The sequence below is a fragment of the Nuphar pumila genome, chromosome 9 (assembly GCF_984573655.1).
Source record: "Nuphar pumila chromosome 9, dmNupPumi1.hap1.1, whole genome shotgun sequence".
Classification (NCBI taxonomy): domain Eukaryota; kingdom Viridiplantae; phylum Streptophyta; class Magnoliopsida; order Nymphaeales; family Nymphaeaceae; genus Nuphar; species Nuphar pumila.
In genome coordinates this window covers 2,394,941-2,466,317 of record NC_143257.1, presented here as the reverse complement: position 1 = coordinate 2,466,317, position 71,377 = coordinate 2,394,941, and the positions used below count along the sequence as shown (strand labels likewise).

General features: G+C 36.3%; 4 protein-coding genes across 11 annotated transcripts; 3 read left to right on the top strand and 1 right to left on the bottom strand.

Annotated features, from left to right (window-relative positions):
- The first annotated feature begins 5,260 nt into the window (after positions 1 to 5,260).
- LOC149828195 (BTB/POZ domain-containing protein) lies at positions 5,261 to 11,101 on the top strand. Of its 2 annotated transcripts, XR_016434252.1 has the most exons (4): positions 5,268 to 5,600; positions 5,708 to 5,813; positions 10,494 to 10,631; positions 10,819 to 11,101. XR_016434252.1 is itself a non-coding variant. In XM_090017436.1 (3 exons), the coding sequence occupies exons 1-3, from the start codon at positions 5,489 to 5,491 to the stop codon at positions 10,895 to 10,897; spliced, it is 297 nt and encodes a 98-aa protein (XP_089873562.1). In that variant the 5' UTR covers positions 5,261 to 5,488; the 3' UTR covers positions 10,898 to 11,101. The 2 variants fall into 2 exon arrangements, 1 of the variants encoding a protein (XP_089873562.1); XM_090017436.1 differs by lacking the exon at positions 10,494 to 10,631 and having other exon boundaries at positions 5,261 to 5,600.
- Positions 11,102 to 15,198: 4,097 nt separating this feature from the next.
- LOC149828194 (putative ribosome biogenesis protein RLP24) lies at positions 15,199 to 22,806 on the bottom strand. 3 transcript variants are annotated; one of them, XM_090017446.1, is made up of 6 exons: positions 22,748 to 22,806; positions 21,586 to 21,660; positions 21,399 to 21,507; positions 15,858 to 15,971; positions 15,639 to 15,775; positions 15,199 to 15,549 (listed from the first exon to the last, which is right to left on the bottom strand). In XM_090017446.1, the coding sequence occupies exons 3-6, from the start codon at positions 21,477 to 21,479 to the stop codon at positions 15,372 to 15,374; spliced, it is 510 nt and encodes a 169-aa protein (XP_089873572.1). In that variant the 5' UTR covers positions 21,480 to 21,507; positions 21,586 to 21,660; positions 22,748 to 22,806; the 3' UTR covers positions 15,199 to 15,371. The 3 variants fall into 3 exon arrangements, with proteins under 3 accessions (XP_089873572.1, XP_089873571.1, XP_089873573.1); XM_090017445.1 differs by lacking the exon at positions 22,748 to 22,806 and adding an exon at positions 22,488 to 22,552; XM_090017447.1 differs by lacking the exon at positions 22,748 to 22,806 and adding an exon at positions 22,488 to 22,502 and having other exon boundaries at positions 21,399 to 21,510.
- On the top strand, positions 16,027 to 42,805 carry TWN2 (valyl-tRNA synthetase / valine-tRNA ligase (VALRS)). 4 transcript variants are annotated; one of them, XM_090017444.1, is made up of 22 exons: positions 16,027 to 16,231; positions 27,141 to 27,179; positions 27,317 to 27,388; positions 28,002 to 28,061; positions 28,298 to 28,467; positions 28,573 to 28,645; positions 29,698 to 29,763; positions 29,849 to 29,932; positions 30,781 to 30,858; positions 31,028 to 31,111; positions 31,248 to 31,327; positions 33,514 to 33,571; positions 33,700 to 34,002; positions 34,721 to 34,891; positions 37,281 to 37,471; positions 37,566 to 37,968; positions 38,095 to 38,346; positions 38,434 to 38,934; positions 39,032 to 39,138; positions 39,214 to 39,313; positions 41,494 to 41,639; positions 42,373 to 42,805. In XM_090017444.1, the coding sequence occupies exons 2-22, from the start codon at positions 27,171 to 27,173 to the stop codon at positions 42,536 to 42,538; spliced, it is 3,174 nt and encodes a 1,057-aa protein (XP_089873570.1). In that variant the 5' UTR covers positions 16,027 to 16,231; positions 27,141 to 27,170; the 3' UTR covers positions 42,539 to 42,805. The 4 variants fall into 4 exon arrangements, with proteins under 4 accessions (XP_089873570.1, XP_089873567.1, XP_089873569.1 ...); XM_090017441.1 differs by having other exon boundaries at positions 27,311 to 27,388; XM_090017443.1 differs by lacking the exon at positions 16,027 to 16,231 and adding an exon at positions 26,963 to 27,029 and having other exon boundaries at positions 27,109 to 27,179.
- A 5,860-nt stretch (positions 42,806 to 48,665) lies between these two features.
- Positions 48,666 to 70,197, top strand: LOC149828192 (uroporphyrinogen-III synthase, chloroplastic-like). 2 transcript variants are annotated; one of them, XR_016434253.1, is made up of 11 exons: positions 48,666 to 48,885; positions 49,116 to 49,203; positions 51,025 to 51,091; positions 64,714 to 64,832; positions 65,198 to 65,293; positions 66,951 to 67,006; positions 67,173 to 67,258; positions 67,545 to 67,679; positions 69,185 to 69,236; positions 69,325 to 69,799; positions 69,881 to 70,197. XR_016434253.1 is itself a non-coding variant. In XM_090017440.1 (10 exons), the coding sequence occupies exons 1-10, from the start codon at positions 48,721 to 48,723 to the stop codon at positions 69,337 to 69,339; spliced, it is 879 nt and encodes a 292-aa protein (XP_089873566.1). In that variant the 5' UTR covers positions 48,666 to 48,720; the 3' UTR covers positions 69,340 to 69,879. The 2 variants fall into 2 exon arrangements, 1 of the variants encoding a protein (XP_089873566.1); XM_090017440.1 differs by lacking the exon at positions 69,881 to 70,197 and having other exon boundaries at positions 69,325 to 69,879.
- Positions 70,198 to 71,377: the final 1,180 nt, after the last annotated feature.

Here is a 71,377-nt window from a genome sequence, read left to right as displayed (position 1 = left end):
CTTATAGCACTACATAATTATATATAATATCATATTGCATACAATCACATCATGTTATATATTAGCATAAAATTTTAGCATAGCATTCAATAATTATTCACAAGTGATGGCTCATTTGCTTATCCTCAATAGGCCCACATATAGTACACCTACAGGTCATGTACCCATTTGGTTCACCTCTAGAACGAAGTTATGTTCAATTGGTTCATTTTTTCAATTATGACATGCTTTCAAGATCAAGTTTCAAATTTGAAATTATATGAACAGAATTTCTCAGTAAGTAGAAATTTTGTCATGACCTGTATAAAATGAATTTAAATATAGGATTTTTATTATAGATGCATATACAAGTTAGTTGTATAAAGAAAAAAACCTAGGTCCAAACCTTTTCTGTATCATATAATAAAAATTTTGCAAGTGCAACTTTTTTTCTATTCACAAAACAGTTTTGTCTAGTTTTTGCAGAATGAAATAAATTATGTAATTTTTATTATAGCTAGCTTGATATGTCTTATACAATATCTAAAAGAAATTACGACAACTTTTTTACAATAGAAAATTAAAAATCATGTATCAGAGTCTATTTATGATTTTTGATAGAATACATTCCAAAATTTTTAGATTCTAGACTGATTTTTCATGATTTTTAATTTTCAAATCATAATGAATTAACATGCAAGATTTTTTTCATGTATTCTTCAATATACCAACCACTACAAGAAAAATGTTAGTTAGCGACGGAAATTTGCGATGGATTTTTTATGTCGCAAATTTGCGACAAATTAGCTAGAGAAAACCTTCTTCATGAATCTGTCGCTAAGTAGCGACGGATTAGCGATGAAAAACTTTCATCGCTAAACAGTCGCTACTTAGCGATGGATTAGCGACACCATTTTTTTGTCGCTAATTATCAATACAAGAAAAACATTTTAGTGACGGGTTTAGCGAGGGAATTTTTTTGTCGCTAATCCATCGCTAATTAGCGATGAATTAGCGACGAAAAAATTCCCTCGCTAAATCCGTCGCTAATTTTCAATTTAAACCGAGCGCGAAATTTTCCCTCTCCCTGTTCGAAATTTAAACTGACCTCGCTTGATTTAAACCGGCGACGCATGCGGGTTCACGGAGGATGGCACCGCCAGAGAGCATGCCGGTTCAAGGAGGACGACGACGCCAGAGAGCATGCATGCCGGTTCACAAAGGACACCGACGCCGGAGAGCATGCCGGATCACGGAGGACGGCGACGCCAATTTATGGAGGATGACGACGAGGCATAGCGATCGTTGGAGGACGCCGACGCCGGAGAGCACGCCGGTTCACGGAGGACGGCGACGCCAAAGAGCACCGGTTCACGGAGGCCGGTACAAGTCTGGTGACGAGGCAGAGTTGTCGTTTTGTGCAATACCTGTCGGGTGCGGTACAAGTCTGGCTTATTGCTGCCGAAATACCGCCTGACAGGGATCACTTTTTTATTTTGTTTTTTAAATTTAGCGACGGATAATGTCCATCGCTAATCTATCACAAATTAGCGACGAAAGTAACGACAAATAAGTTTTTTCGCTAATTAGCGAGCAAAAATTTGTGATGGACTATATCCATCGCTAATCCGTCGCTAAACTATTTAGCGACGGCTTAGCGATGGATATAGTTCGTCGCTAATCTACGATTTTCTTGTAGTGAGCTAATATACATAAAAATGTTAATCATAAATCATGAATATTTTGGGAGAAATGAATTTTACAAAAGTGTGTGGTCTTCAAAGATTTTCTATTGAAATAGAAAATTTGTGCCAACTTTTAGAGGTCGTTTCACCCAATCTGAGCCCATTTGTTTTAAAAATTGCTTCTACATGTCTAAAATATATGTATAAAATTTCAGGATTTATGGGTTAACAGTTTTGGAGAACCATAATTTTCGTCAGGACTAGTCAAAATAAAAATATATGACAACATATATTTTCAATAAGCACATAAAGGACTTTGTGTTTTTTATAAAGAAAACACCAAAAACATTCATCTAATGATTTTTATTCAACATAAATACATTATATACATGCATATACACATCTAAGCAAGCTAAAAACACAGTGATTAAATTTACAACATGAATTAAATACGAGCTCAAACGCATAATCAAGAATATCATATAGCTGATTTTTTAAAAGAAAGCATCTATGAACCAAAATCAATTTTCACATAGATGACTTTATTTCTTAGAATATTAAATTAGTCATAAGCAGCTAATATTAGTTTTAACATGAATCATATTTAATACATGTTGATCATATATAATTCAACACATAATATAAATCACAATTCATACATAAACAAAATTTCCAAAAGAATGCATTTATAAACCAAAATTGGTTTTACATAAATGGATCTTATTCTTGGATTTTAAATCGACCATGAACAACTATTATCAGATCTAACATGAACATAATTTAATATATGTTGTCCACGAATAAAACTAATACAAATCATAGATCAAGAATTATATAAAATGTTTTTTCAAAAGAACCACTTGATTTATGCAACAATTCCAAAAATGATTTTCATAAAAACTATTTTGAAGATTTTAATACTCCATGAACTGTATAACATATCAGGGCATGCTTATGCATCTGAATAATATATTATCAGCTCTTATACTAACCATGACTAATATATATACTACTATGCATCTGAAAATCATATCGCAGCACGCTTATGCACTTTGGCACTATGCACATATTTATTGTTATAGTGCACCTACCTGAAAAACAAAAAACCATTGGATCTAGTGCTGACTTCTTTCTTATAACCATCACCAATGGAGGAACAACCACACTAATACCAAGACTGACACCTCTTCCAAGAAAGGTCATGTAGGAGGAAGAAGGAAGAAAGATAGGGAATTAGAGAGAGATGAGCGTGAGGGATTAGGGTTTACTTTGTGGTAGTTTTTGAGAAATGTCTAATATATACAAAAAAACAATTTTTTAGCAGGAAAAATAAGCTTTCCAATTTTTTGAATTCCAGCTTTCTTATAAAGCCTCGGAATTGGAAAGAAAAAACAAACAAAAAAATCATTTTTTTTACGCTTCCAAGCATGCCTCTAACAGTATCAATGGGGGCTCTGCTTGTGATGCAGAGGATACATTAGAAGAAATCTCTCTAAAATATGACATGTTTAAGGAAGCTATGGGGGTATGTGACTTTACTGCAGTTACATTTCAAAAGTTACTTTTTTATGTACATGTAGGATGTTTACAATGAATGCATTAGTTATAACATAATTTGCAGTTTGGGTTCTATTAAGGATGAAATAAAAGTTGCTCCACCTCAATCTAGTGATTGGTGATAGAAAGAATGATTGTTGGAAGGGAACTTAGTCACCCCATGTACATTGCCTTTTTCTCAAGGAGAAGGTGCAATGTGATTGCACACTTTTAGTGTGTTGCTGATCATCTTTCATTTTTGAAATGAAGTCTGTTAGCTAAGGAGCCCAAACAATGAAAGAGGGTGATCAAGTGAAGCAGCACATCAAAAGTGTGCAATTAATTATTTTTTTTTATAACCCTGCTCCCTGCAAGGAAAAAATGTGCAATTAAATTGTACTTTTTTTTTGCTAGGTGCACACTGTATCAGTTTTTAAGAAAATTTTCATTAAAGGCCCATCCTTTGGACACTAATTTAAGAAATGAACTTTACTTTCTAAAATTCTTGATATGGGTTATAGGTTAAACACTATCAAATAAGAAATTTAAGAAATGAAACTTTTAGTGTGCCACTAAAATTCTTGATAGTTTCCTGAAAACTATCAAATAAAGACATCAGGTTAACATTCCTCATCTCAAAAATTATGACTTCTTTTTCTTTTTCTGGTTACTTGCATTGTTTTCTGAAATTTAGAAATACTTGTTCATCTTCACAAAAAAAAAAAGGAAATTTATTGTAATTTGGTTTATGATTTAAGGATAACAATAAAATAGGCCTATGTTTGGTAATTTTAAGAAAACATATGCTAATATTAGAAAACTCATAAACATGAGGCTCATTTTCAAAATTAAGGCAAAAGATTGGGCCCTAAATGAAGTTTTCCCAACCTTTTTTTATCTTATTTCCCTTTAAATGATTTTATTTTAGGCATGTTTGGAAGAAAAAATGATGAGAAAAATGCAAGTAAGAAAAAAAAATAGCAACTTTTCCAACCGTTCTAAATGAGAGATTTTTTTTTGAAAGAAAAGTTTTTCTAAAAAGTGTGATTTTTGATAGAAAAAAATCCTCCACTTAAGGTAAAAAAAAAATTCTATCAAAAATTTGTTTTGATTAAGGCAACCATTCACCTACAATACACAAGAAGAGCTTCTTCTATCTTCATCTTCTTCCCACTCACCACTAATTTTAGGTCTCTCTTTCTCAGAACTGCTCAATTTCTCTTCTCATTTTCTCACATTTGTCATTTTATTTTTTTCATGTTATACAAACAAGTAAAAAAAAATTTATCGTATCAAATTTTTTCTTCATTCCAAATGCGCCCTTAGATTCCTGCAAACAAGAAATGAATATCATATTATTCGACTCAAGCAATTGTCAATTTGAAATAAACATGGTTCTGGATTAGGGATGGCAGTGGATTGGGGGAAAGCGGGGGCCCGCCTCGCCCCGTTTGGACCGGGGATGAAGGGTATGAAACAGGGATGGAGGCGGGGACGAAGGTTAAAATCCATCCCCGTCCAGGTGTGGAGGCGGGGATGGACGTGCACTTTTCCCCGCCCCACCCCGTTCCCGCCTCATCCCCGCCTTGACCACTTTTCCCCGCCCCGCCTCATCCCCGTTTGAACCGGGGATGGAGGACATGAAACGGGGATGAAGGCGGGGGTAGAGGATAAAATCCATCCTCACCGAGGATGGAGGCAGGGGTGGAGGATAAAATCTTGAGGCGGGGCGGGGGTGGAGACCTTGTCCCCCGCCCCGCCCCACTGCCATCCCTATTCCGGATCAAACCCCACTGGCACGGTGCATGGGTGTGTTCGTAGTTTTCAGAGGTGGGCGAGGTAAGTCAGGGTGATTGTAGGGCCCCACCTGAGGTTTTTCTCGCTTAGGCAAAGGTTCCTCGTCATAAAAAAAAGAAATAAAGAGGTAAAGTTATTTTAAAATCATGCATGCCTTTGAAAAAAATGAAAAATACGGAGGCTAATTGTAATAAAATAAAAAACGGCATGTTTTATGTGAATAGACGAAAGTTGATGGTACATTTTATAATTCATTCCGTGTTTTTGGACAGAAGCTCAAAGGGAAGACGTTGGTCCTCTCTTCCCTTTTAACTCCTCTATGCGCGTAAGGGAATTCATCCTCCCGGCGACGTCCGTCTCCTAATTCCGGGCAATTCTGAATTCCTACCTCCGCCATCGTGTCCTCCCTTTCGTGTCCCTCCCGATTCGGAAGTCGGATTTGGTTCCTCATCCCATCTGAAACAAACGTGTCCCGAAGTGATCCCTCGGAGATGAAGAAGGAGGACACGGTGAAGCTCATTAGTGCGGAGGGCTTCGAGTTCATCATCGACAGGAAGGCCGCTCTCGTGTCCAATACCCTCAGGAACATGCTCACCTCTTCAGGTATTCCGCAACTCCCACGCCGTTTTATCCGATCTCGTTTCACCGAGAATTGGGGACAGGGTTAGGGTTTCTTATCTTCTGGCGATGACGAATCCGTTTTCCGGCAGGTAGTTTTACGGAGACGCAGCTCGGAGAGGTCAGGTTCCCCGATATCAGCACGCCCGTTCTGGAGAAGGTCTGCCAGTACTTCTACTGGTCCTTGCAGTACGCTAGGTATGCGTTTTTCTGATCCGCGTAAATGAAGAGTTTCTTTGTTCTTGATGCTTTCCCTTCCGATGATCTGCATGAGTTCGCATGATTTCTTTGGTTCTTGCATGTGGCGGATTAGGGTTTACTTTGCGGTAGTTTGGGGATTACTGCCAACATTTCGTTGTACAATGTGATTTTCGGCGAGGCCTGCCCGAGTTTGCGTAGTTGATTATGAGATTTAGCTTGTTGATTGGCTTGTTTGGTTCTTGAGTGTGTTTGAATCGTTGAAATTGGGAAATTTTGAAAACTCAAGATGAGTGAAGCTAGCTATTTTATGCTCAGGTGTGCTTTTGCATTGTTTTCATTTTTCATCTGAATGCACTAGTTTTATGGATGGGGGCCTGATACAATATAAAAGATATAAAATGAAAAGCAATTTGGTTTCTGGATTTTGTCTTGTTTAAGTTCGTGTTGCCCATGCATGTGGCAACATAGGTGGGATACATGATGTTGATACCATGGTGTGTGTCAAATTGGCAATAATGGCCTATTAAACGCTTAGCTATTCTAACTTTCTTTTTTTCATGTATTTCTAGATAAAATGCCTCTAGTGCTACTGTTAGGATTCTAGAGTGTTCCTAGTTAATAATTGGACTTGGTTCACTTGGTAGAGGGTGAGAATTTTATTTCTTGCCATCCCAGGATTAGATGCCATTACTGGGGACTGGGACACAACATTAGAAATGGAGGTGGGGCACCTTTTCTGATTCTCCACCTTGTTTAGGCGCACTTTTTGATATATTTTCCTGACACCTTTTTTTAGATGATAAAATGTGTGATATATCATGTTAGCACGAGCATGAATGCATTTATGGATCCATCCCAAATAATGATAAACCTGCTCAAATGAGCTGATTCCAGCAGCTTTTTCTTCTGAAGTTTCTCATTGAAGTTAGTTTTGGTAATAGGGGAAATCATATTCCTCGGAGAACAGAAGGAAATAAGGCTGATGTTGGCTATTTGTTTAATGAGGCCTACTTTGTTGAGTGAAGATAACCTTTTGGATATATGTTGCCTCTCTCATGATCTTGAGACTTATCAAATTTGGTTTTATGCTATGGTACCTGGACACTCCATTTTGCCCTCCGTACCCGTGTCCACACCCAGACACGCCATTTTACCCTCTGTACATACAAGTTTGTATTTAATTTATAATTATATTTTCAGTTTAACTTTATATTTTAGGTATAGCATATATATTTAGATTATATTCAGTCTATTTTGAATTTATTTTATATTTGTGTGATATTTAATATATATATAGCCGTGTCTCCCTACCCACATTTTTTACCTGCACCCGTACCCAGGTGACATAGGCTTTATGGATTTTTTAATCTGTTTTTTCTTTCCAAATGGTATTCTTTTTTTAGTCTAAAGCAAAAGATCTACACTAAGTTAAGGAAAATTATGGTTTTGAACATAAAAAATGTAATATTCATGCGGGACGATGGTCCCTATTACCCTATGTTCCCGATATCTTTCAAGTCCCTGATAAATTAGGTTTGACTTATATTGTCCATTCTAGAGTAATTACCAATATTTGAAGTCTTTGATCACTTTGGATGAATTGATAATCTTAGAACACCAAGACCTTGCATGGTTTAAATCATAGTCATCGATATCGCTGATATTTTGAAAATATCGCGATATTATCGGTTTTCCAGGGTCAGTCAATATTTTCCTGCAATTTTCAAAATATCGCCAGAATCTAAAATATCATGATATTTTCCCGAGATTTTCAAAAAACATTTTTTAATATATTTTAAGTATCTTTTTGTGTTTCTTTTAAATTTTAAAAACTTTTCTAATTGTTTTTTTATATTTTTGCAAGAAAAATATTATAAAACCTATTATTTATTATCCTTTTATTATTGATAGCTTCCGAGATTTTCTCATGAAAAAACACTTTTTGAAAATATCTCCGAGAAAAAGCCTCCTCGAGAAATTACCTTGAACGATACAGATGACTATGGTTGAAATGCATTTGAACACGTATGTAACACATATTAGTTGATATGGTGCCTCAAACTCTGGGTGTGAAGAGTGAAAGCCTTCTATAGGTTGAAGGAAAGCCTATTTTTATGGATTGTCTGGAAGTAATTTGGCATCATTCTTACCTTGACAAATTCTTGTTTTAGTATATAGTTACTGTTCATTCCTATCATACTTATAGTCTTTCCTATATTGTGCATTATATGCATGTTCAATACTGTATATAATCAAATTATAGTTGACCAATAAAAGTGCCTAGTTTCTACAAATGTCCTAGTGTCTATATCACATGGATATTCATATAACAATAAGAAATGGGATATGATTATGTCACATGGATATGGATGTGGAAATGGGTCATGATGCAAATATGCTTGACACAATGCAGCAGTTCTCAACAATTTGGACCCAGGGACACGGCTGTCCACACACACACATGTATATGTATATATATATATATATATATATATATATATATATATATATATATACAACAACTACGCCTTCATCCCAAAACAATTGGGGTCGGTGAATATATATATATATATATATATATATATATATATATATATATATATATATATATATATATATATTTCTAAATCATTATAATTAAAATATCAAATAATAAAACTGGGTTGAAATTGAAATGTAATGTCATTAATATCTGATTTTAAAGGGAAAATAATACAAGTGAATACAAAATAAGTAATCAAGATCATAAAGGAAATAGATGGAGTTAATAACACAATGTTGACTGTGTCCAGGAAGTATCCTAGTGTTATCTGAGTGTCTTGTCATGATGACATGAGATATGCATGCTAAGTGAAGTGCCTATGTGACATAGTGTTCGATATGGCTCTTGTTCGAGTCTTCTCTTAAGAATGGCATGTATAAGATGCCATATTAGAAGCAAAAATGAAGTATATGTGCAGTATATAGCCTAGTGTGGTTGACCCTTGAACAGCTCTTGACAACAAATAATGGTTTATAATTAATACTTTTGTGGTGGACCCATTAAAATCATGAGAACAATTCAAATACTTCTGATGGGATGAAGCTGGTAGCAATGCTTTATATGGTAATGAAATTTTGCTGCTTTCCAAAAAAAAAATCTCATGTTTCACATATTCCTGAATGTCTATTTTGCAAGCATTATGTTGGAACATTTTGTGCTTTCTTTAAGGCTGCTATATGATACAGATGGGAATCAAATTTGTGTTGTAAATTTGTAATTAAAAGTTTAAAAATGTAGTAAAATACAAATGCAGAACAAAAAAAATAGTAATAAATATACAACGCAAATTCATCATTGCAAGAAACCATTATATATAATTCTGCACAACAGACTAATAGCTGTTATGTTTTCCAGCATAATTAGCATGAAATTATTCAATCAAGAGTCATGCATCATCTTTTGTGTGTATGTGTGTTGTGTGTGTGCAACGGCGAGATTGTATGCTGTGTGTGCGTGCATGCATTTTTTTGCTTTAACAGCTAAGTAACACAATCATCTTTGCCATGGTACCATGATGTTTAGCTATTCCATGCAACCACCCAAGAGCTTTATCAAGAATTAGTTCCAAGACCTCGTTCTTCTCATGCCATGTTATTGCAACACAAACTTTTTATTATTGTTACCCTTTTTATTTTTTGTGGCCATATGAGGCTTAGGGCACCTTATTTTTCATATGTCAAGTATTTTTCAAACAAATGGTATTTAAGTTTTTGAGATCTCTGTTGAAACTTTTAATGTGTTTCCCTCAAAAGCTTTTTCTCTACCAATCTTCCCTTTTCACCTTATGAATAGTCTTTTTTAAATTGCTGTTAGTTGTGTTTGTTCCACCTTGTTATTTTTTGGCATCTTTATTTAACTTTGAGCTTCCTCAAACCAGGTTAAAGTTAAACAGGGGTTTGTGTTTGATAGTATTGATACGTATTGGCAGCTTTGGTTAGAAGGATTTTGCTCCAAGTCTTGAAATTAATTACTTAAAGATGGTATGCTTCTGAACATACGGTGCTTATGATGATACATTAACAACTATCTTCTTTACTACGCCTTCATCCCAAAACAATTGGGGTCGGCGATATGAACCAAAACAGTGGTTCATATTCATAGGGTGTGACTAAGTTTTTATGCTGGCTGTCACTGGCCTACCGCAACCCTCCTTCTTTATCCGGGCTTGGGACCGGCAGTGTATAACTAAACAATTATACACAGGCGGAGTTTTACATTAACAACTATAAGAGTAGATAATTGCATGAATTAATCGTTTAAGCTCTTCTCTTCATTAATTTCAAAGAAACCCTGTTCCAGCAAATTTTGCGCTGTGTGCATCTGATTAATCTGTCAAGGTAATTATCGTCAAAAGTTTCATTGAAGGTGACATAAAACCAGTTCTTTTGAACTTGTAGAAGCTCATGAAGATGTTTTTCCTCGTTCAAATGTAGATGTGCTTTCAAATAGCAAGTTGAAATCATGAGTGTTGAGATATGATGGCTATTGATGTTGGTAAATTTCTATTGGAAACGCTTCTTTTTCTTTTTTAAGGGATTTCTTTTGGAAAAGTTGTAATGGTATAGATTGTTGCATTAGCATCCGTCATATCAGTTTGCAGCATTAGGCGTCTGATCTGTTTCTGGTATTTTCAGTGGGGAGCTTAAAAGAAAATGCTTTGAGAGTTGTATCGCTGTGTGCCTGTGGGTTGATCATGATTATTAGATGGAGATAGATGTGCTGAACATGTTTAATTTGCATCTGATGTGTTCACTCATGCTATAACTGGCAGTGTAGGGTTCTGAAAACCTGAGTTTAGTTCTATGCAGCTTATTTGTTCTCATCTATGAAATGGTTATAGTTGAAAGTTTAGGTTCAAGGTTCTGACATTGAATTTGCTGTTATCTTCCATACATGTAGTGGCAATTTTTTTTCATTGTCTCTGCATTTCATTTATTTATTTATTTATTTTCTTCACAGTGGGAAAGAGACAGAGTTTCACATTGAACCTGAAATAACTTTGGAGTTGATGATGGCTGCTAATTACCTCCATACATGACATTCCAATTCTGTAACGTGTGTAGCTCTTATACCAGACATTCTCAAACTCCATCTCTGTCACTATACTTATTCAGGATTGAAACAATTCTAGCCTGAAACTATTATCATGATTGCTTTAGGGCTTGTTTCATGCCTCGCCCAAGATGCGACAGAACGAACAAACATAACAGATGTACTAAGGCCAATGTTTGTTTTGCCTGAATAAGAAGTGCTCCTTGTGTCTAACTTTAGTTTTTCGCCTTGTGCGGACAGCATGAACACTCACGGATAATGGGTCGGATAATTTTGTTTTGGATCATATGACTCGATCCGCCCAACCATATGAGTGTTTTAACATGTTCATTATGGATTTTAACCGGGGATATGAATATCAGATTGGATCTAAAAACTTAAAAATGTTTAAAATTTGAGTAATTTGAGAAAAAATAAGAATTGATATCTTTTTATATATAAATGATGTCATAGTACACCTAATTATGAAAGTTTATCATGAAAATATCAAGCCCTAAAATCAATTTAACTATAAAAATCAAATTATTAAACCCTATTAAATCATAAAACCATAAAATGCAAGAAAATAAATCATAAATAAACCCAAAAAACTTAAACTATAAGAAAAATACACCATAAATTAAATAAAAAACCCTAATTCAAACCCTAATCAAAGAAAAAAAACAGCCATAATCAAATACAAGCCCTAATCAAAATAACTATAAAAAGCTTTATTTAAAAAATTGATTCAAAATCCTAATCATAAAAAATCTTAATCCAATTAACTAAAAAAGGCCTTAATTTAAGAAAATTTATTCAAAGCCCTAATCACAAAAAATAAAATAAAAAAACATAATCAAATTAACTACAAAAAACTTTAATTTAAGAAATTTGATTCAAAGCTCTAATCATAAATAATCAAATTAACTACAAAAAAAGCTTAATTTAAGAAATTTGATTCAAAGGCCTAATCAATAAAAATCAAAGGAAAAACCCTTAATCAATGAAAATTAAAGAAAAAAAATCCTAATTAATGAAAAAAACTAATCAAATCCCTAAGAAGAAGAAGAAAAATGAAGAAGTGAGCGAGAGAGAGAGAGAAAGAGAAGAACGAAGACCTTGCCTGGCCCCTGCACAGGGGAGTCAGGGGTAGACCCCCCCCCCCCCCCTTATTATTATTTTCCAGTTCTTTTCATAACAAGAGTGGACCGTAAAAGGGCATTCCATAGATGCCGCGTTTCCACCATCCTAAATCAGGCTAGGACTGTGGATCAAACATACACCCTTATGAGTGGTACATAATCTCTCTCTCTCTCTCTCTCTCTCTCTCTGCGATTATTGATGTGAAGTCCTAGGGATCCAGTCCTAATCGTTGAGTACTCTGAATCTGAGGGCATAGGGTAACCACTCTCCTGAGGGAGGTTGGCACGAGGACATGTGGCAGCCCCAAGTGGACTGGCTGCTTTTTTTAATGGTTGGTATAGTACTTGGATTATATTTTAGCTATGAAACTCCTTCATAAAACCCACCAATGTCATAGGGACACGCTATTATGGTCTCGAAATCAAGGTATATGGCATAACATGTGGATATGATACGGCCTTACTTGACCTGGCTCTACATAGCGTGTGCTGGGTTGGAACCCAACCTTGAGCCCCTTTGATTACTCTACTTGTTGACTAGTTAGTTTCATGTTTGACTTTTGTATTTTGAATTCCATTTCATTTTACCATACATTTACTTAGAATTTGGGTGTAATTGGGTCCAAGGGACTTAGGTGCATGCATTAGAGTAGGATCCATATCCATGATCCACTCTATTAGTTATAAAAGCTCAAGTAGCGCCAAACTGTAAAGGATATAAAAATTTTGAACTTGAGCTCCTCTTTTTCACCCTTCTGTCTTCTTTTCTTTGGATCTAAAATTGAGATTCTCTCAATAGAGTTGAGCATTTGCTCCTCAAAAGTCAACCTAGTGACTGTGTGCTTTTCGATGATGCGTGTTGTTCATATATATTGTTAATGATAAGGTACTTTCGGAGTACCTACTCCCACCTAATAGAAGCTTTAGATTTTCAAATTTCTTGAACTTTTTTTAGTTGATTTATAGATATGATCTATAAACATTATTAGTACTTAACAAGTTTTGGATCATGTGATTATAACATGCGTGTATATTTTTTAAGACCTTTAAAAATTAACTGCTCACACTGTATCAAAATTTCATGACTTAAAAAATCCTAGTTTTATGTCTAAAAAACATGATCCAAAGCATGATTCCTATCAAATAAACTTTGTTGAGTACATCCATAAGGTTTAATTGAGAATATATATATATATATATATATATATATATATATATATATATATATATATATATATATATATATATATATATATATATATATATAAAGGGACTAGTTGCCTATTGGGCAAACGCCCAGTGGACAAGCACAGGTGCACCACGTGTTGCTCGTCCAAAGAAAAAAATGCGCAAGGTCTTTGCATCCATGGGGGCGATATTGATTATACTATAGAGTACAGTACTCTTTAGTTGAATCTCACATGTTTGAGCCTTATTTGACTAATTTAATCACATGTTTATTAAGAAATGCGCTTTGGCTCACATGGTTTTCAACCTAAATATACCATTTTTCTAATAGTGAAATTCTCACACATTATGGTAGAGGGAGGCTTGGTGCTGTCCCCAGCAGGCTCATTCAGACGCTGTTCCTTTTTTTTTTAAGTCAAGGTGCAAGTGGTTCACCAAAGCCAAAAAGTTTTAGCTAGAACCTCGGCAGTTTTTGCCTCTAGTGAGGGGATCGCCATTGGGTGGATGTGATCCCAGGTTGGCCTTTCGTATAATCTGTGATTCTGTATAGTGTATGGCTGTACAGTCATTTTGGTCATTCATTCAGGGCTTGTTTGATGGCGCTTTCATAATAGGGGTTAAACACCATTTTAACCCCTTGTTACGAAAAGAACAGACGGAGAATGGTCGAAAAAAAGTCGGGGAAGGTCCCCTGACTATCTCTCTTGTAGCCGGGAGTCGAGGCCACCAGTAGCAAGTGGCCGACGGCAAGAGGCCCTGGTCTCTCTCTCTCTCTTGCATCCGGTCGTCGAGGCCACAGGCGAGAATTTTTTCTTTTCTTTTTTTTTATAGGCAAGCAGGGGTCTGTATCCGTAGGTCTTGATCCCCATAAAGATCAATAAAATGTTATGGGTGGTTTCTACTCGCCAATCTTTTTGCTGTCCACTCAAGGTGTAGCCAATGTTTGCCCTCTGTATATAAGGCCATGTGAATATGTTTAACTAAAAAAAGTGAACTAAAGTGGGAACCGAGATTATTCATGTTTTTTTTTTCTTTCTTAAAGTTCACCTTATGAATGTGATCCACATGGTCTTATAAGGGCCAGCTTTTGAATCATCGGATTACAATGCATAAGCAAGATGGTTTACGGCTTGAAAATCTCAACTCAGTTTTCATAAATATTCAAGCATCCAAAAATTGTGTTTTTTCTAGCAAATGTATCATGCTGAACACAATCTACAAGGTCGGATTAACCAAAATTGTGGAAAAAGTGTAATGATTTCCATAGACAAACTGGTGATTTCTAGGGCTGGTGAATGAGTTGACCAAACTGAACAGCTGATGTTCGAATTCAACTTATTTCTGTAGTGAGTCGAGCCAAGTTTAGTTCATGGCAAACCCAAGTAAAGGATAGATGTGCATGTACTTGAGCTTGGGCACAGTGTGCAAACCAATTTTCATTATTAATTATTATTTCATTAACATCATGATTCTGCAGATGTGTTTTACAAAGGATCCGATTTAGACAAGTATGCAGGTTTTTTTAAGGGCTGAAAAATCACAGCCTACGATTTTTGAGATTTAAAACATTATAAATTTGTTTGTTTTGTCAATAAAACATAAACCAAGGACCAGTTCCAAGCAAGTGGACCATGCCGGACACATCAATACAGTCAGATCACTGAAAAACAATGGCAATCACTGGTGCACCGAGCCGTGCACACCCATCCTCACACACAAACACACACACCTATCACATCACCAATAAAGAAGTTCAATTAAAAAACCCTAGTAAGAAATAACACCATGTAGATGCATGAGTTGGTAAATAGAAAGACCATTGAAGACTTGGAAGAAGACGGTGATACAAAGGATTGTATGGTAGCTGAAGATGTACCTCTAAACAGGAAATAATGGAACCGGTGTGTGAAGCTGAAAATGTACCTCTAAACAGGAAATGTGTGTGTGTGTGTGTGTGTGAGAGAGAGAGAGAGAGAGATCCATTGTCAGTTAACAATATCAAAGCAAATTCTCAAGTACATTTTGATATTCGGATATCTCAAAATCTCTGTTCATACGATAATAGACCAATCTTCAGGCTTCATTCCGGATGAATCTAACAGAAAAAAACATTTGTCAGTTGCTCAGGAAGATGATGGAGTTACTCAGTCATCAAACACTTTCCGTTGGATTGTATTCTTCAATTTTTGGCTTCAATACTCGCACTTTGATCTTTTCAGCAGTAGATGTAGATTCTTTCAACAGAGATGCGGGAGCTTGAACCAAGCTAATATTCTGGTCCAGTTCTCTGGTTGCCTCCTTTATCTCCTTCAATTTCTTACCCTTTCTCCTGCAAAATTGGAATGCAATAGTTGATAAACATAATTTTTACAGCTCAAAGTTAAGGAGAGGCAGAGGTTAACAGATTAGAATAAGAACCTGCTCTCCCAGAATTTCGCCTCCCTAGCCACACGAACTTCATCTATCTTCTTCATTGCCTTCAAAGTGTTCTCCACAACATTCCTGTCATATCTTTCTGGCCTGTTTCGCTTCCTCTCAAATTCGAAAGTTGAATCCTTCAGCAAATCAAGCACCAATATTGCACATTATTTGTCTGAACATAATTTAAAGGAGAGAAAGCATCAGAAAGGTTTTTACCTGAGTCAAATCCTTGCCATGCAACCTTCGGTATGCTTTAGTCCATTTCACTTTGCGTGGGTTCCGTTTCATTTTGAAGTTCTTATGACATTTTGATCTACAGAACCTAAATATCTGCAGTAAAAAAGCACATCATTATTTTCCGTTAACACCTAGAAGAAATTGCTTTCAGCAGGATCACGAAACCTCTAAACATCATATCAATCAGAACACAGGAAGTTGCAGATGAAGATGGTTTATCATGTGAAGAATAGCATTCCAAGGCCAAATATTATTCAGGAGGTTAGTTTCCAAGGGCCTAATTCCAACGACAAATCCTCATAAGGTCTCCAAGACAACAAAAAGAACCAAGAAACAGCGCATAACTGAAGAATGTAAGCACATATTATCTCTAAAGGTTACAGTTGCAAGGCTACAAAAGAATGTAGAAGAGCACCACCTATTGCCCTAGACAATGGTTGTCTTGGAAATCAAAAGTTCACAGTTTCTTCAAAAAACATGCCCCACTTCAACTTACAAAAGCTGGCAAAGCCGCAAAAGTTGGGTACTCCAAGGGCCGAACATGCTCAATGACAAGTGGTAAATATTTGCTATAGTCACAAGAAAGTCACAGAATATAAATTTTTATTGATAGATGAGAACAGGGTATTATACCTAGAAGCAAAACCTCATCTTGTAACTTTCTGGTAGAATAAAAGTGACTGTATTCAACATCTTAAAAAACCATACTAATTACCCAACCTCTGTGCAATATTTGGATGCCAAATGACATCTGGGATGAAGCTGTTTCACATATAGCATCAGTTGGGTTGGTCAAGACTCGAATCAGGTCTGGTATTTGTCCAAAGTGATCTAAGATATCTACTTGTATAAATCCCAGCAGTGGATGGAACATTCTAAAGTTTTTTTTTCTCTTTTTCTCTAGTGCATTAATCTTAAGAAAGAAAAGGACAATGAACCATAAAATTTAAGAAAGAAAAGTCAATGAGCAACAAAAGAAAGATTCTGCATTTGTTAACCAATACATCTGCATGGAGTGTTGCCTATTTCCAGAATCATGGTAGTAATTGTCACGAAATAGTGCGCCATGATAATCTCCAAGACTCAAAATATTATACATTTGAACAACAAACTTGAGAATTAAAGGATACACATCAAAATGTAAATAAATAATTTTATTCATAATAGACATTAAAAAAATACAAAATAAAATTACATTCAGGCCTCACTATAGTACTTCAAAGAATAATAATACACAACCCTAATACTACTCATCACTCTTTCAACCTTATACATACACACACCCTTTATTTATATAGAAAAAAAAGAAAGAAGAAGTAAAGGAGTGGGAGAGGAAGTCCTCTCAAAAGCAAACAAGGACTTAGCCCCCAATATATATATACACACACACAAAAAAGGATACATTTAATCTTAACACCCCCCTCAAACCTGTAAGTTTGCAAATATAAATAAGCAACCCATTGCATAAAATATCATTTGTCTTCATCAATTTCTTTCATTTATTGCTTCCTTCCGGAGCTGCTCTATTATATGCTCCATTATACAAGGGATCTTTAATTATCATCACTCCTTGAGAACCAGTAAATAGAGCTAACAAAACATCCAACTATACAAAAAACATATCTTTAAGAAGATTTCAAATGATAATTATATTAGCTATATATTATGATGGCCAAGCACACAATATAAAAACTATTTAATTTAACATCATTTAAAGTGAACAATCATTCATTTTAAATATGATAAATTTTTATCATTTTAATCATACATGAAAACATGCATTATTTAAAGTAAATATACATATACTTATCACATAGAAGACATAATTACTAAAGAAAGAACTCACAAAAGAGTTAAAATGACAAGACAGGTTTACAGAGCGGAAAACATAAAAGACAGAGTGTTAAAGAAACATTAATTTTTCAAAAGATAATACCAAGTGTCAAATAAACACAATAGCCACTATGGGCATACACATAAGAGATTTCACTAATGGAATGCTTAGAAAAACATGTAATGAAATATGTGGAATTACAAAAAACAAAATGCAAAAGCACGTACAAGTCCAAGCATGGACAACACAAAGATTCGAAGACACAATACAAGCACAAGTCTATGGGACAATACAAAGAGCCAACAAAGGGCAACAAAGGCAAAAAAGAATATATATTTGATTATTGAATATATACTTGGAAAAAAACATAACCTTATGCAAATTAAGATAATTAATCATGGGATAACCCATGCAACTAAAGCATATACAATGCAAAATTCATGAAAATATTTAAACAACCATTTCTCATAAAAGAGAAAATGAGTTTAGAAAAATTACGAATAGATTTTAAAAAATCTCATACATCATAATAAATGAAATTTGCAAATTAAAATATTATTTTAACCACCACAAACAATCACCTCCTAGGCCTCCAAACCTCAAACATCAAGTGTATAAGCAACTAGAACAAGAGCATAATCATCATGCCACTAAAAGGCCAAAGACACACACAAAGGTGTGTATAAACATCTCTTGTCTACATATAATGATACTTAAAAACAAGTGTATCAGTGACTAGAACAAGAGCATAATGTCAATGAAGGGCTAAAATTACACACGAAGGTATGAATAAACATCTCTTGTCTGCATATAATGACACTCAAAAATCAAATGCATCAGCGACTAGATCAAGAGTATAATGTCAATAATGGGCTAAAATCACACTAAGGTATGAATAAATATCTCGTCTACATATAATGCCGGTAAAAAATCAAGTGTATCTACGACTAGATCAAGAGTATAATCATAATGCCAACAAAGGGTTAAAAACACACATGAAGGTGTGAACAAACATCTCTTGTCTACATATAATGACACTTACATAAGAGACACAAAAAAGAGAAGACATTTGAGGTAAGAAAGCTTGTAATGGAAACATATTAATGTTATCAATAAAAATATAAATTTTAATCATCTTTCGAAACACCATGATTTCAAAAATAGATAACCATCACAAATAAACAGAGTTATAAGCATTCATATCAATAAAGGCCATACAACAAATGAGTGAAACACCACACTCGAATTCAGAGATCAAACACAAGGTGCACATAACTCACTCCAACATCTCTGAATTAACAAAAACATATATATGGATTCACAAGTCAATCAACTATCAATCAGATCCAAGACAAGTGACAACACGTCACTCATAACCCTTGGGAATCTAGATTGATACGATGATATAAGGTGCACACATAACTCACATCAACGGCTAACCTGACCTAACAACGAGGCCAAGAGAAAAGAATGCATCATATAAAATTTTGTGATGGACAATCCAAATGTCATAAAAAGGCAATACATACGAAAATCAATTTTCAAATGGGTGAGTTTATAAAAGGAATCGATTTGAAAAAACAAGGTTTCAACAATCAAACAAAGAAGATGAAATCTTAGAATGAATGTAGTGCAATCATATGCCCAACAATATGTCCCATAACAATTTTTGCAATCTTTAAAAAGCAAACAAGAATCATGCTTAATATAAGCAATTCTTCAAAAATGAAGTCATAAATCCACCAATCAAGGAATAAATGCACTAAGGCACATCGCATACAAAGGATCTAATAACTCTTAAAGAGAAGACAAGAACAACATATTATCTTAAAAAGAAACCTTTTAGATTTAAATCATAAGTCTACTATGAGACAACAAAAACATGTAACATTAAGGAAAAAATACATAGAGATTTTAGAGGAAAATTTTATAATCTCAAAAGTAAACATAATTACCACCAATCATAAATACTTAAAGCAAAAAGATAATCTAATAACTTATAGACATATAAGCTATACAGAAGCTATGAAATTTAATACTACAGACTAAAACATCACTCACAATGCATCAAACATAAACCTTCTAAGGAGCACAAGCACTAGAACCCACTAGGGGGCAAAATACAATCTAGTTTGTATAACACATTTTTAGAGAAAACAAGTTAACATTGTGTCATATAGAATGCATTCAAGTATATGTGAACAAAGCATCCAATGCAAGTCATTTTCTATATGAATGAAAAATAGAGATGAACACAAATATCTAAGATCATTCTGAAGCATAATCAATCGAGTATGTTTTTCAAAGAATTAGTTTTGCACAATGAGAGAAACATCTTAAAGTCAACCATTCAAGCCAAATAAAATATGGGACATGAACATGTCGATATACAAAATATCCATGGTATTACCAAAGAGTTAAAAATAATGATGACTTAAGGTATACATCATACAAGATTCTAAAGTTTTTAAGAAACACATAATATACCTAAAATTCATGCTTTAACACATGCTAGAATCACCAATGATCATTACGATAAAACCAAATACATACAACAAAAGAATTAGCAACATGAAAGACATAAGCATATTATTTAAGATTTTAAAGAAAAAAACATATACTCTTGTAAAATATAATTTTTATGACGATATTCATAATCAAAACATACATTTCACAAAAACATGTTTACGCATAAGTTCTAATTTTAATTAATTTGAAAACCTATTCATTTTAACATATTTAGCAAGAATCTACTATATTTCAAATACATCTTAAAATGTATAGCATAAATATTTAAAGTAGAGAATCCAAAGAAAATACATACCTGAATACAAGATTCTCGAGTTCAAGCCGTTTATCTATTCAAATTTGTCTTTCAAAGTACAAACACGAACAAGTTACCAAGACCAATATACCTTGCTCTGATACCATGACACAAAATGGTGTGGATTCCAATGCACTCCATGATAATCTCCAAGACTCAAAACATTATACATTTGAACAACAAACTTGAGAATTAAAGGATACACATCAAAATGTAAATAAATAATTTTATTCATAATGGACATGAAAAGAAATACAAAATAAAATTGCATTCAAGCCTCACTACAATACTTCAAAGAATAATAATACACAACCCTAATACTACCCATCACTCTCACAATCTTACACATACACACACCTATTTATAGAGGAAAAAGGGAGGAAGAAGTAAAGGAGAGGAGGAGAGGAAGTCCTCTCAATAGCCAACGGCAAGAATTTCTAGCAGATGGGACTAAGTCAACTTGTTTGACTTAGTCCCCAATATATGTATATATATATATATATATATATATATATATATTGTATGCATATAATAAAAATATATATTCGTATACATGTGAACATATATGTATATACTATACTATATACATAAGTATGTATATGTATAAATAACAATATACATATATATGTATGTATATACATATATATACAAAAGGATACATTTAATCTTAACAGTAACTACCCAATAGATCACTTGGAAAATAATACTATGAAAATGAACAATTATGGGATAAGGTATAAAAGGGGTATTTGTTTCTTGTTTCTTAGAGTTGCATTTGTTCCCTCAACAAAGAATATACAAAATTTTATGAACATCAAGTCTTGGGAAACATATCTGCAGCAACAAGAAAATAGAATCCCACCTTTGCGTCATTGCGGACAAACTGAATCCCATGCCCTGGGTAAATAGTTGATGAGCAAAACCAACACTTCTCTAACCTCATTGGAAGGATGAACCAAAATACTTCTCCTCTGCTAGGAAACAATGCCAACAAAGCTAGTCAAAATAAAGAACACGATGCAAAAGAAAGCACCAAGTTAGCTTCTTACCTTTAATTACTGCTCTCCTAGTTCTAGAAAAGTGTTGCAACAGCCTCCACCTGATATTGATTCCAATAGAAACACCTGTTTCCAAGGTTTATATAAATATAAGACCAACAGGAAGTATAAAGAACAGTGATACAAAACACCACTTAGGACAAAGAAAATTGCAGAAAAAAAAAACACAGGAAATTATGCTTCCTGAATTTGATGAAAGACAAAAACCCAGCAACGCATCAACTTTTTAAGCTCTTAATTTTGAATAGAAAATGCAAATCACAAGCACACATACAAACACAGGAAATTTCGCCACAACCAAAGAACTTAGAAGTTTAAACCCATCAATCAAGTGAATCGCGAATCACTTAGCAATTTTGAAACACAAAGACTAAAAAAGAAGTGGCACAAAGAAATGAACAGCAGCACCGAGTGCCTCACTGACCAGCTTAGAAACACCATTCACAAGCTAAATATTCATTTCTTCCCAAGCAACAATAGCTTGTCTGATAACCTCAATTTACTCCCCCTCTCACTTATGTGATTCATACAATAAACGTTTTCCACCACAAAATCTCTCTTCTTCCACAATATCATATAATTCCTGCTACCAAACTAGATATTCCATTCATATGACCTCTTTAAGAAATAAACTGTAAACCACAGGAAACAAAATCAAAAGTTCCAACACCAAAATTGATAGAATACCCATCAAATTATACCAAATCTGAATCAACATTCATCAAACTACCACATATAGCGGTATATATTTCTTCAAAACAACCAACAATTTAGAAAAAAAGAAAGCTCAACACCAACACCACTCTCAACAATCAAACGCTTTGCAGATGGTAGAAGACAGGAAAACTAAAAATCCCTTCAACTCTCGTCAGAACCAAAAGGACAACTCTCACCTCCGGAACAAAGAGATCCCTAGACGACGATTACCCAAAAGAAAACCCAGAAAGGGTAATTCCCCTAAAACGCCATGGAGAATCAATAGGTTAAACCTAGAAAACAAAAAATCCCAGCAAGCCTCTCGATCATATGCCAAAAATTGCACACTAAATGGAAGATAAACGCAGGACGTGACCCAGAAGTTCCAAGAAACCCAAAATAGGCACCAGAATGTTGCTCTTACACACACACATACAGAGAGAGAGAGAGAGAGTACCTTGATCGAGTCTCGGTATGGTTTAGAATCTTCTAGGGTTTTTAGGTTGGAGGAGAGAGGGGTTAGGGTTTTGGAGGGTCAGCAAAGAGAAAAGAGGGGTAGAATTGGAATTCAATATAATATTACACAATCTACCTCCTGGTAGGGTGTTTGGACTTTAGACTCGTGCGTGGAAAACTTTTCTTTGTGAAGCCAAAAACTCTGTTTGATGAATTCTAAGATAAGAATCATATTTCGCAGAAAAATGGAGGGGGGACATTCTTAAACAGTCGCAAATCTCGTAAACCAGAAAATATCAGCAAGGGAAAATCTCGTGCTATTTTGAATATAGGCTTTTTCTTAAGATCACAGGAAAATACCATTTATATAAAATATCATATATTATAAATAATACAAAAATATGAAAAAAAAGATTTATCGTGTTAATATAGGGTTAAAATGCAAAATTTTACTAATATCATGTTTTTCTTGGTATGATATTGCTAGTGCTGTCAACAGGTCGGGTGGGTACACGAACCCGCCCAAATAACAAATCGGATTCGATATTTTTCAGGTCACAAAAACAAAATCCTATACCCGGACCCTCATAATTTTATAAATTTGTTTTTATTATTATTATTATTATTATTATATATATATATATATAATACTCGGGTCGGGTCAAGTACCTGGCAAAACAATGTCGTCAAGTATCCGACAAAAATCATGACATAAACCCGGCCCGCATATTTCTAATATCGGGTTCAGGTCGACCCTAATATTATTTAGGTCAGTGCTTTCCATGTCCATGTCGGGGAATTCGGGTTGGGTATCTGATACAAACCCGACCCGTTGATAGCCCTGGATATCATTTTTTATAAATATCACAATTTTGTCGTGATATTTATAAAAGTTGTGGATATTTGTGTCTATGCTCGTAAGGTGCACAAGTGCCAATGGATTGAATCATCAAATTCGGTTGGACCTTTGATCTGAATTTGACACATTATTTTACTTGTGGATCTTAAAACAAGATCTGAATTCAATTGGATCGAAATTGGATTTACGTGACTGAACATGTATGAATCCAGATTCAAATATGAATCAACACTTTTTGTTTGATTTATATTCTGATCCAGATCAAATCCAGCCTGTCTGCACTTTTCCATGTAACCTTGCTATCTTGCTCAGGATTGTCATTTAAGTTGTATCTGAACTCAACTCTACTTCATCGGGTCTAGTTTGGATCTGATCTCGAAGCCTAGATTTGCAGACAAAATATTTAGATCTGGATTCATATCTACCTATTTCACAGGGACATGCCATTTTGGAGGTGTGTCGTTGGTGACACAAGCAGACACACTGAGACAATTTTAATATCATTTTTTATATTATCTAAATAAAAATACATTTTTAATAGTAAAATATCAAAAATTAATTTTTATTAAGCATCCTCGTATCTTTGTAACATAGATATGATCTAATATAATTGGTGTATGTTAGATGCCAGTGTTGTGAGAGACGTACGCCTCAGTACCTCAAGTGTACGCCTTAGAGGCGAGGCGCACGCTCAAGGTACTGAGGCATTGCTGTGATGCGCTTAAAGTAAATATAAAAAGTTTCTAACCCGAATATGAGATTTCTGAGTTAGAAACAGCCATGTTCACCATAATAATGATGAAATGTTTCACTAGTGTGAGGCGTTGAGTGTGATGCCACATATTTTTACGATATTTTAGATAATACCGCGGAGTCTCATGTTGTGAGAGGCGTACGCCTTAGAGGTGAAGTGCAGGCTCAACGCTTGGCTTCGCCTCGTTGCATTTAACAACCTTGTTAGATGCATCATATGCAGCCATAAAATGTGTATTGAAATTTGACACTTCTAAGATTGCCCGCTACTTTTAATTTTTAACCGCACCCAAAGTATCATAATGTGTAGGGCCCCACCCTACCCTGACCGGCTCTTGTGGGGCTCAGGTTTGGGTGAGCCGGACTCTATTGATGCATCCTTGAGCTTGTACCCAAACCCAGCCTGAGAGCAGAACTCGAGCTAGCTTGACTCATTGTGCAACCTTATTCATACCTCCCCTAGACAAGCACTTTTCCTTCAAAGTCACTCTATCAAAGAAAGTAAGTCCTTATTTGAAAACTAGTAGCTGGGATGCGAAGTGGCAGCTGCCAAATCCTGAATTTAGCGTAGATGTGGTAGCTATAAATTCCATGCTTTAGCGTAAGCTTTCCTTGAGTGGGAGTGTAACAAACAAGGTTGTTAAATGCGATGAGGCGAAGCGAGGCGTTGAGCCTGCGCTTCTCACAACATGAGACTCTCAAGTATCCGTGGTATATCTAAAATATCATAGAAATATGTGGCATTTTTGTAGGGATGTTAATGGATTGAATTTAATGCGTATTCGACTGCATCAGAACGACCTTTGTTTAATGATCAGATTTGGAAAGCTGAAACCCCAACTGCTCATAATCAGATTTCTTTTTTTATATTTACCTTAGGCGCATCACTGCAACGCCTCAGTACCTTCAGCGTGCGCTTCGCCTCTGAATCGTACGCTTACACCTCTCACAACACTGGTAACAAACGCTCTCAAAGGCCACATTTGGAAGCGAAAAATAGTAGAAAAAAACACAAGTAGGACAAAAATGACAACTTCTCAATCAATTTCAAACAAGAAAAAAAAATTAAAAACAAAGTTTTTGAGAACTCAATTTTTTTATAGAAAAAATTTCCTCTAGGTGAAAGGAAATTTCCATATCAAAAGTTTTTCTTTTTTGCATTATAGCCACCCATCACCTTCAAAGCATTTTATTTCGTCTAACTTTTGTTCGATGTAGCTCATTATTTTGTGAACGATTTGAGGTCTTGTTATGCGTATTATATTGCCAGAAAAATCGATACGATACTGACCTGAATCGGCCATTTTTTAATAAATATAAACAATAGCTTAAAATTAAAATTTAATATTATTTTAATACCATTTTAAAAGGCTTAAACACACGTCACGTTCTGATTGGCATGTAATATTTTTAATTATTCAGAATGATTGATTTGAGTATCGGTATGGGCCGATTCACCTGAATCATTGGCCAAACGATAAAGGTCTGATTCCAATACTGGCAACATTGGGAAGGTTCTTACGAATTTGAAAAAGAAAAAAAATTTATTGGCGAGAATTTGGATTCTTTGATTTGGGAATTTCGTCAAAGTTTTGGATTCCAACATCATTGAATTACTGAATTTGGATGTTTGGTCATTTTACAAGGTCCTGGAGTTTGAATTCCATCTACTTCTACCGGAGCTTGAACGCTAGAATTTGGATGTTTGTGGAATATGATGGGAGAGTTTAAGTCCAGATTCCTAGGCAATCCAAACATTAGAATTGTGACCTGGGTGTTTTTTTATTTGGGAATTCGGAGTGTGCATAATCCAAACACACCCTTAGTATGGATTCAGAAAATTCGGTGAAATTATATTTGGGTTCAAATTATGCTAAATCATTTTGATCATGTAAAGAAAATCAGTCACTGAATTGGGTTCCAATTCTACTGAATTTCATGAATCCAATCACAACGATTGCAGTTGGTTTGTTTTAGTGTTACGTGGATAATGGTATGAGCATAGTGACAAATATCGCGAGATTTATGAAATTCTCGCGATAATCTCGCAAGAAATTGCCTGAAAGTTTAAAACGGCAATTTCTTGCTAGATTTTCAAAATCTCGAGAGAATTATGAAAAAAACATAAATACCATGAATTAAACATGATATTTATGTTTTAAACGGCTATTTATCATGAAAAAACATGTATTTTTATTAATAAATTTTTATAAAAAATAAATTTTATATTTTTTTAATTTGTTTTTTTTTATTGCCGAGATTTTGCCGAAAAAAACGTGAGATTTATGAAAAATTTTCAATTTCTCGCGTGTTTTGAAAAACGAGAAATTGCCGTTTAAAACGTTTGTCACTTTGGGTATGAGTGGAAGCGTTTGTGAACTGGTAGTTGGATGGAGATTATGCATTTGAAAATGTGGCAATTGCCAAATCCTAGGAGGTGGTAGCTATCAATTTCATTCTTTAACCTCCTTCCCAGACTCCATTTCCTGTCCTAACGGGGCAAGGCGGGGCGGGGCCCAATATTCTCCCGGTCCATTACCATCCCTAGTACCAACTAACATAACCACATCCGATCCGTTTGTAACCCGACCGACTGGCGCCAAACCCTAGCTCCCCCCCCCCTCTCTCTCTCCGTTTGTTGCCGCGTGAAGAAGAAGAAGAAGAAGCTGAGGTGCTCTCTCTCGGTTTCTCACTCTCTGTTCCTCTCTCTCTCTTTCGGTTTCTCACCCTCTCTCTTGTTTTTGCTGAAGACTGAAGATGCTGTGATGTTTTGATATTCAAGGTTTTTGTTGCATAAGTACTATTCGACGACATGGCTCCGGTGAGTTGTGCTGTTTTGATAAGACAATTCTACCTTTCTCTTCTTTGAAATTTGGTCTTTATTATCTTATGTTCTTTTGAATTTTGGATTGAATTTCTATGGTACTGTTTCTTTCTAACCGTTTGATTTAGGTGCAGGATGACAAGAATTCGACAGTTGATGGAGTGAAAGAGGAAGATTTGGAAAGGAAGAAGAAGAAGGAAGAAAAGGTTTAGTTATCTCTTTTTATCCTTACTGAAATAACCTTTCTTTATCCAGCTGTTGGCTATTGATAGAGTTTCAAGATCCATCTTTTTTAGGCAAAATATGCGTGTTACTGAGAAAATTATATAGCCTGAAGGCGACTTGAATTTGAGCATATTCATGCTACTTTGTTATGGATGTGATATTTAGATTCGTGGAGCTGCTGTAGCTGAGTTGAGGGATCTTGGGTTTGAACTTCAAAGCCCAAGAGAGTTAGAGCTGACCCTTGTCATGTAGTTCACAGAGGTTGTGTCCAGTATAATGATTTAGGCTTGCTACAATTATTTATTACCCTATGGGCCTTTTATTTTATATCCCCTTTCTTTACAAACGATTCTTACAAATTATAGGCCATAATCAAGCTTTCAGGAATATCATATAGACGATGCCAAGAATATTTTTAGTTTTTGTTTGTGATATGATTTATGCAACTTAAGTGTCTGTATCGCTGCCACAGTTGCACACACAACCACCACCGCCATAAAAAAAAGTATGCACACATGCACTGTCGCATACATGCATTGTGCAAACACATGATTAGCTGAAATTGCATATTGACATTTCTGTTTTTCATGACAGGCAAAAGAAAAAGAAATGAAGAAACTGAAGGCCAAACAGAAGGCTGAAGCTGCTGCTCAGGTATAAATAACTAATGCTAGCTAATGTTGTTAAATTTAAATGGTAACTTGTTAGTGCCGGCAACCTCTTTACTGTGATAGAGAAGAAAAACAAGATAAAGTAGTTGGGTCTTGTCTTCATTTATTCTCTGTTCTGTTTCCTTCTTATTGGCATAAGTGCTTCCTGGATTTCTTTGTCTTCTCTTAGCGGTACCTTCATACATTATTCAGGTTCATTGTGCATAAATGTTCTTGCAGGCGCTAAAAGAACCTAGTGTCTCCAAAAAGGCTGAGCGAAGATTAACTAAGAAAGATGCTCTAGAGGAAAATTTAGAAGATTTTGTAGATCCTGTGACTCCACCTGGTGAGAAGAAAAGTCTGTCTCCCCAAATGGCGAAACAGTACAACCCAAGTGCTGTGGAGGCAGCGTAAGATGTTTGCTTTTATGTTTGGATGTCTGTTTTTTTTTTTTCTTAGAAAAGGAAAACAAGTCTCCAATTTTGGTTTTGCTGATTCCTTGCTTCATCGTACAGATGGTATGCATGGTGGGAGAAGTCCAGCTTCTTCACTGCAGACACTGGTAGTAGCAAGCCCCCATTTGTTATTGTAAGTTTGAAAACATGTGTTGGATAAACCTGCTTATGGGGTTATGGTATTCTTCATTTCTTCTTTATATTTGGTGTTTGTAAATTTTATTATATATATATGCATATATTATATATATTAGTTAATTTCATCTGAACTTCCTTTAAGACCCATTTGATCTTTTTTCCCCCTGCTTTTCATGTTTCCTTTTTGGGGAACCTGAAAGAGTTTTTTTTTTTTTTGCTTTACCTGCATGCAGAAATATATACTCAAAAAACAATGGTGCTGACTTGTTGCTGCACCACTATAAATGGCACCTAAGTCAAGTATCATTTTCTAAGGTTGCCTGACAATGATATCTGGAGATTTCTCATGGCCTGTCAAGTTGTTTGGGGTTGTTGTCATCCAGTCAAAGAAATGAATAACTTCCACTTCGCCCACTCTTTCGTGTAAATTTTGAACATGTCCCACATTTTAAACTCTTATATAATCTATGTTATACCCCTCTTCTTTGGAGGAAAAAATGAGAAGCGTTGCCTATTAAAAAAAGATAAAACGAGAAGCGTTGCCTATTGAAAAAAAATAAAATGGGAACCGTTGCTTAACTTGATAGAGAAATGCTGAATAAGAACATTGTTTTTTGGTGTGTGGTGTATGTGTGCATGCACATGCATGTGAGGTTTATTATGTGTATTACATCACTCGTTCAATACGTAACCATTTATCCACATGAAATGGTTGTCTTTCCTTCCCATGTATGTTTCCATGTGATATGTGGTGCAGACCATATGCATTGTTTTCTGAGAATGGTATAGGGGTCTTTTTGTAGCACTGGCTTTAGCGCTGATGGCTTTTGTTATGTTTGTTTTCCTTTTCTGTATCTGTATTTTAATTGTACAGATTATGTTATTTTGCTTTAAGGGTCTCTAGACTAGTAGGTGAAGAAGGTGAAATGCATTCAACGTAATTACTAGCTAGTGCTGTTCATTTATCGTGGCACAAATAAATTGCACTTTTATCATTTAGCAAGCTTTGTAGTTTGTAATGATTTGTGTAATTTGATTCCTTTTCAGGTTCTTCCACCACCAAATGTAACAGGAGCACTGCATATAGGACATGGTCTTACAGCTGCAATCGAGGTGGCTTAGTTAATTATTATGTTTAATTATTTGTTTGTTTTGTATAATTTATATTCATCGAATGTTGATTTTTCTTATCATGCAGGATACAATTATAAGGTGGCGAAGAATGAGTGGTTATAATGCTCTCTGGGTCCCTGGCATGGACCATGCTGGCATAGCTACTCAGGTTTATATGCTTCTAACAGCACAATTTTTTCTATTGCAAGGCTGTATTTTGAGCAAAAGAGTTGTTTTTTCCTTGTCTATTTAGTTTGGAAAACATGATTTCGAGTTTGAAATTCATCTGGTTAAGTTGGTTGCAATTTCAAATAGTCAGCCATCATAATCAACGTTGATCAAGGATAAGCCATTAGACATGCTAATATGTTTGGAGGATGATAGCATGTGTGCTTCAACATTTAGGGAATCAACGGTGTTGGCTGCGGATTGGTTGTAATATGAGGAATTAGTTGGTTTTATCTGTTTCTGTAATAACTATTGTTTTATATCAGCTCAATTAGTTATTTTGACTGAATTGAACCAAGTGTCTGGCCTCTAGAGCTGGGGTTTTGTGATGCGCTGTGGGTTTCTTGACTGAATGCTTATTCTTATTTTGATTCACAAATACTTGTTGAACCCTGAATAGGATCTTAAATTTTACTTTGGCTTTTCTTGTCTTTGTCTTGCAACTTTCCTCTCTTTTGAAGGGGGGATAGTAGTTGTTAATGCTATTAAAACTCGGATTGTGATGTATGGTAACTTGTTGCCTCTTAGATATTTAAGTGTTCTCTAAATTTCTCGGTAGTCAGTTTTCAACAACCATTATTTGTGCAGTTATCTTAGAAGTTACTGTTTTTTTAAACCAGAGGGCTTGAATGATTTGTGAAATGTAATGCACCTTATGTTCTGAGAAGAGGCCACAGTCATCCTGCAATTTTGCTTGCTTGGGGATTCATGTACATAATCAATATTACTTTTTTCTTGTGGCTAAATTTTGTAGATACTTCTCTTATATGTTGGATAAATTATTTGTAGGTTGTAGTGGAGAAGAAGATTATGCGTGAAAGGAACTTAACCAGGCATGATATTGGTAGGGAGAATTTTGTTGCTGAGGTATGTAATGATACTTAAAAGTTACTTCTAGTTTATGCCCATCGTCTAATGCTTTGTTGAGTTTTTAGTTCTTGTAATCATACCTCTACTAGTGATTGTTGGGCTGCTTATTTGCACCTTCTTTATTTTCCCTGATTTGTTACCTACTCTATTACTTGTGTGCTGAAAGGTCTGGAAATGGAAAGAAGAATATGGTGGAACCATATTGAAGCAGGAGAGACGACTTGGTGCCTCCCTTGATTGGACTCGAGAGGTTTTGAGTTTGTAGAATAGTTGACAATGGCATATTTGTTCTTTTTCTAGGAGGGTTTCTTTTGTAATTTGGAAATATCATTATTTATAGTGTATTTTATTTAAAAGCATACTCACAGTAGCATCTGCTTCTCCAGTGCTTCACCATGGACGAGAGAAGATCAAGGGCTGTGACCGAGGCCTTTGTTAGGCTTTATAAGGATGGGCTTATTTATAGGTATGGACACTGTTTGAACCCTCTTATTGATTAGCTCCTTGTGCTGCAGTTTTTTGGTTTTCTATGAATTACAAGTACCCATGTTTCTTTTTCATTATCAGAGCCACCTTTTTCTTTTAATGTTACTTCTTTCCTACTGAAGCTTCTGTCTGCATCCCTTTAATCCTTTATTATCTCTGCGTAAAGAATTAAGGTTTGTGAACAAACTCTGAAGAGATGTATTTTTCCTTGAGAACTAGTTCTTTTATATTACAATATTTGTGTGATTGTATGTGGCTGGAATGCATTGCATATGGACTTCTTTCTTCTGTAGTGTGATGTTTTCCTTAATGTTTTTTCTTTCATACTGAAGCTTTTGTCTATATTCCTTTATTGTTTCTGGGAAGAAGAACAATAGACTGAAACAGTGAGGCAGAGTCACATTATGGAGTAGGATTAGACAAACATCAGCATGAGAGATTATCTATTCGCTGTCCAGGGAGAAGAGGGCGGCATTAAAGTGATCCTCATTCCTATTCAGGTTCCTCACCATTAAAAGGAAAAGAAAAGAAAAGAAAAGAAAGTAGAGGCATTATCTTCTGCTGTTAGGTTGTCCATACTTTATATCTTGGTTCCCTAGTGGTGTCAATGAAATTTGATTCTTTGAAGATGGGTCTATAAAACTTTAATCTTGCCCAGACTTTCACTGTGTTATCTAGGCTTCCGTAATTGCAACTGTGCCTATTAAATGCTCCATTGTGCAAAATGGACTGTTAACAACTTGAATCTGTACCAAAATCATTACTGCGATCTCCAACTTAAAGTGATCCTCCTCCCTATGCAGGTTCCTTGTCATTAAAAGGAAACAAAAAGAAAAGAAATTAGAGGCATTATCTGTTTGCTGTTGGGTTGTCCATACTTTATATCTTGGTTCCCTGGTGGTGTCAATGAAATTTGATTCTTTGAAGATGGGTCTATAAAACTTTAATCTTGCCCAGACTTTCACTGTGTTATCTAGGCTTCTGTAATTGCAACCGTGCCTATTAAATGCTCCATTGTGCAAAATGGACTGTTAACAACTTGAATCTGTACCAAAATCATTATTGTGATCTCCAGCTTAAAGTGATCCTCGTTCCTATGCAGGTTCCTCGTCATTAAAAGGAAAAGAAAAGAAAAGAAAGTGGAGGCATTATCTGTTTGCTGTTAGGTTGTCCATACTTTATATCTTGGTTCCCTGGTGGTGTCAATGAAATTTGATTCTTTGAAGATGGGTCTATAAAACTTTAATCTTGCCCAGACTTTCACTGTGTTATCTAGGCTTCCGTAATTGCAACTGTGCCTATTAAATGCTCCATTGTGAAAAATGGACTGTTAACAACTTGAATCTGTACCAAAATCATTACTGTGATCTCCAGCTTTACCTCTCCTTTTCTCTCTCTGATTTATGTCTCACTTTGTGGAAGAGTATATCTGGATGATTCAATGGAGATAAGTTTTTCATAGAGCTATTATTGTTGCTTCCTCAGTCTTTGGCTGATGCATCTTCAAGCTGTCAATGAATATGTAGCACCTTGATCCTGTCAGTTGCAAATATGTATACTGTGTCTACCGAACCCACTATTAGCTTATGGAATTAATGGTGGCTTCCAGATGCTATATCAAGCACCTTTCAATTATAACCTGACTGCATGGTTGTACACTTGTACGCCTCTTTGTTGGAGCTTTAACCATCAAGTTGTTGTGTACAGAATCTGGTTACAATTTAATAGCCTTTTTGCTGATTAATAGAAACCACACTAATTTCGAACCCTTTGGTTCCATCTGGGCCACTATCATCTTCTCCTCTTCATGTCCAATTCTAGCTTCTTCACCCATTTGAACATGAGCTTTTTTCCCTTTCTTTTTGTTCTACTTCTGCTGAAAACTATGTACTCTCTTTAGTTTTTTCTTGCTCCAAATTGACTATATGCTGCTAATTGTTTGTAATGGTCCTATTTCTACATGCACTAACTTTGTCTGGGGCAGAGAGAGAAAGGGGTGGGGGTGGGGAGGGAAAGAATTAACTAACCAGACTTTAGAATTTATAATGTATCTGCACCATAGTCTATATGGTGTAAGAGCTTTAACTTCTATTTGAAGCCATTTGATGTCTGATACCTATATATTTGTTTGTTTTGCCAATTTTTCTTAAATTCTGCATATTTTAGGGATCTTCGGCTGGTGAATTGGGACTGTGTATTGAGAACGGCTATATCAGATATTGAGGTAAGCCAGCACCTGTTTGCGCTTAAAGAATTTGGAAGCACAAGTATGACGTGAACTTCATACTGCAGAATGTGCTTTGCGGTAAACAGGATTTTCTAAATATTTTCTTATTTACATAAATCTTTTAGGTGGATTTTATTGACATTAAGGAACGAACCATGCTGAAAGTTCCGGGGTATAAAGAACGTGTAGAGTTTGGTGTTTTGACAGAATTTGCTTATCCTCTAGAAGATGGCCTTGGAGAGATCATTGTTGCAACCACAAGGGTGGAAACAATGCTCGGTGATACAGCTATTGCTATTCACCCTAAAGACAAGAGATATGCTCATCTGCATGGGAAATTCGCCATTCATCCTTTCAATGAAAGGAAGCTCCCGATCATATGTGATGATATTCTGGTTGATCCAGAATTTGGGACAGGTGCTGTAAAGGTATTATTTTCTTGCTACCCCCATGTCTTTATTAAAAAATTATTGAGTAGGTGCTCGCTCTTAACATGTGATTACTTTTCCATTTTTAAAACAAATGGAGTTGTGGGTTCATTTGGATTAAGGTCAGTTCTGAGCTTGGTCTCCTTAAGAAGTTGATTAGCTTGTTTAGGCTTTCACTGAAACACATAATGTTCTGGTATATAATACGTGATATTTTATGAGGTTTTTATTACAAAATGAGCTATTCATGTGCCTACAATCTTTCTGTGGTTCAAATCTAATCCCTTCTCCCTTTATTAAAGTAACATTTTTTTTTTGTCAGGTAGTTTGAACTTGGCTCTTAATTTCTTGTTAGAAGTTCAAAATTTTGATATCCTTCTAATTTTATTGACAAAATATCAGTTAAATAAATACATAAATAACACTAAAAAACACGTGCAAGTGAATAAAAATAAAATCTAAAAGTATTCAAAAACCTTTTTTCTGAGATATTGACTACAAGAACATCAGTATCGCGATTTATATTACAATAGTTTAAGTGTTTAAAACAGCTGACACAATATTGTGATATTTTTGCAATACCTTCAAAAATATTGTGATATTTGTCACTATGGCATGAGCCCAAATAATCCAGGCTGAGGCTTGGCTCAGCTCATGTATAGCCCGATCTTTACAATGACTTATTAAATGATTAAACCTTTCTTTTCTATTATTCCAGATAACTCCAGCTCATGATCCAAATGATTTTGAAGTGGGAAGACGCCATAATCTTGGATTTATCAATATTTTTACTGATGATGGAAAAATAAACAGCAATGGAGGGTCAGAATTTGAAGGGATGCTACGTTTTGAAGCTCGTGTTGCTGTAGTTGAAGCTCTGAAAAGAAAGGTATTGCTTATTATGTAAAAAAACTTATTTGCAACTATGTGAAGAGTTTCATCATCAATAACTTGTGATTGTCCCCAAAAAAGTTACTTGCTTTAAAAATTTCCAGTAAAATACTGTCTTTCTTGCTTGGCTTGGAGTTGGAATCTCAGGTCTGAAACATAGGGATAATACAGAGAGAAGTTACACTGCAATTTATACCTTGAATAGATAAAGGCATGTTGATGATATGATACATGGCATTAGCCTCAACATAATTCCAAGGCATAACATCAAAAATTATAAAATTGCTCAGTTTTTAACTATAATGCATGCACAAACAATAGTTTACATAAATAAATGTTATAAAATATGAATTCTACATTATATTCCAATTAATTTTTACAAATGGTTCTAAGATGTAGTGCTGTCAACAGGTCGGCTACCCGATCCATCAGGGTATGCCCAAATCCACCCAAATAACATATTGCTGGGCTACAAAAATGGAACCCTAAACTCGGACCTGCATAATTTGAGAAATTTATTTTTATTAAAAACACATAAAATACTCTGGTTTGGTCGGGTACCTGGCAAAAAAGCTGGGTCGGTTGGGGTACCGAGCAAAAGCCATGACCCAAACCAGGGCCGCATATTGCTCGGATTGGGTTCGGGTCGTCCTGAATATTATTCGGGTTGGCACTTTTCATGCCCATTCCCAGGAATTTGGGTTCGGGTCGGGTACCCGATACAAAGCGACCCATCGACAGCCCTACTAAGAAGTAAAAGATACATGCTAAGATTATAGAACATGCCAGCCAACATGACAAAAAAGCTTAAATTCTGAGAAATACTAAACTAGTAGAAGATACATGAAAGAAAATATTTAATGAATTAGTAGGAATATGGTGAAGAAAAATGTCTATTTTGTTTCATGCCAATGGGAATATAGTATGTGAAAAAAAAGCAAACAGGTATGTTGTTAACTATGTCACATGGGTGCGGGTGCGGGGATTCGGCACTTCCAAAAAACCCGGGTGCGGGGGTGCGGTAGGGGCAAAAATGTAAAATATATATGTGTGTGTGTGTGTGTGTGTGTGTGTCATGTATAGTGTATATGTATGAATGTATGGTAGCTGTTAAGGTCCATGACATTTATGCATGTTAGCACTTTTACCACAATTTTATGCCCCTAACAAATTTAAAAATTGATATGGTGAACGGGCATTGATTTTTTTTAGATGTATATCTGAATGTGTGCCCAACTTGCTTTTTACCATTTTTTAATCTTATATGGTTGTCCCCAAAGATGAAAGTGATGAGTTGTGGAGCCTGATTCATTGTTTTTGTCCTTGCAGGAAGGGGGGGACCGGGGGCTCCCCCCGGTGCGGGTCCCGCTGTGCGGTCAGCGGGCGGGGGTCCAGGGGGGCCGCCCCTGGCGGGGTTATAGGGGGGCAGCCCCCCCCCCCCCCCCAAGATTTTTTTTAAAAATTCCGCAACCCATTTCATAGGGCAATTTAAAAAAAAATCCAAAAAAAAATTGACATAAATGACCCTGGGTGCGGTCAATGCACCTAGGGTCGGGTTGACCGCACCCAGTGCCGCACCCGCGTCGAGTCGCGTCGACACGGGTGCGGCACCCTGCTAGCCGAATCCCTGTTACATAGGTTGTTAAGTTTTGGGAAAAGTGGTTAAATGGAAACGATAAATATAAAACTTAGATAAGGAGTTGACTCTAGTCCAAAAACTGCAAAATGATGAAAAGAAAATAAAATGCCTTTTTTTCATACGATGATAAAGGTGAAAAAATGATCTCCCTTGTTCCTTCTTCTCTCTTAATTTTCTTTTTAAAACTTTTGTCAATTTTTTTAACCTTGTACTTTTCTTGGATTTAAAACATCCTTATAATTCTTTTTTGTTTCTTAGGTGTCTAAATGTTTGTTTTATCTTCTTGGGTTATATGGTATAACCCAATACAGATGAACTAGAAAATGCTCAGCATACTTGAGATGGATATGAGAAGTATGCACCTCTAAGAGAGTCGTGAACCTGTGATGGAGGCCTACACATATTTGAGTGAGAGGTACAAGCCTCTATCTAGCTCCAGCCGAGCTTAACCTAAATCATCGTTTAGTTAAACATGCGGAGTACAGGTCTGAGTTTGAACTCAAATAAAGTCCGTAGGTGAAAAGGTAGAATGTCTTTTCATATTGTGTGTTAGCTATTTTCTCACAAATGGTCAGGCCCTTGCCAATATGTTCAATGATCTATACTGGGTGTCTGTTTCTCTTCTTCTTTCAAGTTCTCCATATTCTTTTATATTTCTTATATTTATTTTGGTTTAAGGTTCTTCCTTTTTCCTTGTTATATTCATTGTCAATGAAACAAGTTCTGGCTCTTTTCGTTCATCTGGCAGGGACTCTATAGAGGCTCTCAGAACAATGAAATGCGTCTGGCTATTTGTTCAAGAAGCAATGATGTCGTGGAACCAATGATAAAGCCACAATGGTTTGTTAGCTGCAATGAGATGGCAAAGCAAGCTTGTGATGCTGTCGAGGATGGAAGAATTATAATCACTCCAAAACAGTTTGAAGCAGAATGGTTTAGGTTCTGTTTCTTGATAGTTTGGTATTCTTGCCTACTTTTGTTTATTGCTATAGTTTCTCATTCTGGCTTTCATTTGTGGTTCCAAATGTCACAGATGGATGAGGAACATTCGCGATTGGTGTATATCCAGGCAGCTTTGGTGGGGGCATCGCATTCCAGCCTGGTATGTAACTTTGGCAGAAGATGCATCTGACAGTTTTGGTGTCTACAATGACCACTGGGTGGTTGGTAGAAATGAGACAGAAGCCTTAGAGATGGCAGAAAGCTTGTTCCGTGGGAAAAAGTTTCAGATTACTCAAGATCAGGATGTGTTGGACACATGGTTTTCTTCTGGTCTCTTTCCATTTTCCGTGATGGGCTGGCCTGATGATACATTGGACTTTAAGACATTCTATCCAACCTCAGTTCTTGAAACTGGGCATGACATTCTGTTCTTCTGGGTTGCTAGGATGGTGATGCTAGGAATGAGATTGACTGGTGAAGTACCGTTTAAGCAGGTAATCCGTTAACGTTCACCATTAATTGTCTGCCTGTGTGCGGCATGTCTTAGTACTTGTTTTGTGCTAGTGCAAATGGCATTTAAATTTGGGAGAGTTTGATAGGACTTTTGTACTTTCACACAGATTTACTTGCATCCAATGATACGAGATGCACATGGGCGCAAGATGTCTAAATCATTAGGAAATGTTATTGATCCGCTTGAAGTAATTAATGGTATAACACTAGAAGGTCTTCACCAAAGGCTTGAACATGGTAACCTGGACCGAACTGAACTAGTTGTTGCCAAAGAAGGACAAGTCAAGGACTTCCCAAGTGGCATCCCGGAATGTGGTGCAGATGCTCTTCGTTTTGCCCTGGTGTCATACACAGCTCAGGTTCTTTGCTGTACTTGACCATTTGTCCTTGGATATTTCTGTTTCTATGACCTTCAATCTTAGAACTTTCTTTTTTTCTTCTTGTAGTCTGATAAGATAAACTTGGATATTCAAAGGGTGGTTGGATACCGGCAGTGGTGTAATAAACTTTGGAATGCTATCCGTTTTGCTATGAGCAAGCTGGGAGATGATTACTCCCCTCCAGAAAAGCTAGCTGTGCAGACTCTACCATTTAGTTGCAAGTGGATCTTATCAGTTTTGAACAAGTCTATAGCTAAAACTGTGTCATCACTTGAAGCGTGTGACTTTTCAGCAGCAACTAATGCAGTTTATTCATGGTGGCAGTACCAACTGTGTGATGTATTTATTGAAGTGATTAAGCCTTTTTTTGTCTCTGGTTCTGATTTTGAATCTATAAGGGTTGCTATTAGAGATACACTTTGGTTGTGTCTTGACAATGGGCTGCGTCTACTCCATCCATTTATGCCATTTGTAACTGAAGAGCTCTGGCAACGGCTTCCTCAGGGGCCTGGTAGTTGTACAAGAAAGGAGTCAATCATGATAGCTGATTATCCATCTGTTGTAGAGGTCAGTTATATTCATAGTGGCCAAACTATTTGATTGACACTTATGTAGCACCCTTGGGTTGATAGCTGTAACCTTTCTTGTCTGTTTGTGTTTACAGGAATGGACAGATGATAGAATTGAGAAGGATATGAATCTTGTTGAATTGGTGGTTAGATCAATTAGATCCTTGCGTGCCCTTTTGCCTCCAGATGAAAGACAGAAAAGGTATGCATACATGCTCTCTCTTTCTCTCTCTCTGTCTCTCACACACACACATTCATATTTCCTGATAATGTCCAGGCGAAAAGCTTTTGTGCTTTGCAAGACTGATGATGTTACAGACATTATCCGAGGCCAACACTTGGAGATTTCAACACTTGCAACTCTATCTTCACTAGAGGTATGCATGTGAATTATACAACATTTCCAATAATGTGGTGATGGGAATGTAGCATCACATTGGTCCATCCTTTTCGTTCTTCTAAGGTTAAAAATAAAATAAAATTATTTATTATTGATAAGCCAATGAAAAGACTCGGTACGATTGTCATGGCTGAATCGTTAAGCCATGGCATCTTAGCAAGGAATTTTGTGTTTTATCCCTTTTGGGCTCTAATTGAATCCAGTGTGTTGATTGGACTTCCATCCATTAGTATTTTGCTAGATGACATGTAGGATACGATATAAATTAAGAAAATCATAGAATTCTTGTTTGCTTGCTTTCTTTATCAGCAATTGCATGTATATTATGCACTACGACGACTGCTCCATAAATCAAAATGCTAGATAACTCTTTGGGCATTTTGTTGGATGAGATGCAAATAGTAATGCACTAATGCGGGGAATATTCTCTTTTACTTTGTCTGTCCTTGAATTCCACACAATAGGACTACTTGGAGAAAAGTGATATCCTTTATCAAAACTCTGCATGAAACAATTTCCATCTCAAGAATGTGTTATCTTAATGTTTTTCTTCTTTCATACCGAGGTGGGACCAAAATACCTATTAATTGCACCCAGGAACAGTAGTCATTGTGGTTTCCATCCATCACTGTTTGGAATTTTGGATGATTCGCAGATAGCGTGTGGGCCAACCTTTTATTTGAGAACAGTTTTCTCCCACAGACCTGTTGTCAAAATTGCGTATGAATGATTTGATTTTTATGGCCCTTATGCAGTCAAAGAAACCAACTAGGCGCTAGTTGGCCTAGTTGAGGCCCTACCACCTAGACTGTAGGGTCAGTTTTTCCTTTCCTTCTTATTTTCTTTTCGTTTCCTTCTGTTTTTAGCACATATTATATATATAATGGATATAGCATGCATATATATATATTTATATGTTGTATATAGATGGGATAATATTTGCTATCATTGTGGGGTTCAAACTCTAAAGAAAAACTTGATTCTTTTTTTTTTCCAAATCTGACCCTGTAGATGTGATCTACATGTTTGCTTTAGTAGAAACCTGCCATTGCATTATGTTTTTCCGATACGTATGTCGAATTTTCTGGTGGTTGAAAAATCAACAGCCTATAATATACTAAAATTTCAGCACTCAATAATTTGTATTTTTATGTTGAAAGAATACGATCCAAGTGTCTATTCCTGCTATTTTGTCCATGCTGAACACCTTCATGGAGTTTAGTCAAAACAATTTCTCCCTTTGAGTTTCAACCACTGTCACCAGTATCGCTGATATTTTGAATATATCGCGATATTATTGGCAATTTCAAGCTTGCCGACAATATCGGGAATATATCACAATATTTTCAAAATATCGGCAAATAAAAAACATCATGCTAATATCGCGATATTTTTGACTTTTTTTTAAAGTTTGCATTTCCTATTTTTTGTTTATTTTATATTTTAAAACCTTTAAAACATGTTTATTTATATTTTTGAAAGAAAAATAATACAAAACTTATTATTTTTTTAGGGTTTTTGTTGTTATTTATATTTTTTCAATTTTTAAACTCCCGATATTTTCTCGAGATTTATCAACTTTTGAAAATCTCTCCAAGAAATTACCTTTAAGTTTTTAACGATACAGGTGACTATGGTTTCAACTAAGGGGTTTGGGGCCCATGAGGGTAGCCAATATTTCCACCATATATATATATATATATATATATATATTCATGTATATTCATATTCTCCAGGCTTATTAATTCATGTGTCTTCTAGTTATTTTTTCTTAAAATTGGTGATATGCGGATAATTTTAGTTTGGAAACTTGTTAACTAGTTGCAGGCTTTTGTGCTTTCAAACAGGGTCAAGTATAATTTGCACAAAATGTTGCTGCTTGTAATTAAGACAGTATCATAGTAAAATCACCATGTTTCTTGCTGTGTTTTGAGTGGTGCTCGCCAACTATCATGTGAAGAAGGCTAGTTAGTTACAAGTAACGTTTTAACCATCAGGTTGCTATGTTTCGTCCAAGATAAAAAAATTGGAATAAGAAAATATCACTGTCTTTATTTTTGTGTTATAGTTGTCTAAAATTACTGCATTTCTCTGTACTGACATGGAGAAAAAACTTGGCAAACATGTACCTGACATTGGTAGACTTTCATTTTGCAGATTTTAAGTGAGAATGATGCTGCTCCAGTTGACTGCTCGGTCAACATTGTAAATGAACATGTTTCTGTGTACCTGCAAGTCCAAGGAAGTCTAAATTCAGAGGCAGAACAAGAAAAGCTCAGGAAAAAAAGAGAAGAATTGCAGAGGCAAGTAGTTTGCTGTTCAAAGTGTAACTCTTCAAAATATAACTTCACTATTCTAGGCATAAAACGGGCCTTAATTCCAGAAGTATGCTTCAGCAGATTTATATTTTTTCTTTCTCAACTGAACCACTAACTACTTCTATATTGGGGAAAATTCAACACTTGTAGCTTTTAGTCCTTCACATGTAGGACTTAAGGAGAAACTAATTAAGTAGAGAAACTAATTAAGTAGCGGCACTTGTTTTTCATGGAAAAACTGGTGTTAGTTTTGCAGTTCCACTGCTGATGTTTTAAAATTGTTGAAGCGTCAAATGTTGGTTGAAAATTTGGGATAGTTTTGGAAAAAGTTGCAGTCTTATGATTTGGCTTTATCACGATTCAGCCAATTCTGACCAATCTGGTGAGAACATTTGCCGCATGTCGCTGACAGAAGATGGGGCTTATGGACATTCTCACGGGATTGGTTGTGATTGGCTATAATGATAAAGCCGATAGTATGGTTGCTACTCGTTTAAAAAAAACAAAAACATTTGGAAAGGTTTGATGCTGGTTTCGGTTGATGCCTCTGTCATCATTTTAAAGTGCATTCTTAGATGAACTGAACTTCAGGTGAGTAATTCTCTTACTGTTGTTAATGGATTCTTCGCTTCATGTTCGTTTTTCACTGGGGATTGCTTGAACTGATTTTCGTTTACTGTGCTGTTTAGTAACTGATTGCTTTCTCAACTATGATCAGGGAGCAGGAAAAGTTACAGAACAAGATGAATGCTTCTGGTTACAAGAAGGTCCCGGAAGATATTCGTGCAGAGGATATTGTGAAGTTGAATAAGCTTATAGCTGAGATAAAGATAGTTGATGAAGCCAAAGAAAAATTGGATCAGGTACTAATGGAAGGTGTTTAATCCAAGGTAAACCGTCTCTTTTGTCACGGAACTGACTGAATTGGTTACAAGATTATTGTGTTTAGTAGTTCTACTATTCAGAAGAACATCATTGTTTACCATTTTTTTTGTAAACAATGGTTCCCTGTGACCATTGTAAAGGCGATTCAGTTGGGATTGTTCCCAATTTGGAGTCTGAGTTTTGACTCCGAAGTTGATGTTACTATAAACATCTTATTTTTTTATATATAGGTCATCAATGAAATGATTTTTGTTTTCTTGGCAAAATGCTTGCTGGGTAGGGATGTCAACGGCTCAGATGTAACCTAATATCTGACCTGAATCTGGATCCAATTAGTTGGATATGGTAGTCAAATCTGGATCCAATTAGAAATCAGATTCAGATTCTGTATTAATTTTGCGTCGAAATCCAATTCTGAATCGGGTTAAGTCTAAATATTTGGTTTTAGACTAGTCAGATCCGGATTCAGTTTTATCTTTTCCCATCCGACTATGAATCCTATTAGGTCAGATCCAACTTGGTTTTATATTTTTCCATCCTATTCTGACCCGGTGACATCCCTATAATGCTGGGGGATTAAGTCCCTCGTGTTTGTGATCAGGAATATCGCATCACGTAAGTGTCATCTAGTCTCAAACAAAACCCAATTCTCTCTCTCTCTCTCTCTCTCTCTCTCTCTCTCTCTCTCTAGATGCGTTCCGAATGGTCAATTCGACACTTGGGTCATGTTTCTTGATGAAAAAATGTGAATTTTTAGCTTGAATATTATGAAAATTATAAGCGTTGATATTCAAGCCTTGAAAAAACCTACTCATGTGTCTGAATCGGACAGTCCAAGAGTCCAATCTTATAAAATCAAGATGTAGACTACACCTATACCTATATGCTCAAATTTGAGAATAACATGAAAAAACCTGGTATGCTGTGGGTAGGCACCTCTACTCTTTAAAAAAATGTCAAACCCGCCTAGGGATGGGCAATGGGCCGGGCGGCCTAGTGGGCCAAACTGACCCAGCCCACCATGGGCTGGGTTTGAGTCAAGTTCAGGCCCTGACACATAAGCTACATGGTGGAAACCCGGCTCGTTATATACATGGGTCAGGCCCCTGTTTGCCCACAGGCTACCAGGCCGACCAATTAATTTTTTTAGTTTACCTAATTAGTTGCATTAATTATACCAGAAATAGAAAGATAATTAGATAGGTGCATTAATCTTTCATTTAATTCATTGCTTTTATTATAGTACTTATTTTATGTTCTTCCTTCCAAAATAACATAACAAATAAGTTTGGGCCAAGCTGGACCAACCCGCTGAACATTGGGCCGGGTCATGGGCTGCTCTTCAAACTCGAGCGCGTTAAGAAGCGATCCAAAACTCAGCCCATTATTAAATGAGCTGAGCCATCTCCGTGCCAGCCCAATGCCCATCCCTACACCCGACCCATATAATCAACATTGGGTCAGACTCATCTGAGTAGGTAAACAAAACAAGCTTGAGCCTGATTAAGGTTGACTAATAGTCATATGAGGACTATTTGTATGGTATGTATTATTTTTGTTGATTAATAATTATAAATCCTACATTTAACCAAGTGGGTAACGAGTTTGCCTTGTATTTCAAATCCATATACACAATCATATGTATTGTTTAAATGTAAGTTAATGTCGCTCGAGCTGAGCTAGGCTCGAGCTTGAACTAGCGCCAAGTATGTAGACATCCTTTCAAGCTAACTTGAACTTTTTGAGCATCCTCTCCGTTTGAGCCCAGCTTGTGTGCACCCCTGTGTATGAACTCATCTCGATGAAAAAGATTATTGTTTTTGCATTTAATATGTGGGTTCCTTTGAGGGAAGAGCCAAGATTCTAAATTAGGGTGGGCACAAATGCAAAGTAAAAAAAGATAAAATGATTATTAATAAACTACACAATTCATGACATTAAAAAAATCAAATCTTTAATCCTATAAGCTTCATAAATTATGTATTTATGTTAACTAATAAAAAACCCTAATATTATAACTAAAATCAAATAAAGCAATATTCATGGATTTATGCCTAATGGTAATTAGAAAAAAAACTATAACCATAACTAAACATTTATGTCATTCTAACAAAACCAAGATTCTAAAAACATTATAAATTATGCATTTATGTTAATTAATAAGAAGAACCCTAATATTTTAACCAAAATCAAATAACACAATATTCATTGATTCATGCCTAATAGTAATTAAGAAAACCCTAAAACCATAATTAAATATTTATATTGTTCTAGAAAAATCAAATCAAAACCTAAATTTTTACAAACATCACAATTATGCATTTATGCTAATTGATAAAAAAACTCTTAATATTCTAACTAAAATAAAATCGTGCAATATTCATGGATTCATGCCTAATGGTAATTAAAAAAAAAGACAGAAAATCTTAAATCCAACAAACATAAAAAATTATGCATTTGTGTTAATTAATAAAATAGTTTAATATTCTAATCAAAATCAAATCAAGCAATAGTTATGGATTCATGCTTAATGGTAATTATATAAAAAAAACAAACTTAGAACCACAAACTAACCATTTATGTCATTCTAAGAACACTACATCAAAACCCTTAATCCTAACAAACATCATTAAAATATATGCTAATTAAAAATATCAAAACTTTAAATTAAATAGTTATGTCATTTGACAAACTAAAATAAAAAAATTAAATTCTAATAAAAATCAAATATTTAGGGGTTTGGTAACCAAAACCAAGCATTCATTTCATTAATGAAATCATGCTTACTGGTAATTGAAAAAATAACATAAAAGGAACCTAAAACCCTAATTACATACATATTCATGTCATTTGGAAAAACCCAAATCAACACCCAAAGTCCTAAAAAAAATCATAGATTTAAGCTAATTGAAAAAAAAATAATATTCTAACCAAAGACAAACATTCATTACTGACACCTAATGCTAATTAAAAAAACACAGCAAACCCTAAAACCTCAACTACATAAAAAACTTAAACCCTAACAATACATTATGCCAATTAAAAAAACCATAAAATTAAAACCCTATCAAGCTTATTGAAATAAAAGAAGAATAAGGAGACTCACTATCTCAGCCACTAGGGGTAGGGTTGTGCACCAAAAAAGGCCGCAGGACAGCAGACTAGCAGATCCAATTCTGCAAAGTTGAGTGAGAGAGCCTTAGGGGGTGTGCACCGCTGTTGTGCCATCGGACAGGAGAGAGAGAGAGAAGTCGGAGTCGACGTCGGGGATGTGGAGAGGAGGGGCATGGGTCTGGTCAAGTATTCCAGCTGCAACCTCTTGATGTACCAAAATCTGAAACATGTTAAAATTATAGAAGTGTATATTTTGTAAGTCTCTCCATGTAAGTTTTTATACATGTTTAAATGGAAAAGATCAAAATACAATCGCAACCATGAGAACAGCCATGTGCACTGGGTCGTTTGACCATACAAATGTTATCTAAATAGTTGGTTTTTATAAGAACCAGCACTTGGATAATTTTAATATAACACATGAACAACTCTTTTAAGGCTCTGAAAATCAATGGCTGGCAGTAATTTTAAATCAGAAAAGCTTGTTATTTTTCATCAAGAAATGCAATCCAAGTGTGGATTATTGGCAAATGAATCATGTTGAATACAACTTCATGGTCTAAATTGTGCTTTCTTTTCCTTTATATTAAGCTAATAATGTAAATGAACATTTTAGAGTGTGTTTCATACACTTATTCATCTAGTTAAACAAAAAACAACACAATGTTAACATCCATGCACGCTTATCCCGTTGTTTTGATGGAAAATCGAATGGAATGTGTTGTTTTTAATGTAAATAGCTTAAGCCTTTCCTTCCCATGGTCAAGAAGGGAGTCGAGTAGGGTTGGTGGACCGGGGCAAGGCGGGGCGGGGGACAAGGTCTCTATCCCGGCCCTGTCTCAAAATCCTGCCCTCCATCCCCACATGGGTCTTGATTTTAACCTCCATCCCTGTTTCATGTCCTCCAGCCCCGGTTCAAACGGGGCGAGGCGGGGCAAGACAGAGATTAGAGATGGGGATGGGGCAGGGTGGGGAAAAGTGTAAGTCCATCCTTGCCTCCATCCCCACATGTGTTTTGATTTTAACCTCTATCCCCGCCTCCATCCCCGTTTCATGTCTGGTCCAAACGGGGGGAGGCAGGGCGGGACCTGTTTTCCCTAGGTTCACTGTAATCCTTAGAGTCCAGAGACTCAATATCCAACCAAACATGCAAATGGGTAAAACCATTTTCCTTTTCGCCAATCATCTAATTATTTTATTTATTTATTTTTACTGGGAGAAATTGTCCCAGGCGAAGCGACCTAGCTGTGTTGGCTTAGCCTACCGTACCTACGATCATTGTCCTGTCAGCTTAAAACTCCGAGGGGTAACTTACCCCTTGACTCAGGGAGTTGTCAAGCTTCAACTTACACAGAGGGTGACACCCATGGGATTTGAACCTAGACTGTTCATCAAATGGCCAAGGCCCCCATCCCCATATGCTAAAACCCTTGGGTCTATCTTATTATTTTATCTTTATAGGTTTTGCAGTAGTGAATCTCTAGTTGTTAGTTTATCTTTGTTTTGTAGTTTTCAATTAAAATATCATGTTGGTAAACCTATTTGAAATGGATCGAAGATGATTGGACCCAAATTGGTTTACAGGATTCACTACAGAAACATACAGAAAAATAATTGATCACAAGTCATTTTAACGCCATTGAAGCATACACGCGATACAATTCCACATACGATATAATTAGGGCTGGAAAACAAGCCAAGCTACTCATGTTCAGCTCGCAAAGAGCTCGTTTGAACTCATAAAATAAGCTCGACAAGCTTAATATGAGCAATAGGTACTCGGCTCGACTCGTGCAAGCTTGTTAGGTATTAAAAAATATATTTTAGATATATTTAACATTTTTTATGCAATCTTATTTCTTTATGCTCTAAACCAATAATTTTTCTATAAAACAAGCTAGTTTGAACTCAGCTCATTATGAGCTCAAACTCAGCTTGACTCACCACAAGAATGAGCCAAGCCCACAAGAATGAGCCAAGCTTGAGGACTTGAAGCTCATCTCATTTACCCACCGTACATATAATGAGATTCATCCTATATCGATCCCAGTTGTCGAACCAATGAGAGAAGATCCAGTGATATGCCAAATCACTTTTCATTTGGCATCCCCATCTTACAAGGACCACGAGGGCTTGCATTTTGTAACAACTGTACCAAGTCCAATGTTTGTTTTGACTGTACAAGAGGTGCTCCTTTGCCCAACGTTTGTTTTATACTGTGTACTAGGGATGGCAGTGGGGTGGGGTGGGGGACAAGGTCTCCACCCACGCCCCGCCTCAAGATTTTATCCTCTACCCCCGCCTCCATCCCCGGCGGGGAATGGATTTTATCCTCCATCCCCGCCTTCATACCTGTTTCATGTCCTCCATCCCCGGTTCAAACGGGGATGAGACGGGGCAGGGCGGGGATATAGCGGGGAAAAGTGGTCGGGGCGGGGACGGGGCAGGGCGGGGAAAAGTGCACGTCCATCCCCGCCTCCACCCCCGGACGGGGATGGATTTTAACCTTCATCCCTGTTTCATACCCTTCATCCCCGGTCCAAACGGGGCGAGGCGGGGCCCCGCTTTCCCCCGGTCCACTGCCATCCCTACTGTGTACGGACAACAAGAGAGGAACGAAGCAGGAAAGAGAGAGAGAGAGAGGACTGAAGAAGTCATTGACTCATTGGTGCCTCACTGCCGGCCTCACCACTGGCGATGGTGACCCCCCAACACTGCCTCACTCATGCTAGCTTCACCTCCCGTTGGCCTCACCACAGATCACCTGATCTGCTCTCCCAACCAATGGTCAGGATTAGTTCACATTCCCCATCCATAATGTAGGTTTCCGAAATGGATTGGATCCTGTGGGACAGAGCTGGTAAAACCAGATCCATTACCCTAATCAGGCTAAGTGGGCCCACGATCGGACCAATACTGTGCTTCTCGGATCAGCATTGATGGTGGGCATGAGGATCGCGGGACCCGTCTGTGGGTCCCACACGTGGCATATGAAGGGCAGCAGGAAAGCAAAAGGGCCGGGAAGTGAGTAAAAGAAGAGCCGTCGGCGTTGCAGCGACTCGTGTCCATGGCTCTCTCCGCCCTCTTCTTCCACTTCCCGACCTCACCCTATCCCCTCCCTTCCTTCAGACTCCCCTCTTCTTCTTATCGTTGCTGCTGCGCGCCTGCACTGCGACCGAAGGTGGTGGTGACGAGGGAGGGGGGCAAGAACGACAAGCTCATCGATGCCCTGGTTCGCTCTTCCTTCTTCTTCTTCTTCTCCCCAATCGTTCACTCTTTTCTTTCTATTGGTCTCACCGCTCAATTCGATCGAGTTCTCGTGGCTTGATGTGTGTATGTGTGTTTTTTTCGAGATGTTGATGGGGGATGAGCATCATTGTCAGTTTAGGTGATTAATGTTCGAGGGGTTAATGAAACATAGAATGAGGAAATGGTTTTGCTGTTCTTTTTTTTTTTGAACAGGGCAAGCATGGTGTAAACTGTTTGGAGGTTCCGTTGATCGAGCATACACCTGGGCCTGATCTGGATAAGCTCTCTTCTGTGCTCAGGGGTACCTAATCACCACTCAACACCTTAATCTTTCGACTGCCATTTTTTTCTCTTGATTATATTGCATTATTTGATCCATCCATGGATTCATATGATAGAAAATGTCTAGAGAATGTCTTGAACTATGCTTATGTCGCACCATTTATGCGTGAATACCATCTATACATGCGCACACATACATACAATCACAGGGGATTGCAAAATTCATGCTTAAATGATGTCTACATTTCGACCATTATGCAGCATTAACAATTCAAAGTCAAATCGATACACTATGATAGACATAATAGTAAAAGATGAAAGTCGAACGATAGAAGAAAATAAGGGAGAAGAAGATGTGAATGTGATGATATGTATTGCTTGTCATTGGGAGAAAGGAAGTTGGTTGGATTGGTTCAATTGGAGAAGGGAAGAGGAATGATCGAACGATAGAAGAAAATAATGGAGAAGAAGATGTGTGGATATGTATTGCTTGTCATTGGGAGAAAGGAAGTTGGTTGGATTGATTCAATTGGACACGAGGGGAAGGGAAGAGGAATGATTGGTTCAGGATTCTCAGACAAACCGACCCCAATCCTGTTTGTTAGCCAGAGGGAGAGGCGTTACCTTGCATACGGAGGATGCTTTCTACTGAGGAAGACGGTGAAGTGGAGGTGGTCGCTGTTTAGTCGACAAGGATGCCTCCACTTTCCTCTCCATTCTTCCCCTTACTACTTTAGTTGTGTGGTAAGAGTGGTAAATCCAGGTGTGTAACTTGCATTTCACCTTCTTGATCCATATGCCATAGGATAGTCACATATACTGACTAAATATTGCCTATATCTATCTTTTTAATGGGTAAACGAGATTAAAGGTAAAAGATCACAAGATTTTCAAGTTCATATTTATTATGATATTATCGTGATATTATCACAGAAATGTAATGATCTTTTCAGTCACTTTTATATTCCTTTTCTACATTTTGAGTATGTTTGTTCTTCTTATATTTTTTACATTTCAGGATTGATATAACATTTATTTACAATTTTACATTTCTACAATAGTTTTATCATCTAAACATATTATTTTCTTACTTATTTTTGCTATTTTTTTATATTTTATACTTTCTTAGTGCAGATATTTTTCCGAGATTTATCAATACAGCCTTTATTATATTGAGATTTGGCTTGCTAATGTATAGCCGAGACCGATAATTGTGACTATCATCCATAGCAACTAATGACTGCAGCATGTATGGTGCAGGCAAAGCTGCTGTGTGTCTAACACAAATGGGAAGGATGATTTTAACCCCCAAATTTTTCTTACAAGAAGAAATAAGATAGACAACCAGATATGAACTTTCACATTGAAAGAAAAAAGGGAAGGCTACAGTGAGATTGGAAAAGGCTTGGTCTTTGCTTATTGAGCCAGTGAGCTTGACACGTAAATTGCAAATGGCTTGTTTGTTCATTGGCGGTACTCACTCACTACTAGTCAAGTTTCCTGGATTATGCGACATTTTTACAATGTTTATTCCTAATAAGTTGCATATGAAGCTCTTATAATCATTCATGCTTCCTTTTGATCAGATGAAAAAGTTCCGCTGCTCAAATTATTTTGCTAATTACTCTAAAAGTAAACATACACTATCGACACTTACAATTATCAACTTAATGAATTTATGTTACCCTCCATAACTAAACTAGTCTTACTTTGTAATTTCATCTTGATCTCATCTATCGTACAACATGCAGTTTCTTCATTTCTCTCTAATGGTCATTTCATACCATTCTGGTAATTGTTTTCTGCATGAATATAATCAATTTGGTTTCTGTTGATGCAGACAACAAATTTGATTGGATTGTCATCACATCACCAGAAGCTGGATCTGTGTTTCTTGATGCATGGAAGTAAGAACATCTCTTTGACTGTAACTTAATGTAATTAATATAGCTATATGTACAAACTACTGAAAAGTATCGAGTCTAAACAAAGCAAAAGTTGGTGATTCAAAACCTACAACGTGAGAATTAAAATTACCTAAGAAAGGCTGTTCTCGATTCTATTATAAGTAAATTTTGTGAATATCTACATGTAATGAAATGGTAGGCTCCACGAATGCACTTGAATCTACTCTAAAGGAAGTATCTAAAAGATACTTTAGACATGACCCATAAAAGGGTATAAATGGAAAAGCATAAAAATAAATAACACTTTATTTATGAGAGCAAAATGCTTAAAAAGCATTTAGAGGAATGATTTACACAAGGGGATGCACCCCTATTTATACAAGAGTATTAAGGAGAGCTCATAAGGAGCTCTCCCTTTCTAGCTGTTGGAACCATGGTTGCCAGTTGAGGAAGCGGGAGCGGGAGCGGGAAGCGATACGGGAAGCGGGAGCGGGAAGCGAGGCACTTTCAAAATTTTAGGAAGCGGGGAAGCGTGGGACCACTTAGGAGCGATTCGGGAAGTGTCTCGGAAGCGACCTAGGAAGCGTCTCGGAAGCGACCTAGGAAGCGTCTCGGAAGCGAGGGGGAAGCGAAAAAAATAAAAATAAAAAATAAAAAATACAAAAAATTTTAAAAAAACAGGGGAAGCGTGGGGGAAGCGTGATGGGAAGCGCGCTTCCCATTAAAGGGAAGCACGTCCCCCATTAAAGGGAAACTCGCTTCCCAAAAAAGGGGGACGCTTCCCCCCACGCTTCGGAAGCGCGACGTTCCGCGCTTCCGAAGCGCGCTTTGGGGAAGCGCGCTTCCCCTTTTAGCTAGGCGCTTCCGGTAACCCTGGTTGGAACTTCCAATAGCTAGAATTCTAGCCGTTGGACTAGTTCCAACAGCAACAGCTAGAAAGTTGGTCAAGTTCCAACTGAAACTTAACCAAACTAGATGTATCTAGTTCTAATAGAACTAGATACCAAAAACAAAAACAAAAAGAAAAATTACAAAAAAATTAAAAAGTATAAATAAAAAAAAATATAATAATAATAATATTATAATAATAATATTGTTATATATGTGTTGTTTATATTTTAACACTCCCCCTCAAACTTACGGTACAATGAGCGAAAGTTTGTCTAAGAGGAAGTGAAATATGAGAGCCGCGAGAGGCTTGGTGAAGAAGTCTGCTAATTGGTATTCTGACATCACATATGGCAGATCAATGATTCCATGCAAGTACTCCTCTCTGACATAGTGACAATCCATCTCAATGTGTTTGGTGTGCTCATGGAAAGTCCGGTTGCTTGCGACGTAGATTGCACTCTTGTTGTCACAACACATTCGTAAGGCCTGTGTTGCTTCAACTCCCATATCAGTGAGCAGTTGCCTAAGCCAAACAACTTCCATTGTGGTGGTTGCCATGGTTCTATATTCAACTTCAGTAGGGGAAAGAGAAACCTTCTGCTACTTCTTGCACCTCCATGATATTAGAGATTCACCTAAAAATACACAGAAACCAGTGGTTGAGTACCTATTATTAGGATCACCTCCCTCAATCCGCATCAGTATAAGCAATTAAATCTAATGATGACGATGCAGGCAAGAAGAGTCCTCGTAAGAGAGAACTCTTTAAATATCTAATAATACGTAAAACCGCTCCCATGTGAACAAAAGTGAGAGCATGTTGAAACTGACTAGCTGTGTGTATAACATGTGCTATGTCTGGCCGATAGATAGAGAGATAGGAAAGTGCTCCAACAAGTTGTCTGAACGGAGTGAGATCATCAAGTCGCTCTCCATCATCAATTTTCATTTTAACATTGACCACTTCTGGAGTGTCCACCTTCTTATCATCTGTAATGTCAGACCTGGAAACAATATCAAAAGCAAATTTAGATTGAGATATCAAATACCCACGAGGGGAATAAACAACTTCTATTCCTAAAAAGTATCTCAATAATCCTAAATCAGACATTTCAAAATGAGTTTTAAGAAGAGTTTTGATATTGGTAACTCCCTGTTTGTCGTCTCCAGTGATGATCATATCATCCACATAAAGAAAAAGAATGATGATACCCACATCAGATTGCTTAATAAACAAGGCAGTGTCAATCAAACAAGAATTAAATCCAATATTAGTCATAGCATGACTAAATCTGTCATACCAAGCTTTTTGTGCTTGTTTGAGGCCATAAAGGGCCTTCTCAAGACGAAGTGTTTTACCCTTAGGAATACTAATACTAGGTGAAACTTCCATGTAGACTTTTTCAAAAGACTCCCATTTAAGAAAGTATTTTTGACATCTATTTGAAATATATGTCATTTTTTTATAGAAGCCAAAGCAATTAAAGTTCTAACAGTGGTCATACGGGCCACAGGGGCAAAGGTTTCTTCATAGTCAATGTCATGTTCTTGAGCATAACCTTTGGCTATGAGTCGTGTCTTATATCTTTCTAGGGTCCCATCACTTTTGGTTTTGACTTTATAGACCCATCTACAGCTTATAGGTTTCTTTCCGAGATGAAGGTCTTGAATAGACCAAGTGTTGGCCTTCTTTAATGCTTCCAATTCTATTTTCATAGCTTCAACCCATTTTTCATGGTTTTTGGCTTCAGAATAGGAAGAAGGTTCAACATAGGAATGAATTAATGCAAGGGCTGCCCTATACGAGGGTGAAAAAGATTCGTAAGCGACAAATTTTTTGGGAGGTCGAGAAATTCTAGAAGTCCTACGAGGGAGAACTTCAGAAAACCTTTCTAATGCACATGGTGGGTGTTGCTCTCCAACTCTTCGTCTTGAATATTGCAGACCAACATCCCTACTGGTTTGGTCTTCGCTATCATTTAAAAAAATAATAGGACTTTGATCATTGTCAAAGTTATATTCAAAATCCTCTTAATTGAATTTTGAAGTTAAATCGATTAAAAAGGAATATTCAGTAATATCTTTGGATTTTTTACTTTCAAAAGAACTTTCTTTTTCTAGAAAAGACACATTTCTTGATACATGTAATTTGTCATTTTGAAGATCATAGCACCTGTAGCCTTTTTGATTTTTAGCATATCCTAAAAAAGCAAATGAGATTGCATGAGGGGAGAATTTATCATTTTTGTTTATAAATACAAAATATTTGCAACCAAAAACTCTTAATCTAGAGTAGTCTGAAGCTAAATCATAAAGTTTTTTAATTTAAGATATATTTTTTAATGAAGAAGATGCATTCTATTGATGAGATAGGTGACAGTTAGAGCGACTTCAGCCCCAAAACCTTTTGGAACTTGACTTGCAATTAGCAAAGTCCGAGTGGTTTTCATAATGTGGCGATGCTTGCGTTCTGCAAGACCATTTTGTTGAGGGGTGTGTGGGCATGATCGTTGATGACTAATGCCATATAAATTAAGATAGTTTTAAAATTCTTCAGACATAAATTCTCCCCCTGAATCGATGCGAAAAATGAAAATATTACTTTGAAATTTGTTTGTGACCATTTTATAAAATATTTGAAAGTGAGCAAAAACTTCAGATTTATGTTTAAGAAAATAAATCCAAGTGTGTCTAGAAAAGTCATCAACAAAGATGATATAATACGCATAACTACCTTTAGAGATAACTGGTGTGGGTCCCCAAACGTTCGAATGTATTAACTCAAGAGGTTTTGTAGAGACAAAGGTTCTACTAAAAAAAGGTAATCTTTTCATTTTACAAAAAATGCAGTCTTTACAAGCAAAATTTTTAGATTTACAAAATTTTTCCAAACTTGGGAAGTATTGGATTTTTGACATTTGAGGATGGCCAAGTCTTTTGTGCCATAATTCTGTTTTTAATTTTTGAACATTTAAACAAAATACATTCTTTGGTAGTTTCAAAAAATTCATGTAATATAGTCCTCCTTCTCTATGGTCTTTCCCAATCAGCTTCCCTGACTGACGATCCTGTATCCAACAACCATCAGAAGAAAAGGATATATTACATCCATAATCAGAAATTTGTGAAACAGATAAAATGTTCAAATTTAATTTTGGGATATATCTAGCTTCCGGAATACAAAAATTTTTGGATTTTTGAAAACTTTCAAAACATCCTTTTCCTTTTATTTCAAGAGATGTTCCATCTGCTGTAAAGACTTTTGATATACTTGAGTTATTTTTAAGACATTCAGATAAACATTTAGCATTTGGGGTCATATGAAATGAAGCACTAGAATCTAAGAGCCAAGGAAAGTTACCTAGACCGGATACAGATGCAACTGCTGCTCCAGTTGAGGCTTCAGTCGAAGAGGATGCCCTTTTGAAAAGAGGTTGAAGAATCTCCATCAGTTGAGCCATGGAAACAGGTGCATCTTGATCTTTTGGCTCGGTTTCAACAGATGCTAACCTCTTTTCGTCTCTCCTTTTTAGCTTCGGACATTGAGGCCTATAGTTGTAAAATTGTCTATGAAAAGACAATACGCATACGAGCACAAACAAAATAGAAAAGATGTGCACGAAGGCACTCTCACAACACTTGAACAAAGTACGCAAAAGCGTAAAAATAATAAACATGCACAATGGCATGTATTTCATAGAAAGAACCGAATGCTTGAGACTCTCAAGCTTAGGAAAAACAAGGGGGGAACACCCCTATTTATACAAGAAAGAGGAGGTGCAAGGGGGCTCCCAAAGGAGTCGTTGGGGGTCCCCAACGACTCTATTGGGGGACCCCCCAATGCACCTTTTATGAAAAGTGAAAAAATAAAAATAAAAAGAATAAAGAAAATACAAAAATAAAAAGAAAAGTACAATATATTCCAAATGGAATATGCGCAAGAGAGGAAATTACAATTATACCCTTATCGGGTAAACATAAAATAAAAAAGAGAAAAATATATATAAATATATATATTTATATATATAGAGATACATATACATATATGAATTATATGTAAATGTATCTCTATTTATATAAGTATATATATTTATATTTACATCAACGATTTTGGGAGATACATTTTAACACCCCCCCTCAAACTTACAGTGTGATAACCGCAAGTTTGCCAAGGAGGAAATAAAATCTGGGCGAACATAGAGCTTTGGTGAAGAAGTCGGCAAGCTGATACTCAGACGTTACGTATGGTAGATCAATGACCTTCTTCAAGTATTCTTCTCTGACATAATGGCAGTCCATCTCTATATGCTTTGTTCGCTCGTGAAAGGTGTGATTCTTGGCAATATAAATTGCACTTTTATTGTCACAGCACAGCTTTGTTGGTTCGCTGATAAACACTCCCATATCTTCCAAAAGACTTCGAATCCATACAATTTCCATGGTGGTAGAGGCCATGGCTTTATATTCGGCTTCAGTGGATGACAGGGAGACCTTCTGTTGTTTTTTACATCGCCATGAGATCAAGGACTCACCTAAGAAAACACAAAAACCAGTGGTGGAGTGACGATTACTAGGGTCACCTCCCCAATCTAAGTCAGTATAAGCAAGCAATTTCAATTCAGAGGAAGAGGATAGGAATACTCCCTTATTTACCGTTCCCTTCAAATATCTGATGATGCGAAGCACAACACTCATATGAACGGTTGTAGGAGCATGCTGAAACTGACTGGCGATGTGTATAGCATGTGACAAGTCGGGTCGAGTAATGCTAAGATACATTAGGGAACCTACCAACTGCCTGTAAGGAGTAGGATCGGTTAGAGAAACACCGTCGTCTATCTTCATTTTTGCTCCCACAACTTCAGGAGTTTCGCATATTTTGTCATCAGAAATACCTGACCTGTCAATAATCTCACAGGCAAGTTTAGATTGAGATAGAAAATAACCACGTTGCGAATATGCAACCTCAATTCCAAGAAAATATGTCAGAAAACCTAAGTGTGACATCTCAAATTTTGAAGTCAAGACGGACTTAATACCCTTAACTCCTTGAACATTATCACCTGTAATCAACATGTCATCAACGTAGAGTAACAAAATTACAATCCCTGCATTAGATTTTCTAGTAAACAAAGCAGTGTCAGTATAACATGAGGAAAAACCATTTTCTAACATTACACTGGTAAATCTATCATACCAGACTTTGGGAGCCTGCTTTAAACCATAGAGAGCCTTACGAAGACGAAGAACTTTATCTTTAGGAATTATCATGCATGGTGGGGCATCCATATATACTTCTTCGTTAAGATCACCATTTAAGAAGGCATTTTTAACATCCATTTGAAAAATGTTCTAATTTTTAATAGATGCAATAGTAATAAGACACCTAACGGTAACCATTCGAGCCACAGGGGCAAAGGTTTCTTCGTAATCAATCCCATACTCTTGCCCATACCCTTTTGCAACTAAGCGAGCTTTATACCTTTCTAGAGAGCCATCGCTCTTAGTTTTAACTTTAAAAACCCACCAACAACCTATAGTTTTTTTTTCTGTAGGTAGAGTTTGGAAATCCCAAGTTTCTGCCCTTTTAAGAGCATTAAGTTCACTTTGCATGGCTTCTTGCCATTCAATGCATTTTTTAGCTTCTTCAAAATTTCTTGGTTCAAAATAAGAGTGAATGGCACTAAGACAAGCCCTATATCGAGGTGAAAAAGAGTCAAAAGATACAAAACGAGTTGGAGGTCTTCTATTCCTTTCAGATCTTCTATGGTCAAGAATAGGAGAAAGCTCACTATATTGATCAATAGCACTTCTAAAGGTGTCTTGGTTTCTACGAGAGTAGGTTATAGGCTCACTTGGAACTCTACTTTCTTGTTCATTGAGTGAGTTATGTTCACCAATATTTGCATCATTTTCCTCATCATGGTTCAATAATACCTCATCATCACTAGATATATCATCATTACTAGACAATAAGTCAAATAAGGAGTAATCAAAATTTTCTTGTTGAGAAACATTTTTTTCAAAACCACTCTCATTTTCTAAGAAAGTTACATTTCTAGAGACGTATAGCTTATCATCTCTAAGGTCATAACAACGAAAACCTTTTTGTGTTTCGGAATAACCAAGAAAGGCACAAGGAATAGCCTTGGGAGAAAGCTTGTCATTCTTATCTGTAAGTATAAAACACTTACATCCAAAGACTCTTAACCTATTATAATCAGGTTCAAGCTTATGTAATACCTCAAAGGGAGATATTTTCCCTAATATCCTAGATGGTAAGCGATTTATCAAATAAACAGAAGCAAGAGCTGCTTCAGCCCAAAAGTTTTTAGGAATATTTTGAGATATAAGAAGGGTCCTAATGGTCTCAATAATATGCCTATGTTTTCTTTCAGCCAACCCATTCTGTTGAGGTGTTTTAGGACAAGACCTTTGGTGAATAATTCCGTGATCCTCAAGATATATCTTAAATTGATTGGAGAGATATTCTCCTCCAGAGTCACTTCTAAATATCTTTATGTTGCTGTTGAATTGATTCTTAATCATTGAATGAAAATTTTTAAAACATGAAAACACTTCATGTTTAAACTTAAGAAAATATATCCACGAATATCTGGAAAAATCATCCACAAATATAACGTAATAAGAAAATCCTCCTTTTGAAACAACAGGTGCAAGTCCCCAAACATCCGAATGAACAATTTCAAAAGTTTTAGAAGAGAACATAGTTCTTTGCTCAAAAGGTAAGCTTCGCATTTTTCCGAGAATGCAGTCATTACAAGAAAAAGAGCTTTTACATAGGTCTTTTGCAAAATGTAAATATGATAACTTGGTGATATTAGGATGACCAAGTCTTTTGTGCCACACATTTATATCTTTATGTCGGGCAACATTACAAAAAACTTTTGGAACTTGAAGAGATTCCATATAGTATAAATCTTCTCTTCTAAAGCCTTCCCCAATCAATTTCCCGGACTGGCGATCCTGTATTAAGCATTGATCACAAGAGAATTTAATATCACAGCCATGGTCCGTGAGTTGAGACACAGAGAGGAGATTCAAGTTAAGTTTAGGTATAAATCTGATTTTTGGAATAGAAAATTCTTGAGTTTCAAAATTACCTATTCCTTTAATTTCAAGAGAGGTTCCATCTGCAGTGGAGACATAAGATGGAGAACCATTTTTCGAATAATCGGAAAGTGAAAAAATGTTTGGGGACATATGAAAAGATGCACCGGAGTCCAAAAGCCAAGAGATTTTACCTGGAGAGGAAGAAGTGGATACGGCCGCACCGGAAGTCGATCCCTTGAGGAGAGGTTGAAGAGCTTCCACTATTTGATTTATAGAAAGGGTCCCACTCGAAGATGCCTCATCCTTCTGCGGTACACTAGTAGTAGCCATGACAATAAGTCTCTTCCATTTGGGACATATGGGCTTGATATGCCTTGGTTCTTTACAAAAATGACAAATAGTTTTGCTATAGTCCCTTCTTCCTCTTTGACCACCATTTTCACCTTGATTTTGAAATTTAAAATGAGGGGGACGATAGGTTCTTACATTGTTTCCGGGTCGGGATACGACATTGACCTCACTATTTTCTTCAATATTACAAGGAACCGCAAGAACATTTGGTCCTTGTTTACATAAATTCATACGAGTCTCTTCACCACTTAATTTGGTGAGAACATCTTCAAGAGAAGGGGGAGAAAAAGAGGAGAGAAGAGATGACCTTATTTGCTCAAATTCGGGCCTTAGCCCATTCAAAAAATTGAAGAACCGATCTTCTTCAAGTTGCTTGTGACGGAGCTCAATTGCCTCTCCACTCCATTTTGGTTCAAGCATTGCAAGCTCATCCCAAATAGAGGAAACATCGGCAAAGTATTCCTTAATCGTCATTTCACCTTGAGTAAGTGAGATAGCCTTCTTTTAAAGGTAATACTTATGAGAGAGATCCCTTGAAGTGTACATTTTTTCAAGATAATGCCAAGCTTCCGATGCCTTTTTGAATTTAATAATGTTGGCATTAATCTTGGTTTCTACGGATGAAAAGAACCATGAAAGAATCTTGAAATTCTTCATTTCCCATTCATCGTGTTTCTTGGAATATTCCTCAAGGGCTTTGGTTCTTTCTTCTCCCTCAAGAATCTTGATTTCGCTTCCATTTACTATGGTAATCTTGGGTTCCGGTTCCAGAATTGTGCCAAGTACATATCCCCATAGGCCTTTTCCTTTTATATGAGCCTCCATATTTCCGGCCCAAACATGATAGTTGGACCCATTTAATTTGAAACCAAGAGCAAAATGGGACTCTTTTTCGCCCATTAGAGAGTAAAGAGGTAGAGAAAAAAGCGTACCAACACAATCTTTCCAACACCAACTTTGCACAAGATTCTTCTAAAATATTTGAGAAGAAGGATCCACCACTTCAAACTTTAAAGATCGGAAGGCACGTTTTTCGAGGCACTCGAAAATAGAGAATCCCACGATCTTCAATGATCAACCTTGCTTTGATACCATGTAAAATTGTCTATGAAAAGATAATACGCATACGAGCACAAACAAAATAGAAAAGATGTGCACGAAGGCACTCTCACAACACTTGAACAAAGTACGCAAAAGCGTAAAAATAATATACATGCACAATGGCATGTATTTCATAGAAAGAACCGAATGCTTGAGACTCTCAAGCTTAGGAAAAACAAGGGGGGAACACCCCTATTTATACAAGAAAGAGGAGGTGCAAGGGGGCTCCCAAAGGAGTCGTTGGGGAGCCCCCAACGACTCTATTGGGGGACCCCCCAATGCACCTTTTATGAAAAGTGAAAAAATAAAAATAAAAAGAATAAAGAAAATACAAAAATAAAAAGAAAGAAAAGTACAACATATTCCAAATGGAATATGCGCAAGAGGGGAAATTACAATTATACCCTTATCGGGTAAACATAAAATAAAAAAGAGAAAAATATATATAAATATATATATTTATATATATAGAGATACATATACATATATGAATTATATGTAAATGTATCTCTATTTATATAAGTATATATATTTATATTTACATCAATGATTTTGAGGGATACATTTTAACAATAGTGTCCCGGTTCATGACAGTGGTGACAAATAACTTTTCTTTTGTCAAACTCACCACTTTGTCTCCCAAAATAAGGCGGTCTATAAGTGCGAGTATGATTCCCTGGTCTAGACACAGCTAGAACTGAATCATCATCAACTTTTGGAGTACTCTTTCTAAGACGATTTTCCTCCATAGTTAGTTCTTCAATAGTATCCACAATAGTAGGGATTTTACCACGATGAAGTAGAGGCGATTTGGTGCATTCAAATTCTGGCCTTAATCCATTCACAAATTGGTAAAAGTGTTCCGTATTGAGTTATTTTTGACGAAGCTCGATATCTTCGGCGCAATGCCATTTTGGCTCTAGAATAGCCAACTCTTCCCAAAGTTCGGACAACTCATTGTAATATTCACGAATAGTTTTGTCATTTTGAGTTAATGTCCGAACTTTTTCTTGAAGATTGCACACATGGGCAATATCTTTAAGGGAATACATATTTTTGAGGTATTCCCATGCCTTATCGGCATGTTCAAATTTAGCGAGACTAGAACATTTTTTAATGTCTATGCTATTAATAAGCCATGCCATTATCATTGCATGCCTCATCCTCCACTCTTTCCATTTTTTTTTTCATAAGAGAGTAGAGCTTTAGTCTTCTCCTCTTCCGTTAGAGGGACTTCCTTATCACCCACTTTTTTGGTGAGAGATAGTTTAGGTTCCGAATTAGAACCATCCACTATTCCCCATAAGCCTTTTCCCCACATGTGGTGCTTCATAATTGAAGCCCACAACACATAATTAGTATCATTCAACTTCATGGGTATGATGGTGACCTTATCATGGTCATCCATCATTTACAAGGGTGTGAAGAAGATAGTAAGGAGAAGAAAAAAAAAAGGAAAATAGAGAAAAAGGGAGAAGGGAATACAATACAATGTTGTTGCTCAAGTCCTTTTCTCCAAATGGATCCTCTTGTAGTCGATAGAAGAGTGATAAAACACTCTCTTGGCAAGTGATGAAACACTCCTTTGCAAGTGACGAAACACTTTTTGTAAGAACAAGGTAATAACACACATTTACACAAGAGGCAAGGAAATCGAGGTGGAAGTTTTTCAAGATCTAAGAGTTCCGTAGCTTTGATACCATGTAATGAAATGCTAGGCTCCACGAATGCACTTGAATCTACTCAAAAGGAACTATCTAAAAGATACTTTAGACAAGACGCATAAAAGGGTATAAATGGAAAAACATAAAAATAAATAACACTTTATTTATGAGAGCAAAATGCTTAAAAAGCATTTAGAGGAATGATTTACACAAGGGGATGCACCCCTATTTATACAAGAGTATTAAGGAGAGCTCATAAGGAGCTCTCCCTTTCTAGCTGTTGGAACTTCCAACAGCTAGAATTCTTCCAACAGCTAGAAAGTTGGTCAAGTTCCAAACTAGATGTATCTAGTTCTAATAGAACTAGATACCAAAAACAAAAAGAAAAATTACAAAAAAATTAAAAAGTATAAATACAAAAATATATAATAATATAATAATAATATAATAATAATAATAATATTATTATATATGTGCTGTTTACATTTTAACACTGCACTTTTCTTCAGAGAAGCCTAGATTTGTTCTTAGGGATCCATGTTCCCATAATTTACAGATACTAAATACCATGCTTATATTCTGGCGGCAGATTTTAAGCAACATTAGGTGTGGTCTTCTTCTGTTTTTTACTGTATGCTGCTTTACTCTTATATGGTGTCCGATTCTTACCAAATTGAGATATTTGGCTGAACAAGGTGCTTAAGATTCAAGCTGCAACAACATGAATATGATTGAGAATATTTACTATGGCTAGCTCTTAACAATTCTGAATACATGGCAAGCATCCAAGTATAGCTGTTTGAATGATCCAAGGAGTGACATTTTCATTCCACTAAGCATCCATGCAAACTGTTTAAATCTGATGTTTCCAGCAAATCACTACCTCTTTGTCCCCTGACCTGAAAGAAAAAATCTGATTAGGACTTCTTTCATATCTCTGTGTAATGGATAATGCATTAACAGGAGAACAAATATTGCTTTTATGGTGCCAAGTATTTTCACATCATTGTGTGAGATTGGAAAGTGCACTATATAATGTGTGCATGCGTGTGTCATGCATTTATACTCATGTTCCAGCACATGTGCACTCTGCAGATGCCATCAATCTGGCCACTCAAAAGTAGTTGTATGATGTGGTAGTCATGATCCATTTAGTTCTTATCATGCTCCAGTTCAAGTAAGTTTACATCTCTAGTATCTAAAAGAACAATCTTTTGATGACATCCAAATGACCAACATGCTTTCTTGACCTTTAACTTATTTCATCTGAAGCATACCGATAACTAAATGGGAATATCTGTCACATCTGATTGATCTGATCTAAACAGCCCAGGGCCCAAATATTAGTTGCATATTTGCCACATTGAAGCTGCTCCCAACACTTTGTCACTTGCCAGGGCTCCTTGCATAATATTTACATAAAAAATGGCAGAATAATGTTGTTGGTAATTTGGTATTCATTATATTGTTAGTTTGCTCATGGTGGATATGGATGAAGCAAAGAATTTATTTTTTCAGACGTATTCCATACTTTTTGAGTTATTCTGGATTTTGAGGAGATGCTCTTCTGGCTAAATGATAGCAGCTGAAGGCAACTTCTTATGTTGGTGAATGTTTGACATAATGTTTCCAACCTAAATCTACTGTCCGTTTACTTGGGTTATGGAATCCACTTGCATGCCTGATACTCTGGGCATCATCAGTCAGATGGGTTTTCTCTTATTTTTGACCTCATAAATTCTAATGTGACCGCACTGGAATTTACACTAAACCAGCACTGTAGATGGACATTCATGATGCAATAAGAAACTTGCAGCTATAAAATATGTGCAATAAATTAATACGTCAAGGCGTCCACTTTATTTACATAAACTTTTGTTTAAGACCTTGAAGCTTTTCTTTTTCTGGAGACAACGGGCTTGGATAAACTATAAACAAGCCGAAGCTACAAAAAAAAAACAGTTAGGGTGACAAGAATCTCAGTTTCTTGTCGTGGTTGCCTTCTTCTCCTTTCCGAGGATTTTAGACTTGAAAAAATAGGACAGTTAATCTCTCTCTCTCTCTCTCTCTCTCTCTCTCCAAGCTAGGCTTGCCAACCGGTGAGGCCGTGAGAATAAGCTGATGAAGCACATGCCTAGGCGCACAGGAATAAAGTGTTTCTGGGCCAATCCTAAGAGTCAACGAAACCAGCTGATTTGGTAACTAACATCGTAAGAACAAGTGCTTCTCAGTTGGACCTAGCCCAAGAACTGTCAAACACTCACTGAAACAGGTACATGACACAACACAGACATGCTTGCCATGACACTAGTTCAGTAAACTATAGAAAACTTCTTATACTACAAAGCATACCAAATAAACAACAAATTTGAGTAAAAAAATCTGAGTAGTGGACTGGTTTCCTATGCTTGTGCCCACCAGGTTGGAAGGTTACATTAGGTATATATGATAGTCTGCATCCTAAGCATGATTTGTGTAATTGAGATTTCTTGTAGTTTGGGTCACTTCTCATCTGTAAATGAGTGCACCATTCTGTTTTAGGGCTGCAGGAACTCCAAAAGTCCAAGTAGGTGTGGTTGGTGCTGGAACAGCAAGTGTCTTTGAGGATGTGACACAGTCTCCTCAACAATCTTTAAATGTAGCATTTTCTGCTTCAAAAGGTAGGAAACCATCTCCGGTATTGACTCTCTCTCTCTCTCTCAGAGACATGATCTTGTGGAGTTTCTGAACAACTGTGCAGCTAGCTCTCTTGTTTCTTGTCTTTGATACTTGTGCTCATTTAAGATGTTTTATCTGCTTGTCCTAAAACATCGAGGTTTTTATGCTTGCATGCTTCTACAAAGAAAGCTTCTTTAAGATATGAACTATTTTAAGTTATATAGATCAGTTGCAATGACTTCTGGTGATCTGAAATTAGTTGTTCTGGCATCTGCCTGCCAGGGATTCTTGTCAAAACGGAGGAGTTTGCTATTTTGTCCTCCTTGTTCCTTGGCCTGTATAATTTGTGCTCTGTGCATTGTTTCAGCCACAGGGAAAGTTTTGGCTTCAGAGCTCCCAAAGTGTGATACTGAAACCTGTACGGTTTTATATCCTGCATCTGTGAAGGCCAGTAATGATATTGGTGAGTTTTTTTCTATCACATAATTCAGCATCATGCATTGTTTTTATTATGGTAGTGTACTGTTAATCATGTCAGCCCATGTCTTGATTGGTGGAGTTCCTCTTTATCTCCGTGACATCATAAGGTTATCAATGATTCAAAATCAGTATTAGAAAATTCAGCTATGAAAAATGTAAAAAGAGTGGAAACAAACTTTGAACCATTACATCAAAAGTAACACTGATTCTATTGCTTTACAAGTAATTTAAAGTAACACTGGTTCTATTGCTTTACAAATAATAAACTAGGTGCAGTTTTTTTAGTGCTTCCATCTCGCCTCATATGTCAAGTTAATCTCAGACAAAATGATGATACATAACGTAGATTGAGAAGTAATGAATAATCAACATGGAGACTTATTAGGGAAGAATCGATTGACAAAGAATTTGTGCTTATTTGCCTGAGTTAGTCCCTTCTGTACCATGCAATAAATACATGAGAACCTGAGGACTCATGAAACAGACTTAACCCCAAACCAGTTATGCACCATTTTCTGTATTAATTCTGCATGTGTCCACTTGATACACTGTTTTTGATCATATAGGCGTGTATGTTCTATATGACATTGTTTTCTTGATCATGTGAACATGCTTGGGCAACATAAACTGGAAGGGAAATGAGTTGTCAGATCATCTTGATTGAAACTAATGCAGTTATTCCTGCAAAGATGCAACCTGCATGGAATTGGATTATAACTGGGCATCCACAGTCTAATTCAAGCAGTAGTCAAGGGCAATCTTTCTCCTGCTACTTGGATCTCAAGTAGAATCATAGCTGGTCTATCCCAAATTACAACCGTTCTTTGGATTGAAGGTGTGTCTTCATAATCCTTTTTGTTGCAGCCTAGGTGGCTAGATATGGATGGATCAAATGTTTAGGCACACTGGGATTTCTCACTAGAATACTTGGATGATGCATGGGTTTGAAGTGATCCATCCTTACGTTGACCAAGAAGTATAACTTGGGTCTAGGTCAAGGTTCAGGTGTTGTTATGTTAGACTTATAGTTGCTTCGGACTCAGACTTGTTCATGGGACCTGATTACCCAACTCAGACTTGTAATAAATCCGATCCATTTGTCCCCCTGTCTAAATCAAAACCTACCCAGTTTGTCCTGATGAAGTGGATCATACATGAGTTAACTTAGGCTGTGCCGACCCAATTATTAGCCCAGTTAAGCCCCTAACTGTTGGGCACAACACAATTAAATTCTGGTGTATGATTAAGCCCTGTTGGAGCCAACCCCTTACGCTGATAGATCTGCCTTGGACCATTCATTGGTAGCATCCCAACATATTTTCACTTTCAGTTGCTTAACCTATTTTCCAAAAATCATTTTGTGCCTACTGTTTCTCAATAAAAAAACAGAAATGAGTTTTGCATTTTATTGGTTAAAATCCAAAAGGTCTGCTTTCTACTTCCATTTTGCTTTAGTTAGCCATGTTGTTTCATGTATATGATTTTTAAACAATCATGTGTGATATTTAGCTATTATTGTAAACGATTGGATTTGTTACAATCATACACAGCATTTGTGGTTTAAATTTTGCTAAGACCATATGAAGCTTATGTTATGGCTCATAAAATCTACAGTTGAGGCTCATACTTTAGTTTTACAGAGGAGGTCCTGATGCATAGGGGTTTTGAGGTTACAAGGTTAAATACTTACTCCACGGTAATGTTCTCTATTCTTCTACTATATTCTTTGATCATGTATGTTCCACAAGTGACTGGATGAATCCAAATATATTCTTTGATGAAGTGATGCATGACTTATAAACAGTTCAAAATGAGTCATCTAACATTCACTTTCGCTTTCTCCTTTTTCTTTTTCTATGCAGGTTCCTGTTCATGAAGTAGACCAAGCAATCTTAACCGAGGCACTCTCTCTACCAGTAGTTGCATTGGCTTCTCCTTCTGCAGTCAGGTATCAGTTTCTGTTTGCATATGCTTATTTATTTACATGTACGAGACTCTCTCGGTCTCAAAAAAAAATATCTTGAGTTATTAGATGCTTATCGAATGTCAGGTTTCCAACTATTGCAGTTTACTAGTTCTGACACCATTCTTTAGAAAGCCAAAAGTATATCCTATACACATTTGCTTCTGCACGACTGCAAGCAACATGATTTTTTCCTTCTACACATTCTTCACATTTTTGTTACCTTATATTTCTCCCTTTTATTGCTTTTTTATGGTGTTCCAATAAACAGTTCTTGGGTCAGAATAATTTCAAAATCCGATAATTGGGACAATTCTATTGCTTGCATTGGAGTGACAACAGCTTTAGCTGCCAAAAAATTGGGACTGAAGAAAGTATATTACCCACAGAATCCTGGCATTGAAGGGTATGCTTCATTTCTCAAACATCAAAATATACCTTCTTAACTTTATCAGCAACCTTTAGCCATTCCTTTTGTTACGAAGTTTATAATTTCTCCTGCAGACTTTTGAAATAATTCAATAAAAAAGTTTGTGTTAGTGTTGTTCACATGTTTTTGAGAATTTTTATCTCTATTGGTAAGACTGCTATATGGAAAACATTCTATTGATCTTTGTGAAAAGCCAAATTTCTGTTTACAGTCACAGATTTATACTAAGGAAACTTATAACAATGGATGTTAGAAACTTGGAACAATTCTGTGAGGTGTGTAATTTTGTCAGCATTGGAATCGGGTTTTAAGAACTGTCTAAGTACAAATGCATATGGCAAGGAAAAAGACACAAAGCCCCTGGATTTTAAGTAGTTTCAAATACATAAAATGATAAGCTGCTCCATATAGGGTCCTACAACTTTTCATGCTTAATAGTCAACAGTTTAACAAACACAAGTTTGTGAATGCGGTTCTCAGGCCTTAAGGAGATTTCATATGATGCCTGCCAACATTAGTTAAAAGTTTATATAGGTAAAAAATTTGGGGTCTCTTGATATTGCTCCCTAAAATAAATGCTGAATGATGTGCGTATGAGTTTTCATTAGTAGTGAAATGAATGCTGCATTTGTTATCACAAAGAAAATGTGGTAGTTAGTAGATGGCTCCTTCAAGTTGGCCTATTATACATTGAAGTTGACTTGGGAATGGCACTTGTCAATCGGTTGATAAATGTTTATTTTTCTTTGATAAGTTGCACAGGAATTAGTGAATAATTTCCTTTTGAGCTAACAAGGCATAAAACAAATCTGAGAATGAACAAAAACTTGACAATGATGAGTATCTTACACATTCACAGACAACTATGTGTGGGCATCAGTCTTGCTTGACCTAATGCTGAGCCAAATGGGGTGAACTGGCCGGGCTTTAACTGGCCCATTGTGTGTCAAATCTAACTGCTATTTGCACTTTCTGTTGCTTTTTCTTTTAAAATTCATCAGACATGATTCATCAGCCATTATTCATCTCTCACCGTTCTAAATTCTTTTTCCAACTTTACATGGCAACTAGACAAGTATCTGGACATTAGCTAATATCTTTTTAAAATTGATGGATAAATCACATCATAGATAGTAGCAATCTTGACAGTCCTAAGTTCTTAGATTATGCTTTTAATCCATTTAGAGATTCACAGGTAATGGACGTATGCAACCAGTATGGCCAATTTAAAATGTATAATTAACTCTTTTTAGTAGTAGGAGGCTAAAATTTAGTTTGCTGAGTAAACAAGGCAATGCTCCTCTCTCTCTCTCTCTCACACACACACACTCAACCTTTAGCAATTTTAAGTAGAGATTTGTAGTTGCTTTTCATAGGATGTATGACATTTGATTACCACCAATCTTTTGCATGAAGTGGCTGATCTTGATCTTATTATTTGAAACAACCGTATTGAGTACCATATAATGTCTCTTGGCTAGGTGGGTGGAGAGCATTCTTGAAGCTTTAAGTATTCATAATCAAAGCGAGGAGGTTTGTACCAGTTTCATTTAGTTTTCTATGAAAATTTTCTTCTTGCAAATGGCTATGGTTTCTTTATCTGTTTTTCTTTTACCCCCAGGTGTTGGTTAGTTGATATGAGAGGAATACCAGAGCAGGATGGTATGTCCTATGCTGAATTACAAACATCTGCATTGTCTGACAATATAATTTTTTAGCACAAGAAAATTTATCGCTGAGAAGTGGAAAATATCAGTTCTCATTGCAAGCAAGCAGTAGATCCATGTATGAAAGATGAACATGCAGTTTTCAAGAATGGCAAATGGTTGGAGAAACACTAGAAATGAAAGACAAAGGAGTGATAGGCATCATCTTTTCTTGTTTAGGGAAGAAATGGAACAAAGATACGAGTTGTCCAAGCTAAAGCTAAATCTTCTCGTGAGTGTAAAGTACTCTATTCGGAAGGATGGTTCAGTCCAAATCGAGGTGTTTGTTCAGTTGATGTCAGGGTTCTCTCTTGCATATGCTATTGTAATAAGCATGTAAAGTCTATTTCATGGAATCTTCTATACGGGGCCACGTCAAATCCCTCAAAGGTGGTAATGCTGTCCACGAGTCTTGTATCTTGTTGTTTGCTCATTTTAATTAATTGCAATTGCCATATTCTTGTGCAGCAGATTTTTGACTGCGGTGCTCTTTGCTTTCATCCTTCATTGGGTTTAGCAAGTTCAAGGTTAAGCAGGATAGAGAAAAGCTCTAATCTAGTAGGGATAGTGTTGCTATTCTTCTTAGTTTGTGCTTTTATTCTCTTGATATCTGAATGCTTGCCTACTTGAACCTGTATTTTGTGGTGGGTTTTGGTCATCAGGCTATAGTCCGAAACCTAAACAAAAAAGGAAACAGTAAAAAAGAAATGTTTTTGTTTTTCTAGTAGGCAGGCATATGCCTCTGCAATCTATCTATATATGGCCTGTAAGTGAATTCATGCCAAAAAGAATAGAAAGAAACAAGGTCTCCTTATCGAAGTCTAGTTGAGAATAATGAGAGACTGCGCTGAGTCGTTATTTGTGGATTCTGTTATTTGAAATGTAAATATTTAATTCAGGCAGTTCTCTGTCATCATATCAAGTGATTCTTTTCCTTTTTTTTTTTAATTTATATCCTGAAGACCTCATCATGCTGGCTCAGCCTGCCATACCTACAGTCTTGTGGGAAGCCTAAAACTCTGAGGCTAGGATCCCTGCCCCCGGGGCCTATGCTACGTGTTGGCTTGTGCAGAGGGGCGGCACTCATGAGAATCGAACCTTGACTGGCGGTCTAGCAGTCAAGGCCCCACCACACTACGCCAACCTCCCTTGGGGCAAGTGATTATTTTCCTCAAGTCCCTATTGTGGCTTTCTCTTGGTGAAAACAATACTGATATGAACTAAGATGCACCATAAAATGCAGGGGAGGACAGAAAACATACTCCAGATCTGAAAAAGCTTTTGACATTTGGTGACCGCTAGCTGTATGTTTTATTGCCTACAATGGGAAAAAAAGAGGAATGCTAGTTGTGTTTCACTGCTAGGAAAAAGAAAAAAAGCTAAACGTTAAGGGCCTGTTTGGTTAGCCCCATTTATCTGGATAAATGAAGTATTTGAAAATAAAAATTTCAGAAATTTAATCTTCAGTTGTTTGGTTAGCAAAATGAAATTAATGAAAAATCAGATAATTCAAAAAACCCTGAAAAATGTAATTCTGACTATTAGTTGGAATTATGAAAACCAGACTTTTTCTGAAAATTATATATCCCAAAACACGGGCTCCCTTCGTTGCCTGGAGTGGTTAATGTTATGATCAGTTTGGGCTAAAACACGCTCCTGGAGCTTGGTATGACATTTTTCTTCTTTCTATGCAATTTTATTATAGTTCTTCATTGTTTTTTTTTTTTTATTTTATTAAACTGTTGATTATTCTTCATTGTTTGTCTGTTAAGGGACGTTGTTTTTTTTTTTAAAGGCAAGCTGGGTTTAGGCAGACCCACCAGTTATTATTGAACGTACCACTGGGTTTTGAACCTGGCAACGTCCCACCACAATGAGACGTGCGCTGACAGCTTCTACCAACCACGCGAAACGCCCCCTTGATAAAGGGACGGTACTTTTGCTTCTACATGTTGATGATATAATTTT

What these genes read in the sequence shown, in the direction of transcription:
- LOC149828192 (XM_090017440.1), top strand. Translation starts at nt 48,721, where the DNA reads ATGGCTCTCTCCGCCCTCTTCTTCCACTTCCCGACCTCACCCTATCCC. An exon ending in ACAAGCTCATCGATGCCCTG is followed by an intron (nt 48,886 to 49,115) that starts GTTCGCTCTTCC and finishes TTTTTTGAACAG; the next exon opens with GGCAAGCATGGTGTAAACTG. An exon ending in AGCATTTTCTGCTTCAAAAG is followed by an intron (nt 64,833 to 65,197) that starts GTAGGAAACCAT and finishes GCATTGTTTCAG; the next exon opens with CCACAGGGAAAGTTTTGGCT.
- LOC149828194 (XM_090017446.1), bottom strand. Translation starts at nt 21,479, where the DNA reads ATGAGGTTAGAGAAGTGTTGGTTTTGCTCATCAACTATTTACCCAGGG. An exon ending in TTGTCCGCAATGACGCAAAG is followed by an intron (nt 15,972 to 21,398) that starts GTGGGATTCTAT and finishes TTTTTACTGCAG; the next exon opens with ATATTTAGGTTCTGTAGATC. An exon ending in GCGAAATTCTGGGAGAGCAG is followed by an intron (nt 15,550 to 15,638) that starts GTTCTTATTCTA and finishes CCAATTTTGCAG; the next exon opens with GAGAAAGGGTAAGAAATTGA.
- LOC149828195 (XM_090017436.1), top strand. Translation starts at nt 5,489, where the DNA reads ATGAAGAAGGAGGACACGGTGAAGCTCATTAGTGCGGAGGGCTTCGAG. An exon ending in GAACATGCTCACCTCTTCAG is followed by an intron (nt 5,601 to 5,707) that starts GTATTCCGCAAC and finishes GTTTTCCGGCAG; the next exon opens with GTAGTTTTACGGAGACGCAG. An exon ending in TGGTCCTTGCAGTACGCTAG is followed by an intron (nt 5,814 to 10,818) that starts GTATGCGTTTTT and finishes TTTTCTTCACAG; the next exon opens with TGGGAAAGAGACAGAGTTTC.
- TWN2 (XM_090017441.1), top strand. An exon ending in GCAAGCCCCCATTTGTTATT is followed by an intron (nt 28,646 to 29,697) that starts GTAAGTTTGAAA and finishes ATTCCTTTTCAG; the next exon opens with GTTCTTCCACCACCAAATGT. An exon ending in ATGCTGGCATAGCTACTCAG is followed by an intron (nt 29,933 to 30,780) that starts GTTTATATGCTT and finishes AATTATTTGTAG; the next exon opens with GTTGTAGTGGAGAAGAAGAT.